We start from the raw sequence: 71,335 nt of genomic DNA, 5'->3' as shown, positions 1-71,335 counted from the left end.
TGTTGTGCCAAGTAAAGTCTTTGATAATAAAGTCAATACTAGATTTGGATTACTGCGCAGAAACTGTTTTCTTGCTGTCACGAATCTGGGCCTAATTCTCTGTAGGTACCTCAGAAAATTATGCCAATTTACGTGAGTGATCCTCAGATATGTACGCAACTTTCATTCAATTTGAGCATTTTCATCTGAGCAAGTCTGGTGCCATTTTAAAATTCGTCTTTACGGACTGTTCTGTTTTGACAGATTCTGCCTTTTATTTCGCATTGCTTCTTTCGCTGTGTTGGGTGGATTTCTTTGTTCCATTACCTTCCAGTAGCTTTGGGCAATGTCCAGAAGTGTTAAGAATGATTGTGTCACCTCTGAACATGTGAGTTTTTGATTATGCACTAACCCTGTAATGAGTTTGTTTCGAGTTTGGTGTGAAGGAAGTTTTCAAGGGTCAAGAGAGGAGGATGATATACCATGATCAAGGAGAGTGAAAGCTCTAAGCTTGGGGATGCCCCGGTGGTTCATCCCTGCATATTTCAAGAAGACTCAAGCATATAATCTTGGGGATGCCCAAGGCATCCCCTTCTTCATCGACAAATTTATCAGGTTCCTCCCTTGAAACTATATTTTTATTCGGTCACATCTTATGTACTTTACTTGGAGCGTCTGTTTGTTTTTGTTTTTGTTTGTGTTTGAATAAATTGGATTACATCATGCTTGTGTGGGAGAGAGACACGCTCCGCTGGTTCGTATGAACACATGTGTTCTTAGCTCATAGTATTCATGGCGAAGTTTCTTCTTCGTTAAATTGTTATATGGTTGGAATTGGAAAATGATACATGTAGTAATTGCTATAAATGTCTTGGGTAATGTGATACTTGGCAATTGTTGTGCTCATGTTTAAGCTCTTGCATCATATACTTTGCACCCATTAATGAAGAAATACATAGAGCATGCTAAAATTTGGTTTGCATATTTGGTTTCTCTAAGGTCTAGATAATTTCTAGTATTGAGTTTGAACAACAAGGAAGACGGTGTAGAGTCTTATAATGTTTTCAATATGTCTTTTATGTGAGTTTTGCTGTACTAGTTCATCATTGTGTTTGTTTCAAACAACCTTGCTAGCCTAAACCTTGTATCGAGAGGGAATACTTCTCATGCATCCAAAATCCTTGAGCCAACCACTATGCCATTTGTGTCCACCATACCTACCTACTACATGGTATTTTCTGCCATTCCAAGTAAATACTTCGTGTGCTACCTTTAAACAATTCAAAATGCTTCTTAATTTGTGTCAATGTTTTATAGCTCATGAGGAAGTATGTGGTGTTTTATCTTTCGATCTTGTCATTTACTTTTGACAGACTTTCACAATGGGCTAGTGGCTTCATCCGCTTATCCAATAATTTTGCAAAAAGAGCTGGCAATGGGGTTCCCAGCCCCAATTAATTACAACTTGCATTAATAATTCTCTTCACACGTTTTGCTCTGATTCATCAGCAAGCAACTTAATTTTGCAAATAGACACTCCTCCATGGTATGAGATTGATGGTAGGCACCCGAGGATTCGGTTAGCCATGGCTTGTGTAAGCAAAGGTTGGGAGGAGTGTGATGACCCACAAGTATAGGGGATCGCAACAGTCTTCGAGGGAAGTAAAACCCAATTTATTGATTCGACACAAGGGGAGACAAAGAACACTTGGAAGCCTTAACAACGGAGTTGTCAATTCAGTTGCACCTGGAAACAGACTTGCTCGCAAGAGTTTATCAGTAGTAACGGTTTTATAGCGATAACGAGTAGTGAAATAACAGCAGAGTAACGAGAGACACGTAGTGATTATAGTAAACAGCAGGATTAAAATACTGTAGGCACGGGGACGGATGACGGGCGTTGCATGGATGAGAGAAACTCATGTAACAATCATAGCAGGGCATTTGCAGATAATAATAAAACGGTGTCCAAGTACAAAGCAATCAATAGGCATGTGTTCCATATATAGTCGTGCGTGCTCGCAATGAGAAACTTGCACAACATCTTTTGTCCTACCAGCCGGTGGCAGCCGGGCCTCAAGGGAAACTACTGGATATTAAGGTACTCCTTTTAATAGAGTACCGGAGCAAAGCATTAACACTCCGTGAACACATGTGATCCTCACATCGCTACCATTCCCTCCGGTTGTCCCGATTTCTGTCACTTCGGGGCCATCGGTTCCGGACAGCGACATGTGTATACAACTTATAGATAAGACCATAAACAATGATTATCTTCATGAAACAATAACATGTTCAGATCTGAGATCATGGCACTCGGGCCCTAGTGACAAGCATTAAGCATAACAAGTTGCAACAATATCATCAAAGTACCAATAACGGACACTAGGCACTATGCCCTAACAATCTTATGCTATTACATGACCAATCTCATCCAATCCCTACCATCCCCTTCGGCCTACAGCGGGGGAATTACTCACACATGGATGGGGGAAACATGGCTGGTTGATGTAGAGGTGATGGCGGTGATGGCGGCGATGATCTCCTCCAATTCCCCGTCCGGCGGAGTGCCGAACGGAGACTTCGGCTCCCGCGACGGAGTTTCGCGATGTGGCGGCGTTACGGAGGGTTTGGCGACTTCGACTTCTCTTCCGGTGTTTTTAGGTCGAGGCGAATAAGTAGTCCGAAAGAGGGCGTCGGAGGCCGGCCGAGGGGCCACACCACGGGCCGCGCGGGCCCCCCCGGGCCGCGCCGCCCCATGGTGTGGGGCCCTCGGGCCTCCACTTCAATTGCCCTTCTCGGCTCCGTCAGTTCTCTGGGAAAATAGGGCCTTCTGCATAAATTCCGAGGTTTTTCCCGAAAGTTGGATTTCTGCACAAAAACGAGACACCAGAGCAGTTCTGCTGAAAACAGCGTTAGTCCGTGTTAGTTGCATCCAAAATACACAAATTAGAGGCAAAACAATAGCAAAAGTGTTCGGGAAAGTAGATACGTTTTGGACGTATCAACTCCCCCAAGCTTAGCTTATTGCTTGTCCTCAAGCAATTCAGTTAACAACTGAGCGATAAAAGAACTTTCACGAACACATTTGCTCATATGATGTATATATTCTCATGGTATGGCTAATACTTAAGCGGTTCATAATGAGATACATGCAAATAAGATCATCTAACAGCTATGTCAATCATGGAGAAGCACCAACAATTAATAATAAGCATCATGAATCATGTATATAAGGAAATTGTAATGTTCATAAGAGAGCATGATAAAGTGGTATCTCGCTTGCCTGTATTTGGTTGGCAAAACATAAATGCCCGGGCACCTCTCGGAGTTCATAGAAAGACTAGAAGTAGTGATTGTCAAAAGATAAATGCATCAAAGTTATACCACAATCAATCATATTTTGAGACAAGCATATTATACTAAGAATGACAGTTGTGCTCTCAAGATAGTGCTCAAAGAAATAATGGAGACACAACATAAAAGTAAAAGATTGACCCTTCGCAGAGGGGAAGCGAGGGATTAACATGCGCTAGAGCTTTTTATTTTTATAAAGACAGGAGTAAAATTATTTTGAGAGGTGTTTGTTGTTGTCAACGAATGGTAATGGGTACACTAACTACCTCGCCAACCGGACTTTCAAGAGCGGCTCCCATGAATTATTGCATATTTATTTGGCACTCCTTCCAACCTTTCTTTCACAAACCATGGCTAACCGAATCCTCGGGTGCCTGCCAACAATCTCATACCATGAAGGAGTGCCTTTTTATTTTATTTTTATTATGATGATGACACTCCCCCAACCTTTGCTTACACAAGCCATGGCTAACCGAATCCTTTGGGTGCCGTCCAACAATCACAAACCATGGAGGAGTGTCTATTTAAGTTAATTAATTCGGGGTAGGAATCCCATTGCCAGCTCTTTTTGCAAAATTATTGGATAAGCGGATGTGCCACTAGTCCATATGAGAGTCCGTCAAAAGTAAATGACAAGGTTGAAAGCTAAACACCACATACTTCCTCATGAGCTATGAAACATAAACACAAATTGAGAAGCATTTTGAAGGTTTTAAAGGTAGCGCATGAGAATTTACTTGGAATGGTTTGAAATGCCATGCATAGGTATTTATGGTGGACACTCTGGAATAACTTGGTTTTCATGTGTTTGGAAGCACGAGCAGCGTTCCCGCTCAGTACAAGTGAAGGCTAGCAAAAGACTAGGGAGCGACAAATCAAGAGAGCAGTAACTGTCATAATCATGCTTGCGGCAAAATAAATTAACGGAGGCATAAAAGTGATACAAGAACTCTGAAGCAATATAGATCATCGAGGCTTAATTGACTTTTTGTTCAGTCATATGCATGCGTGAGCATGTGCCAAGTCGATATAAATGAATTATTCAGAGGAGGATACCACAATGCCATACTTACTTATGAATAAAACAATGCAGACAAACATACATGACATGCTACTCATATTAATAAATTGAAGCTAAACATGAGAGATCATGAACTACTAGACTTTCTCAAATAACATACCCTCACATGAACCAACTAAGCATGCTCACATGGATGAGTATATGTACAAAAATGAAAACAAATAGAGTTCATACCAGCCTCTCACCACAATCAGATTGTCGTAGATCGTCATTATTGCCTTTTCACTTGTGCAGCTTGGATAATATGAAATGAAAACCACGCTCCAGCCACCGAAGACCATTGAACTCAAAAAGAACTTTACAAACCAGAGAAGAACAGCAAATATTTTTGGTGTTTTCAAATTGCAAATAAGAACAAGAGGAAACAAACAAACAAAGCAAAATCTTTTTGGGTTTTCTTATAGCAAACTAGCAATAGCAAATAAAGTGAAACAAATGCAAGAAACCAAAGCAAACAAATGGTGAAGAGAAACAACAGAAATATTTTTGGTCTTTTTGTGTTTTGGGAAGGAAACAAAACAAAAACAAGAAATAGCGAACTAAAAGAAACACAGAAAAGCAGGATGACAGAAATCTGCCAAAACCTGACAGCAGTACAGAAATCGATTTTTACAAAAATCTTACGTTGCTCAGATCGAAAAGTGTTCAACTAATGAAAGTTAGATAACAACCTGGGGAACCTGCAAAAAAATTTGCAGCTTAAAATGACGTTCTGGCTATTTTTGACGATTTTTACAGTAACGTTCCAGAATCTGTTTTCAGGCAGCACTTCCCCAAATATCATCTTCCTCTCATTAGAAAACCACTCAAACGAACAAAACAAGTATGTGCAAGTATCCAGCAATCATAATATGCAAAGATTGAGTGATGCCGGTATACCTCCCCCCAAGCTTAGGCTTTTGGCCTAAGTGGAGTTCAACCCCAACGAGGGTCATTGTTTCTTGCCGGTGGGTAGTCCATGGAGTAGTCGTAATAAAGCTCCTGCGCAGAAGAAAAGCGTGGAGGCTCCGCATATCCACCGTGTTGATGCGAGGAACTTGCTGCATCGGATGATGAGTCGAGGTGCTCCTCGACCTCCATGTCGTCTCTTGCATGTTGACCTCCTCTCTCTATGTGTGCATCCAGTGCACCTTCTGTAACCGACCAATCTCCCCTGGAATCAAGGTTAGACAAAACAGGCGCAAGCAATCTTACTAGTTTCTCAGTTTTCTTAGTTATTCTCCAAACTTTCTTATAAAATATCATCTTATAATACAGGTTACCCAAGTTGGAGGAATCTGAAACAAATTCATGTTTAATCATAGAGGCTATATCAAGTTTTTCTATAGGGAACGGAATATCAAAATGATGAGGTTCTACATCATGAAAAGCTAGTAAACGGGAGGCGATGAGACCTCCACAAATTCCACCTTTCTCACGGTTAGTAGCAAGTCTATAAGCTATTAATGCCCCCAAATTATAAGACCTATTATTTTGCAGTGCTGCAGCTAGAAAAGCCAAATCCGGGATAGAAAGTTTACCACCAATCCTTTTAGCGAGAACGCACTTGGTAATAAAATAGGCAAAGTAGCGGATAGCCGGGAGCTGAATACTAGTGATTTTACCACTTTCACCTGAGAAACTCCTTCCATCGCAAATCATCTTGTAGAGATCCGAGAGTTCTTGCGGCGATCCCTTTATCTTCTCACATGATCCCCACTGCGGTACTCTAATCGCTGCACAAAAAGCACTAAATGGCAAGTTGATAGTTTTATTGTAAATTTTATACTGGACCGTGGGGTTAGATTGCGACCAATTAAACTTGAAGTCCTGCACAAAAGCCATAGTTAATTTTACATATTGTCTTGGCTCTCCTTCAACAAAGTCACTCAGCCCTGCATGAGAAATTAGAGTTTGAACATCTTCAAATATCCCTGCGCTTCTCATGAAATCCGCACATGGGTAGTAAGAGGGGTATACTCCCTCTTCACGATTGACCATCATAACTTGTTGGACTTCCAATTCTTGCTGGTTCAAGTGATATCTATTCCACTCCATTTTCTGAAATTTCAACAACCAATATAGAAATTTGATTTGGTGACAAATAATTGGGGGAAACTACCATAGGAACTTGCTAGAGTACTAATCATGCATCAAAACTAGTTTCTACCACTTAGAACAAGCATGCAAACTCACTAAACATGTTACCTACAGCAGCAAAATATTCAAGATATACTCAACCAAACGAAATTCTACTTGGATGGGTGGAGGAGTCACATACCGAAGAGCAAATGTGCCAAATTTCGGGCAATCTGGGCTGAGTAAAGAGATCGAAAAATCTGGAGTTCTGGAGCAAAAACGCGAGTGAGAGGAACTTGGTACGAGTTTTTCGGGAGAGAGACTGTTTCGGGCGAAAGAGATGACAAAGTGGGGCAGAGGGGGTCCCACACCACATGGTGGCGCGGCCACCTCCTTGGCCGCGCCGGCCAGTGGTGTGGCGCCCTCTGGTGCCCCACAGGTCATCCTCTGGTACTCCCAGGTGCCTCGTCGAAAAATAGGACCAACGGTATAATTTTCACGAATTTTTGAAATCTTCGAATAACTCAAGAACTTTGCAAATTAAAAGTGCTACAGCAACTAGAGCAAGTGGAGGAAGAAAGAGATGTTGTTTACCCTCTCCATGCATATAAAAAGTATCCGTTAACAAGGTTGATCAAGTCTTGTCACCAAATAACTTTTTCATAGCATAAGAAGAAATAAACCTCAAATCAATCATGTTACCTTGAATTGTATTGATATGGATCCAATCACGAGAGTGTGATATTCTTCCTTAGGCTCATATATAGGACAATCAATAGTTCCCACTTTGATAGTTCTCACATTAGAAATAGTATTAACTCCACATGCCTTCTCAATCCTCTTGGGAAAATAAACGGTATGCTCCCTATCATCAACATTGAAAGTAACCTTTCCTTTATTGCAATCAATAACAGCCCCTGCGGTGTTAAGAAAAGGTCTCCCAAGAATAATAGACATATTATCATCTTCAGGCATTTCCAACACAACAAAATCAGTTAATATCAAGCAGTTAGTAGTAACTTGAACAGGAACATTCTCACATATACCAACAGGAATAGCAGTAGATTTATCAGCCATTTGCAAAGATATATTAGTAGGTATCAACTTATCTAGGTAAAGTCTCTTATAAAGAGAAAAAGGCATAACACTAACACCGGCTCCCAAGTCACATAGAGCAGTTTTAACATAATTATTCTTAATAGAACAAGGAATAGTAGGTATACCTGGGTCACCCAACTTCTTTGGAATTTTGCCATTGAAAGAGTAATTAGCAAGCATAGTGGAAATTTCCTCATTGGGGATTTTCCTTTTGTTAGTAACAATATCTTTCATATACTTTGTATAAGTAGGCAATTTAATGGCATCGAGTCAAAGGGATTTGCAAGAATAAAGGTTTCATCCATTCGCAAAATTTATTATAGTGTTCTTCTTCCTTTGATTTTAGTTTCTTAGCGAGGAAAAGGCATTTGCTTTTGCACCCAAGGTTCTCTTTCATTACCATGTTTCTCAGCAATAAAGTCTTCTTTAGTATACTTTTTATTTTTAGCATGCTTCTCGGGTTCTTCTTGACCTCTTCTTTATCGGGAGTATCATTCTTATCATTATCTTTATCATTATCATGTTCATTACCACTTTCGGTTTCAGCATCGAAATAGAAATACTATTAGGATCATTAGCAGGTTCAGAGGATTCTACAACATTTTTATGTTTCTTCTTCTTTTTCTTCCTAGAATGAGCACTAGGTTCAATGCGTTGAGAATCTTGTTCAACTCTTTTGGGATGCCCTTCAGGATATAGAGGATCCTGGGTAGAGACACCACCTCTAGTTGTTACTTCATAAGCATGTTTCTCTTTAGAATTATTCCCTAACAAGTCATTTTGCACTTTAGTGAGTTGATCAATTTGAGTTTGAATCATTTGAAAATGTTTAACAAGCATCTTAACATCATTGGAGGTTCTCTCCACAATACCATGCAATTCACTAATAGCTTGAGAATTTTCCATTAAATGATTCTCTACCCTCATATTAAAATTTTCTTGCTTAACAATATAATTATCAAACTCATCTAAGCATTGTGCAGAGGTTTCGAATACGGAATATCTTCCCTAGTAAAGCGTTGAAGGGAGTTTACCTCAATCATGGACGAAGGGGGAATTATCTCACATATATCTTCAATAGGAGGTAGATTCTTCACATCTTCAGATTTAATACCTTTCTCCTTGAGAGACTTCTTGGCCTCCCTCATATCTTCATCATTCAATTTAATTAAACCCCTCTTCTTCACTATTGGCGTTGGAGTTGGTTCAGGCGTATTCCAATCATCATAATTCCGGCCTATTTTAGCCAATAATTCTTCAGCGTCGTGCAGGTTCTTTTCACGAAAACACAACCAGCACAACTATCCAGGTATGCCCTAGAATCAATGGTTAGTCCACTATAAAATATATCAAGTAATTCATGCTTTTCTAAATCATGGTCGTGCAAAGCTCTAATAAGAGAGCAAAATCTCGCCCAAGCCTCGGGCAATTTCTCTTCATCTCCTGATCAAAACTATAAACTCTCTCGCAAAGCGACATGTTGAGCACTAGCGGAAAATATTTAGAAAGAAAACAGCAAGCAATTCTTTTGGACTTTTAATAGAACTAGGTGGCAAATTATTATACCAAGTTTTAGCGTCATCCTTCAATGAGAATGGAAATATTTTAGCAACAAAGTAAGTACGCTTCTTAATGTCATCAGAAAACAAGCTACTCAAAGTAGATAACTCAGTCATGTGTTCAACAGCACTTTCTTTTTCAAGTACCACGTAAAGGTGTTTTCTCAACAATAGCTATATGAGATAGATCAAGAGAAAAATCATAATCTTTATCCCTAATGTTTATAGGAGATGTGGCAAATTTAGGATCGGAGACGGTTTATATCTAATGTATGTTGCAAGCAACTTTTTAATTTTTCTTGCATCGGTAGTAGCATTGCATTTTTCAATAAAATCATCATCAAGCTCCACATAATCTTCCTCGGGATCATCACTAAAATAACCAAGTTCAGGTGAACTAACGGTGTGTAGTAGCATTAGGAGTTTCGGTATTTTCAATTTGTCTAGACCTAGAATTTGTAGCATCTAGTAACGATCCCAATGAACCTCTATCATCTAGCCCAGCAGAAACATTATCAATATTATGAGAGTGTTCAGATTCAAGAGATGTACCCACATGCGAAGCATGTGGCGGTGAAACAAGTTTATCAATCACGAGATGGTGAATCAAGTGTAGCGGAGGTACTCAATTGTACCTTTTCTTGTAGTGGATGGTAATATGGCGATCTTAGTATCGCGAGGTTTACCCATGATGGAGAATTTGCAGCGAACAATATTAATCCAAGTGAACTTCCAAATAAAGCTATGCTCCCCGGCAACGGCGCTTGGAAAATAGTCTTGATGACCCACAAGTATAGGGGATCGCAACAGTCTTCGAGGGAAGTAAAACCCAATTTATTGATTCGACACAAGGGAGACAAAGAACACTTGGAAGCCTTAACAACGGAGTTGTCAATTCGATTGCACCTGGAAACAGACTTGCTCGCAAGAGTTTATCGAGGTAACAGCTTTATAGCAGATAGTGAAATAACAAAGAAGCAGAGTAACAGAGACAAAGCAGAGTGATTATAGTAAACAAAGAGGATTAAAATACGTAGGCACGGGGACGGATGACGGGCGTTGCATGGATGAGAGAAACTCATGTAACAATCATAGCAGGGCATTTGCAGATAATAATAAAACGGTGTCCAAGTACAAAGCAATCAATAGGCATGTGTTCCATATATAGTCGTGCGTGCTCGCAATGAGAAACTTGCACAACATCTTTTGTCCTACCAGCCGGTGGCAGCCGGGCCTCAAGGGAAACTACTGGATATTAAGGTACTCCTTTTAATAGAGTACCGGAGCAAAGCATTAACACTCCGTGAACACATGTGATCCTCACATCGCTACCATTCCCTCCGGTTGTCCCGATTTCTGTCACTTCGGGGCCATCGGTTCAGGACAATGACATGTGTATACAACTTATAGATAAGACCATAAACAATGATTATCTTCATGAAACAATAACATGTTCAGATCTGAGATCATGGCACTCGGGCCCTAGTGACAAGCATTAAGCATAACAAGTTGCAACAATATCATCAAAGTACCAATAACGGACACTAGGCACTATGCCCTAACAATCTTATGCTATTACATGACCAATCTCATCCAATCCCTACCATCCCCTTCGGCCTACAGCGGGGGAATTACTCACACATGGATGGGGGAAACATGGCTGGTTGATGTAGAGGTGATGGCGGTGATGGCGGCGATGATCTCCTCCAATTCCCCGTCCCGGCGGAGTGCCAGAACGGAGACTTCGGCTCCCGCGACGGAGTTTCGCGATGTGGCGGCGTTACGGAGGGTTTCGCGACTTCGACTTCTCTTCCTCGGTGTTTTTAGGTCGAGGCGAATAAGTAGTCCGAAAGAGGGCGTCGGAGGCCGGCCGAGGGGGCCACACCACGGGCCGCGCGGGCCCCCCGGGCCGCGCCGCCCCATGGTGTGGGGCCCTCGGGCCTCCACTTCAATTGCCCTTCTGGCTCCGTTAGTTTCCTGGGAAAATAGGGCCTTCTGCATAAATTCCGAGGTTTTTCCCGAAAGTTGGATTTCTGCACAAAAACGAGACACCAGAGCAGTTCTGCTGAAAACAGCGTTAGTCCGTGTTAGTTGCATCCAAAATACACAAATTAGAGGCAAAACAATAGCAAAAGTGTTCGGGAAAGTAGATACGTTTTGGACGTATCAGAGTGTCACCCATAAATAAATAAAAACTAAAGTACATGTGTAAACAAAAGAGAAGAAGGATGATCTACCTTGCTGGTAGAGATAACGTCCTTCATGGGAGCCGCTCTTGAAAGTCTGGTTGATAAGGTAGTTAGAGTACCCATTACCATTCGTTGACAACAACAAACACCTCTCAAAATTTTACTTTTATGCTCTCTATATGATTTTAAAACTTGAAAAGCTCTAGCACATGATTTATCCCTGCTTCCCTCTGCGAAGGGCCTTTCTTTTACTTTATGTTGAGTCAGTTCACCTATTTCTCTCCACCTCAAGAAGCAAACACTTGTGTGAACTGTGCATTGATTCCTACATACTTGCATATTGCACTTATTATATTACTCTATGTTGACAATATCCATGAGATATACATGTTACAAGTTGAAAGCAACCGCTGAAACTTCATCTTCCTTTGTGTTGCTTCAATGCCTTTACTTTGAATTATTGCTTTATGAGTTAACTCTTATGCAAGACTTATTGATGCTTGTCTTGAAGTGCTATTCATGAAAAGTCTTTGCTATATGATTCACTTGTTTACTCATGTCATTACCATTGTTTTGATCGCTGCATTCACTACATATGCTTTACAAATAGTATGATCAAGGTTATGATGGCATGTCACTCCAGAAATTATCTGTGTTATCGTTTTATCTGCTCGGGACGAGCAGAACTAAGCTTGGGGATGCTGATACGTCTCCGACGTATCGATAATTTCTTATGTTCCATGCCACATTATTGATGTTATCTACATGTTTTATGCACACTTTATGTCATATTCGTGCATTTTCTCGGAACTAACCTATTAACAAGATGCCGAAGTGCCGGTTCTGTTTCTGCTTTTTGGTTTCAGAAATCCTAGTAACGAAATATTCTCGGAATCGGACGAAATCAACGCCCGGGTTCCTATTTTCACCGGAAGCATCCGGAACACACGAGAAGGACCGGAGGGGGGCACCTTTGGGCCCCCGGACCATAGGCCGGCGCGGCCCGGGCCCTGGCCGCGCCGCCATATGGTGTGGCCACCCCTTTAGCCCTCTGCGCCGCCTCTTCGCCTATTTAAAGCCTCCGTCGCGAAAACCCCCGATGCGTTCGACGAAACCCACGTAAACCTTCCGAGCCGCCGCCATCGCGAAGCCAAGATCCGGGGACAGAGTCTCTGTTCGGCACGGCTGCCGGGACGGGGAAGTGCCCCCGGAAGGCTTCTCCATCGACACCGCTGCCATCTCCACCGCCATCTTCATCACCGCTGCTGCTCCCATGAGGAGGGAGTAGTTCTCCATCGAGGCTCGGGGCTGTACCGGTAGCTATGTGGTTCATCTCTCTCATATGTGCTTCAATACAATAATCTCATGAGTTGCTTTACATGATTGAGATTCATATGATGATGCTTGTAATCTAGATGTCATTATGCTAGTCAAGTGAGTTTTACTTATGTGATCTCCGGAGACTCCTTGTCCCACGTGTGTAAAGGTGACAGTGTGTGCACCGTGTGGGTCTCTTAGGCTATATTTCACAGAATACTTATTCACTGATGAATAGCATAGTGAGGTGCTTATTTATATCTCTTTACGATTGCAATGTGTTTGTATCACAATTTATCTATGTGCTACTCTAGCAATGTTATTAAAGTAGTTCTATTCCTCCTGCACGATGTAATGGTGACAGTGTGTGCATCCGTGTTAGTACTTGGTTTATGCTATGATCATGATCTCTTGTAGATTGCGAAGTTAACTATTGCTATGATAGTATTGATGTGATCTATTCCTCCTACATATGCATGAAGGTGATAGTGTGCATGCTATGTTAGTACTTGGTTTAGTCTTTTGATCTATCTTACACTATAAGGTTACTAAAATATGAACATTAATTGTGGAGCTTGTTAACTCCGGCATTGAGGGTTCGTGTAATCCTACGCAATGTGTTCATCATCCAACAAGAGTGTAGAGTATGCATTTATCTATTCTGTTATGTGATCAATGTTGAGAGTGTCCACTAGTGAAAGTGTAATCCCTAGGCCTTGTTCCTAAATACTGCTATCACTGCTTGTTTATTGTTTCTTGCGTTACATTATCGTCGCAATACTACCACCATCAACTACACGCCAGACAAGCTATTTTCTCGCACCGTTACTCTTGCTCATACTTATTCATACCACCTGTATTTCACTATCTCTTCGTCGAACTAGTGCACCTATTTGGTGTGTTGGGGACACAAGAGACTTCTTGCTTTGTGGTTGCAGGGTTGCATGAGAGGGATATCTTTGACCTCTTCCTCCCTGAGTTCGATAAACCTTGGGTGATCCACTTAAGGGAAAACTTGCTGCTGTTCTACAAACCTCTGCGCTTGGAGGCCCAACACTGTCTACAGGAAAAGGAGGGGGAAGTAGACATCAATGCTATGTTCGAGGATATAGTTATTGATTACATTATGCACCATACTTAATGCAATTGTCTGTTGCTTGCAACTTAATACCGGAAGGGGTTCGGATGATAACCTGAAAGTGGACTTTTTAGGCATAGATGCATGCTGGATAGCGGTCTATGTACTTTGTCGTAATGCCCCATTGAATCTCACAATACTCATCATGTCATGTATGTGCATTGTCATGCCCTCTCTATTTGTCAATTGCCCAACTGTAATTCGTTCACCCAACATGCTATTTATCTTATGGGAGAGACACCTCTAGTGAACTGTGGACCCCGGTCCATTCTTTTACATCGAATACAATCTACTGCAATACTTGTTTTACTGTTCTCTGCAAACAATCATCATCCACACTATACATCTAATCCTTTGTAACAGCAAGCCGGTGAGATTGACAACCTCACTGTTTCGTTGGGCAAAGTACTTTGGTTGTGTTGTGCAGGTTCCACGTTGGCGCCAGAATCCCTGGTGTTGCGCCGCACTACATCTCGCCGCCATCAACCTTCAACGTGCTTCTTGGCTCCTACTGGTTCGATAAACCTTGGTTTCTAACTGAGGGAAAACTTGCTGCTGTACACATCATACCTTCCTCTTGGGGTTCCCAACGGACGAGTGCTTTACCGTCACAAGGAAGCTACTATGCCTACGTCAACTGTACGCTAGCAAGGTGGTCTCTGAACTGATAGACCCAGCTACTCGATCGTGGAAGGAGGACATTGTGAGGGATTTGTTGTCTACCCTAGGATGCCGGGGTGATACTAGCGATCAAACTTCCAGCTTGGGACTGTGAGGATTTTGTTGCCTGGCAGCTGGAGAGTAATGGCGTCTTCACGGTCAGATTGGCGGTTTACAACCAATGTTGAATGTGCTCAGTGAAGGGAAATCTAGTTCCTCCCCAGAGGGAGACAGAAGTATATGGAACCTGGTATGGAAAGCTAATGTACCGCCGATGCTAAGGATATTTGCTTGAAAAATAGCGACTTCAACTCTTGTTGTTCGTACTGGCTTGCATCGTCGCATCCCGAGAGAGGATCCCATGTGTGTGATATGCGGTCGCATGCAGGAAGATACACACCATGCGCTTATCACATGCACCATGGCCCAATCTCTTAGAATGGAAATGAGGAAGCATTGGGTGCTACCGCCTAAGAGCGCCTTCCTGGACACTGGTCGGGAATGGTTTCTGAACCTGCTTGACCACGAGAAAGGTGAGACACGAGCTAAGGTCATTTTCTTGCTATGGAGGGTGTGGCACCACCGCAATGATGCGGTCCATGCGGATGGGAAGGCATCTATATCGGCATCAGTTTATTATATGTGCAATTATTATGAGACGTTCTCGTCCATCAAGTCTCTCCCAGACCCCAAAGGGAAATTACCAACTCTACTTATACATGTGAACAAGTCTGAGGGCCTAAACAATTCTAAGTGGGCAACTCCTGCAGAGGGTAATCTGAAGGTGAATGTGGATGCTGGTTGGGACGCAGCTACAAAGCAAGCAGGGCTGGGATTAATTGCCCGAGACCATCACGGTAGAGTCATCCTAACGGAATGGAAGTTCCCCCCAGGGTGCATATCAGCTGAGGAAGCCGGAGCCCTTGCTTATCTGGAAGGCCTTAAGCAAGCAATTAAACTGCAATGCATAGATGCAACAGTGGAGACTGAGTGTGCTCGAGTTGTGCAAATGATGAGTTCACGGAGTTGTGATAGGTGTATTTATCTTGAAGGTCTGGAGCTTTTGAAGATTTATCAACATATTAGTGTTACAAAGGTTGATCGCGTGAGCAACGGTGCAGCGCATAAAATTAGGCAAAAGTGGTGCTAGTGGTTTACTTAGAGGGTCATATCCGGAGTGTGTTTCGGATGTGATCAGAAATGATTGTAACATGAGCCCCTAGTTGTTTAGGTTCTCCGTCTCACATGATGTAACCATTTTGTAAGTTTGGAGCAGCAAGTTTTTTTTTTTCAGAATAAGACATGTCATTAAGAAAAACAAGAAAAACCCCATGTGTCCAGCCCAAAGCCCCAAAGGGCTGGTTTGCGGTTGGTGCCTCACGCGCGCAGTTACGGCCCACGCACGCGCACACCAACAGACAGAGAACACACGCACACACGCCGCCGGCGCGCGTGCCCTCTCCCATCGACCAACCCTCGTCCGCCCGCCGGTCGCCGGCGCGATGGCAGGCGACCCGCCGGCGATGAAGCGCCCCAAGCTGGAGAAGGACGACTCATCCCACTCGCACCGCCCCTCCTCCGCCAACGGCTCCGGCCACAGGCCCCCCTCCTCCGCCTCCACCTCCTCCGCCAGCGATGCGGCGCCGCCGGAGGAGGACATGGCGGAGGAGGCCGTGCTCGCGCTCATCGCCCACCGCGAGCGCGTAGTGGAGCAGTACAAGCTCAAGCTCGCCCAGTACCAGTCCCTGGTACGCCCCTCACCCGCCCTTCCTCCCCCCCCCCCCCCCCTGTTTCTTGCGGTTGATTGCTCATGACGCCGCGCCGCAGCTGGACAACGCGGAGAACGAGCTCGCCGTGGCGCGCGCCCGGTTCCGAGATCGCGCCCCTCCCACTCGGAACCCGGCCCCCGATCGCAGGACGCCGCCGCCGGTCCAGAGGGACCCCAAGCCGTCGTCACAGTCCACCCAGAAGGCCCCGGCGCCGCAGACGAGGCCGCAGCTCGTCATCCCGGGGACCAACAGCCGGCCGGCCCCGCGTGCGCCTGCCCCGCGCACCGAACCAGCGCCCAGGCCGAAGAAGGCTGCCGCTGATGCCCCGTCGTCTTCGTCGATGGCGCCGCAAGATCGGCAGAGGAAAGCGGATAAGAAACCCAAGCGAGAGATCGGTACCTCCCAGCCGTCACCCATACATTTTACAGTAACTCGCCGAGTAAAATCTGAATATCTCTGTTACCCTGCTTGATGCACATGTCTGGTTTTGGTCTTCCTGGTTTACAGTACAGAGAGAGCCCCAGAACTTGATCCAGAGCGTGAGGAAGTCGTCCCCAACCTTACTCAAGTTCTACGGCAGCCATCTGGTCCCGAGCCAGCACAAGAGGAAGCTTAGGTGCCTCGAGCTGTGCCCTGCGAATGACCAGCTTGTCGTTACCAGGTAGAATATGCTTGACTAGCTATAGTTAACACCAAATGCCTATCATAAATGCAATGGCTCTAGAAAACTGAATTTGGCGAGTTCGGCCTCAGTTTACTGAATATCTGTAACTGATTTGGTTGAAGTTACCTCTGACTCGAAAAATGATAGATGAGAACGAGTACGTCCTTGAAACCAGGTGGGAGGGCTATTAGATTACGAATACCCACCCACAACAAATGTAATCCCAAATAACCAGCAAGTCTGGATATCCTTAAGGTACTGGTATCTAATGTTAGCAGAGATATAATTGTACTGCAAGCTGGAGAGAAGTGTTACAAGGGCTAAACCACTGTTTACATGGTTATGCTTACTTGCTTAGGGATGAGGTTAATTTAGTTTAATTATTCATCTCCACGTGTATGTAGCAGAGTAAACAATGTAACCAAATCTAATAACTGTGACATCTGTTAATTATTCTTAACTTCTGCTGTACACAAAACTTTACTCTTATGTTTCCTTGTGATGCAGCGCGTTGGATGGAATGGTTACTCTGTGGCAAGTACAGTCAAGTGGGTAAGCCTCATATTACCTGGTTTCTCTTAATGTTGTATCTCATTTTTATATCTGGGAGCGGTTACTTTATCGCCAGACATTTGGGTGACAGGGTTACTTGTTTTGATTTGTACCATTATAGTTGTAATGAAGTCAGTACAAATATTGTGGTTGCATAGAGATAAAAAAATACATTTACTCAAGTTTAAACCCATAATTTCTAAATGCCTTCGTGCAGACTAGGCACTAGGCAGTAGTCAGTGAATGGTTTGCCATAATATTACATTTACTGCCAATAGAAGCCATAGGTGATGGTTTTGAACCCTATATGGTCATATTGACGCAAGTCAGAATAACTACATGCCAGTAGTTGTATTGTGTATGCAGATCCTGTATTTTATTTATGAAGCTCACATGCTAATTATTGAGAAATTTAGCAATTTGTCATCTGTTTTTTTTTTCTCCGTACAAAAGGCAAGTAGATTGGCTGATGCTCTCTTGCATTGTCAGTCCCCTGGCTCATCTCATGCATTTTCATAACACCGGGATATTAAACCCAGGATCTTAGGCTAATATCATAAGATGCAGCCAGCAGGCTAGTTTGGCTGGCTGGCTACCAAGAATAAATAAACATTTTTACCAAGTGAAGACACCTAATCATTATGGCCAATTTTCGATCACTACTTCGACGTGCCAATGAGGCAGTGTTCTATATGTTTAGTATGGATATGCATGTAACAGGTTCATATACTATTGTTATCATGGAAGAATAACATTTGATACCATGGATATCATACATTATTCATTTTATGGTTTATGTGGAAATATAAGATTATCGATTGATAATAATTTTTTTGTAGTGAAGTTAGCAAGCATATGAAACTTTTTTTTTCCACTTATCCATTGTTTTCTGCAATAGAAGTATTTTTGCAAAAAATTGAAACTGATGTTCATCATGTGAAATATTGAATGTGAAGCTGGTGCATATAAGCTACTACCTCCATCCCAAAGGCCCAGAGATCCGAAGACCCAAAGCTTAAGGCTTTTAAAAAAAAAAGTCAAACCAAGTAAAGTTTGACCAAACTTTTAGAAGAATCTATCAACAAATATTATATTTTGTAGATACCATACGAAAATATATTTCATTATTTATCTAATGATATTGAATTTGTATTTTACATGTTAATGATTTGTGGTAAAAACTTAGTCAAACTTGACATAGTTTGACTTTCTAAAAATAGTATAAGCCTTAAGCTTTCGGATGGAGGTACTAAGGTCAATTAAATTCATATGGTTCTAGAGCTACCTGTTTTTTGGTTTGGTTTAAACCTTTTTTGAATTATATTATTTATACTTGCAGACCTACTATCTCCTCGCTTAGCACTACAAATTGCTTTTCTCCAAAGCAAAGGTGGCCTGAAGATGTAGCTTGGCATCCAGATGGTGACACAATTTTTGCTGTATATAGTGCTGATGGTGGTGACTCCCAGGTTTCAATGACGAATCTTAACGCATCAGGACAAGTAAGAACTCTGTCTAAGCCTTGAGAAGCATAACACGTTCCATCCGTTATCCTTTACATGGTTTTGTAGTTGTTATAAAACAACACTGTACACCAAAGTGGATTAGTTCCATAGGCATTTTGGACTCATCAAGTTTTTTAGCTAGAAACACTCACATATGAAGGAGTTTCCGTAGTAGAATTTATCTCTTTGCATATGACTAGAAATACCTTTTCATTTTTAATCAGCTTACCACAGAGGTAAGAATTAGATAGGTGCCCTTGTAAGTTATTCCTGTTCCCATGCTCACCAGATACTCTGAACTTCAAAGTCTCATTTATGCCTGATGCAATAGTGATTGCTGCTGATACAGTGTACATCGAATTAGCAGCCATGGCTCTCAAATGAGGTCTTCTTAAATTAACAACTCTAATAGTTTCTTTAGTGTGAGTAAGGTGTCCCACTATTTATCTGTGCAGATGTCGAAGACCTAGTTAGGGTTTGTAATTATGTTATGTAAAATCTTGATAGAACCCATGCAGTCTTTCTTCCGGTGCAGTTACACTTTCTCTGTTCTTTCTTCCAGTGAGTACTAATACTCCCTCTGGCCCCTTTTAATTGATGTGGAGGAAAATTGGACATAGCACATTTGTATGTATGGGCTGCCTGCGACAGTTAAATCGGGCCGGAGGGAGCAGATGATTTACTCTGAACATTACTAAAATATCTTTCACATTTTTTCCTCTGAAACAGAAGAAAGTTACCTTCCTACCAGCGAAGCCTCATACTAAAGGAATCATAAATAACATTAATTTCATGCCCTGGTCGGATACCTGCTTTTTGACTTGTGGAAGCGACCATGCTGTCATACTCTGGCAAGAGAAAGATGATTCATGGAACCACAAGAGAGTGCACAAGGATTTGCATTCTTCTGCTGTCTATGCTGTTGCTGGATTGCAACAGAGAAAAACAATAGTGTCTGTCGGCTCGGATAAGAGGATAATATCATATGATCTCTCAGCTGAAAGGACAGAGTACAAGAACCTAATTGATAGCAAATGCATGAGTGTATTGCTAAATCCATGTGATTTCAACTTATACATGGTGCAAACGGCGTAAGTAAAATTCAAACTTTGCTTCTGATTTCCATTCGGCGCATAAACTTCTCATTGCACTTGAATTCTTGTGTGCTTACGTCTAGATTCATGTGGTGCCTTTTCGATTATCTGATCTCTTTTGTTTCTGACAGGTCGCCAGGCAGGCAGCTTCGCTTGTTCGACATCAGGCTTAGACAGACCGAGGTCCATGCGATTGGTTGGAAGCAGTCGAACAGCGAGTCCCAGTCCGCCCTGATAAACCAGTCATGGTCTCCTGATGGCTGGTACCTTTCCTCTGGGTCGGCAGACCCCGTGATCCATATTTTCGACATAAGGTATCATGGCCAGACCCCCTGCCAGTCGGTGCAAGCGCATCACAAGCGGGTCTTCAAGGCAGTTTGGCACCAGACATTCCCAGTTTTGACCTCGATCTCGTCGGACCTCAACGTCGCGATCCACAAATATTGATGAAACTACCACGTGTGGATTCTCGGTGTGGTGGTTCACTACCGTTTTTGTAGCAAACTCACAGAATTATGTGCATCAAGTCATAGGAAATCTGTCTGTTCACACGCGCGGTACGCATCACTGTAGTTCCAAAGAGGCCTCGGTAACATCTGCGCTCTTTGGAGCTACTAGCAGAGTGATGTATCTGCAGCCCCCCCAGGTTGAATGTTTTGCCCTTCCTACTTGTAGGGAACTACATGCGGAATTTCACGAATGTCGAATACTGTTCTAAAGTTTTGTCCTTTACCTGTCCTTTGCCCTTGTAGCAATGTAATTCCTGGCTCAGTTATTATATTGCATTTTACGAGGCATTTGGAGATCTAATGCCAAAGTGATGGTCTCAGTTGAAAGGAGCCTCCAAGAACTTGTGTGGACTGGAACTTGCACTCACTATCTGCCGAATCGTCCAATGTGGAACCTGACATGATGTTTGGTTTGATGTGGCATGTTGCCCGTCGGTTCTGTCATTCATTTGTTTGAGCAAAGTTAATACAATCACGGTATCAGAAAATCGCAAAATGTAATCCTCACCTTTCAATTTGAATGTTGATCTGGAATAATCGGTACCATTATTTGATCGAAAAATTTCTTGGTATATCCAATTTTGCGGCCCTGTATGAATCACCAAGGACTGGAACATTGATCTATAATGTTCTATAAAGATTATTATCAGCATGCACCCAGCACCCCTATGCATATATTTGATCTGTAATTGTTCTTGTTATGTCTGAAACCCGGTGTGGAAAACAACTGGGTGGATCTGTGGCGATAGCAACCTGGTTGTAAGAGGAGCTATTCCATCCGCACATCTGTTATCGACATCCTCACATCCCTGTCTATCGACCTCCCTGTCTGGCTGGATTCGCATGCTATGTGGGGATGCAAAGCATGGCACCTCCTGAGCCCCCCCACCAACCTAAAGTTGCTGAAGGTAATGTGCACCAGACACAAGCAAGGAAAATTCTAGAGGCTTCTTGTGCACGGAAAAAAGAAATCCATAGTTGAATTAGTTTAAATGACAAGTATAGAATACTCCATTTGAAAGATTACTGAAAAATGTAGGAGTATATGATTCTTTTACAGGCAGAGTTTTAAGATCGACGAAGTTGTCTTTTTTTCCGAGAGTACGCCAAAGATGTGCCATATCTTTATAGAAGGCAGAGGTTTGAGTATAAGAACACGCTACCACAAGTAGCACACACACCAGACCGGCTAGTCCGAAGACAGCCACTACCGACAAAACAACAACAACACGAAGGGCCCTACTCTAAGCTAAAACACACAAAGCCGCGTCTCGACCGACGGTAGACACCTCCGAATCGCAATAACTCCAAAATGGCTCTCCTTGTCAACGCGCCAAGAAAGGGGAAGATGGCGAAACTCGGACAACCCAAAGAAGACATCGTCTTGGGGATGCCAGCAATGGCGTGCATTGCGCCCTTGCAGCCAGCCTCGGACAGCGGCGAACACCAGAGGAATGATCGACGAAGTTGTCATATCCCATATATTGATCCTTGTTGGGCTCGAGTACAATACTCGTAACCATTCAACCGCTGGTTTGTTCTTGTAATATGTTTTTCTTTCTTTTGCATTGCAGAATAAAATAGCTTGCTCAGCCTTTTGGTTCAACTTAATCAATCTTTTTCGACGTAAAGACCGGGTCTATGTTATTTCCAGGAGTTACTGTATCGACTTAGAGATAGTCTCAGCTGGGCAGCTCATAATCATCCAATTAAGAACTACTTATCTTTTTTCTACTTGGTGAAACTCGGCGTTTGGATAATTTGTTCTCTATGATGACCTCAAAGTAGTTCTTGATGAGAAATGGTAAAACTGTTATTTTCCCGGACTCAGCCCAAAAATATCTTTAGAGAAGGCAATCACTTGGCCGACGTGTCGGCATTAAAGCGGATAATTCTTCTCTATGAACCAATATAATGCTAGTGGGGAAATCTTTTCTTGTGGTAAATAAACACTTTTACATTCGGATCACAAATTCACAACTGGAGAGATCTACCTTCCAACTGCTGAGTGTGACGTGTACAAATAGGAGTCGGCCAAGCGTTAGCAGGTGAAAAATAGGCCGGGAAAAGCAAAACCATCTCGACATCTGGTTGGTCGCAGTCTCTCCTCTCCATCCATCACCTTATCATCTTCTTCATCATCGCTACTACCACCGAGAGCACTACACGAGCCCCTCTCCTGTCTCGAGTCTCCACTGCCATCGTCACTCGACATGGCTACTCAAGGTCAGTAATCCATCCACAACTCATTCATTCGTCTCGTCTCTTCTCTTCCAATTCTTGTTGCCATTTCAAGTGCACGATTTGGGACCTCTGCTTGATTTGCTGTTCTGTTCTGTTCTTGCGTGTTTAGTTGGATGATTAACCGGAATGTTTGTAATTTGTTTCCGCAGAGGAGAAGACGGCCGTCAAGTCCGAGGAGGCGCCGCCCCCGGCTGCGGCGGTGGCGGCCGCAGAACAGCCTCCTCCGGCTGGGGCGCGCAGGGCGGCGCCGGGCGGCCCTTTCGACTTCTCCACCATGATGAACTTGCTCAATGTAAGCATCTGGATAGCTCCGTAAAAACACAGTTAGAGACGAAGTTTCTGAAACATTTACGACTCCTACAAAATAAGCAATACTACTCTGTTTTGCTCTGTTCGTAGCTCACAGTTGGAAGTTCGAATCGGTTGTCTTGAATTTGCCTCGATGTAACGAGAAAATTTGTGTCCATTTCGACCCTGGGCAGGACCCGAGCATCAAGGAGATGGCGGAGCAGATCGCCAAGGACCCGTCCTTCAGCGAGATGGCGGAGCAGCTGCAGAAGACGGTGGCGCCCTCTCCGGCGGCGTCCTCGGCGTCAGCCCCCCGGTCGCCGCAGGAGCTGGCGGCGGCGCTGGACCCGCAGAAGTACGTGTCGACGATGCAGCAGCTGATGCAGAACCCGCAGTTCGTGGCCATGGCGGAGCGCCTCGGCAGCGCGCTCATGCAGGACCCGGCCATGTCCTCCGTGCTCGGCGGCCTCACCGACCCCGCCCACAAGGAGCAGCTCCAGGCCCGCGTCGCCCGCATGAAGGACGACCCCTCGCTCAAGCCCATCCTCGACGAGATCGAGTCTGGCGGGCCCGCCGCCATGATGAAGTACGGTCGTAGCTCGTTCATGGACATCTCGGCCGGTTTCTTGATTCCTAGCTTTGGCCACGGCATAAATGTGATCTTGTCTGGTTTTCAATTCAGGTACTGGAACGACCCGGAGGCGCTGCAGAAGTTCGGCCGCGCGATGGGCGTGGGCGGCCCGTCCGCCGCCGCCGCCGGACCCGAGGCAGAGGAGGAAGAAGAAACAGTTGACGTCGGCGAGGAGTACGAGGAGGAGTCGGTGATCCACCACGCGGCGAGCGTGGGCGACGTGGAGGGCCTGAAGAAGGCGCTGGAGGACGGCGTCGACAAGGACGAGGAGGACTCGGAGGGGCGTCGCGGCCTGCACTTCGCGTGCGGCTACGGCGAGCTGGCGTGCGCGCAGGCGCTCCTGGAGGCCGGCGCGGCGGCCGACGCCGTCGACAAGAACAAGAACACCGCACTGCACTACGCCGCCGGATACGGCCGCGAGGCGTGCGTCGCGCTCCTCCTCGACCACGGCGCCTCCGTGTAAGCCAACTCTGCCATGGCTGACGCATACATATATATCGGCTAGCTCCACTCAGCCAGTGAACCTTATAGTAACGAGATCATGCATGGCGAACTGAAATGCAGGACGCTGCAGAACCTGGACGGGAAGACGGCGATCGACGTGGCGAGACTCAACAGCCAGGAGGAGGTGCTCAAGCTGCTCGAGAAGCACGCATTCGTCTAGCTAGACGTCATCGATCTTGCTTCATAGTACTATGAGTTTGCTTAATTTATTGTTATTATTATTATTCACATTTCACTCTGTATGGTCTGCTGCTTAATTAATTCGTCTCCGCGCGCCTTCGGGAAGAAGAAAAAGTTTTCTCTTGGTCTGTAATTCATATTTCTTACAGATCGGTCTGTATCTATTTGAGTGTGGTTAGGATGGATCTGTCAATTTTCAAGAATTTTGATTAATGAATAAGGAATGGTTTATGTGTTTACCTTTTTCATGAATTTTCACCCTTCGATGTTGGACATTTGTGTTGCTGGTTAAGCTGTCGGGTAATTGAGAAACCAGTTCAAAACCATCTTGCAGTTGTATGGTTGCAAAATTTATCATGTGCGTTTCTCAATCCAACAAGTTCACAGTTTATCTTCTACTACATTATTAACTAGCTATAACCCTAATGCTGATAACTTCACCGACTAAATTCAGATGGTACGCACCGTCGCGATCAAAGAGCCCTCTTTGTCTCCAAATTAGAAGGTGCAAACATCATTTTCATTGAGATTGCTTTGTACAACATAGTCTTTCAAGTTTGAGCTTAAACTGGAAGCACCATCGTTATCACTCATACTTCTCTCCTTCGGATCCGTCAAACATCACATAATTTATGGCGAAAAAAATAAAATGTACTACACAGGAAGAAAGCAAATAATTATGTTTGTTAGAAGTACCTAGAGTAAGATTGTCTGCACTGGCATGACGTGGCTGGAGTTCAAATAAAAAATGCCATCATTTCTGCAAATTGTTGTCTTATTCATGGTGTAGATATAGTAAGGATTTTTTTGGCCTATGAGTTCTAACTATTCGCTGCACTAATGAAACAATATGAGGATCTAAACCCAAAGGTACATTTTATTATTTATATGTGTCTATGCTAGTACATTCATAAGATAAAACAAGTAACCTTGCATGGTAGAGGCCATATCAGCCGATATGCCGTGGCGATGCCCCGGGTTTACTTTTACCGTTAGGTTTGGAATACTTCATGTATTACAAGCTATGACTCTATATGCTAGCTTAATATATATACTGCTCGAGAAGCACGCATTCGTCTAGACGTCATCATCGATCTCGCTTCATGAGTTTGCTTAATTTATTTTTATTATTATTCACATTTCACTCTGTCTGCTGCTTAATTAATTCTTCGCCGCCTTCGGGAAGAAGAAAGTTTTCTCTTGGTCTGTAATTCATATTTCTTACAGATCGATCTGTGTCTATTTGAGTGTGGTTAGAATGAATCTGTCAATTTTCAGAATTTTGATTAATGAATAAGGAATGGTTTATGTTTTCCTTTTTCATGAATTTCACCTTTCGATGTTTGACATTTGTGCGCTAGCCATTTCAGATTTTTATCTGAACTTTTGGTTACTGGTTAAGCTGTCGGATAATTGAGACACAGATTCAAAACCATCTTGCAGTGGTTGGGCTGTAAATTTATCTTCTACATGAAATATTTCTCAGTCCAACAAGTTCACAGTTTATCTTCTACATCTATAACTAGCTACAACTCTAATGCTGATAACTTCACCAACTAAGTTCAGATGGTACGCCTTGTTGCGATCAGAGAGTCCTCTTTGTCTCCAAACTGAAATGTGCAAACCTCAGTTTCATTGAGATTATTTTGTACAACATAGTCTTCAAAGTTTGAGATGAAACAGAAAGTACCTGCCGACGATGAGCGCAAGCTCTCCTTCCTACAAGAGCTGATTCAGTTGCACGCCCAAATAACTGGGCCATGGATGGTCATCGGGGATTTCAATCTCATCCTACATGACCAAGACAAGAATAAAAGGAGGGTCAACAGAACCTGGATGCGAAGATTTAGGCACGTGGTTGATACCAGCTTCCTGAAAGAGATAAAGCTGATCGGAAGGCGGTACACATGGAGTAATGAGCAAATTGATCCAACCTTGGTGCACCTTGACCGTGCCTTCTGCAATGATGGTTGGGATGAACTATTCCAAGCCGCCAAACTCCTGCCGCAAGCGTCCTCCATGTCTGACCACTGTCCTCTTCTTCTTGTTCAAGACGTTGCAACAAGGGTTGCCGCCTAGATTTAGTTTTGAAAGTTACTGGCCGTTGCTGGAAGGCTATAGCTCAGTGGTGCAGCAATCCTGGAATACCCCTTGTAGGTTTACAAACCACTTTGCGGTGCTCGACTTCAAGTTGAGAAGATTGGCCAGGGATCTTAAGATTTGGGCAAAGAACTATATTGGGCATATCAGAAAGCAAATACTACTAGGTCAAGAAATAATGCTCAGGCTTGATACTGCGCAGGAAACAAGATTGTTAACTATGGAAGAACACGAGCTGCGATCCACCCTGAAATCTAGGGCAGTTGGACTGGCTGTCATTAATAGGATCAAAGCCAAACAAAGGGCCAGAATCAAATGGTTGCAGCTGGGAGATGCCAACACCAAATTCTTCCATTCTCGTGCAACACACCGCAGGCAAAAAAACAGAATCCAATCCCTACAATCGGAGTCAGGCATCGCCACAACTCCAGGCGAACTTGAGGAGCCAGTCTTTCATCATCTCAACGCTATCATGGGTACATCAGTTCGGATTACAGAGTGTTTCGACTGGGCCCAGCTAAACCTACCAACTCCTGACCTGTCCGACCTCGACGTACCCTTCACTTTAGAAGAGCTAAAGAAGGCTGTATTCGATACACCAACTGACAAGGCGCCGGGCCCTGACGGGTTTTCGGGAGGTTTCTTTCGAACCTCATGGAACATCATCAAGGATGACCTCCTAAATGCATTAAACAAGTTTTACAACCTCAACGACCCCTCCTTTGACAATCTAAACATGGCCTTCCTCATCCGCTTACCCAAAAATGATCAGCTAGCACAGATGAATCATTATCGACCCATTAGCCTGATTCATGCCTTTGGAAAGCTTGTCTCCAAAATTCTGGCTCTACGACTACAACCACACCTGGACGAGCTAATCTCGCCTTGTCAAAGCGCGTTTATTAGTGGGAGGAACATCCAAGACAACTTCTTGTATGTGCAAAACATGGCCAAACATTTCCACAAGACAGGAACTCCAACTTTACTTCTGAAGTTGGACATTGCCAAAGCCTTTGACACAGTTTCCTGGACATACATCATTGACATGTTGGAAGCTAGAGGATTTCCGCTTAGATGGAGAAACTGGATCTCATTGCTTTTCCGTTCAGCCTCATCCAGAGTGCTCATAAACGGAGTCCCCGGCAGAAGAATACATCATCTTCGTGGACTTAGGCAAGGAGACTCCCTGTCACCTTTCCTTTTTGACCTCGCCTTGGAACCTTTACACCGCCTCCTTGAAATAGCAACAGATGCTGGGGTCATATCTAAACTCAAAGGCAAACAGTGCTCTTTCCGAGCTTCCTTCTACGCTGATGATGTTGCACTTTTCCTCAAACCTACGCAACAAGATATCACTGGCCTGGGGGAGATCCTGTCCATCTTTGGCCGTGCTACAGGACTCATCACGAATTACAGGACTCAGTTGCCAACACATAAATGTCCAAGAGTTGGCTAATATTGCTGGAATTGGCACCTCCCCTTTCCCTTGCATGTATTTGGGTATGCCCCTATCCATCAAAAAGCTTACCAAAGCAGATTGGCAGATGCTCCTCGACAAAATGGACCGACATTTAGCTACATGGAAGGCACGACTCATGAGCAAAGCCGGTAGGCTGGAGATGCTAAACTCCGTTTTAACCTCTCTAGCAGTATACATGATGAGCATCAGCGAAATGCCGGCATGGGTCAAGAAAGAATTCGACAAACGTCGTAGAGCTTGGCTATGGTCCGGAGAAACCTCTTGCAAAGGAGGAAAGTGTAAGGTAAATTGGAAGACCGTGTGCCGTCCAAAGAAACTCGGCGGGCTAGGTGTTCACTGCATTGATTCCTTCGGTAGGGCGCTACGCCTAAGATGGATGTGGCAAAAATGGAAACATCCAAATAAGCCATGGGCACATTTGAAAACACCTGTAACCGCCCAAGACCGCGCATTATTTGATGCTGCGACCAAAATAACCATTGGCAATGGCCAAACGGCAAATTTCTGGAATGATAAATGGTTGCATGAGATGTCTCCAAGAGAGATTGTGCCGTAGCTCTATAAAATATCTGTCCGTAAGAACCGCACGGTCAAAGAAGCGCTTACAGATAAAAAATGGTTGTCGGACCTTCGTTTCTCCCTTGACATTGGCCACTCCGACGAATTACTTCGCTTGGAAATCCTGCTTAACAATATACAACTCACACAAGCTCCGGATGACATCACATGGACTTTTGGTGGGAAAAACTTCTACACAGCCAAGTCCGTGTACCTACTACAATTCATCGGCGCCGTGACTACCGACCACAAGAAGATTATTTGGCAGGGTTGGGCACCAGCTAGGTGCAAGTTTTTTATGTGGACCCTAATGCTTGACCGGGTGCTAACAGCAGACAAATTGATGCTGCGCCGCTGGGAGAATGAGTATTTCTGCCCTCTTTGCCGCAGGAGTTTAGAGACGACAACACACCTCTACACCGAATGTCCATATAGTCTGAGTGTGTGGTCATCCATCGCCACTACGTTCAATCAAGATGCACTAAAGCCGGACTCTTGGTCTAATGCAAACAACAACTTCCAATGTTGGTACCGGGGCCTGCTGGGGGAGCAGCCAAAGGAGAGACGCAAGATCATTTTCCCTCTGGCCAACCTTGTCTGTTGGGAACTATGGAAGGAACGAAATCAACGAATCTTCGAGAAAAAGGACAGGTCGGCGAATGCAATGATCGCAAAGATTTTAGAGGAGATAGACGTTTGGAGGACAGCAGGAGCACTTATCCCACTAGTTGATCAGATGGGAGGAACACCCTTTGACCCCGGCTGATTTGTAATCATCTTTTTTCCCCTCTTGGAAGTCACCCGTCTTAAGGGCCTTCCTCCTTTGTAAATTTTTGCTCCCCTAATGCAATGAACACAGCAGCCTTTCTCCTGCTGTTATTCAAAAAAAAAAAAAAACAGAAAGTACCCCCAAGTTTGAGATGAAACTGAAAGTACCATCATTATCATACTCCTGTCCTTCAGATATGTAAGACATCATATAATTTCTGACGAAAAAGAATAAAAAATACAACACGTGAAGAAAGCAAATAATTATGTTTTTTAGAAGTACTTAGAGTAAGATTGTCTGCACTGGCATGATTGGAGTTCAAACAAAAATTGCCATTATTTTGCTGCAAATTGTGGTCTTATTCATGGTGTAGATATAGTAAGATTTTTATTGTCCTATGTATTCGAACTATTGGCTTCACCAATGGAACAATATGAGAATCTGAAACCAAAGGTACATTTTATTATTTATATGTACCTATGCTAGTAAACTATATGATAAAATTGGTAACCTCGCATGGTAGATGGCAAACAAAAACTATTGAGGCATGTGAGCATTGTTGCTTCAGTTCTTCACCTTAACCATAGCTTGTTGAAACCGTAAAAAATAAAAATAAAATGAAGACTACAAGCTTGGTACCTAGCTGATTTAATCACCGACTAACAAATTTAAACTATCAGATCATTGATTATCCAAGAAGGACCTGCCATTAGTTTAATCATCGACTTTTTAATCAGCGGCTTGGCACAGAACATCCGCGTTTCGATGGCGAGGGAGTTCTTCGACAAAATGCCAAAAAACAAGGATATCATGGCGTGGAATATGATGATCAACGCGTATCTCAATGATGGCCAGATGAGCGAGGCTCATAGACTGTTTGATTCGATGCCCGCGAAGGACCTGGTGAGCTGGAATATTGTAATCAACGGCTATGCCACGAACGGTTATAAGGGCGTTGTTGTGGGTCTATTTCTTCTCATGCTCTAGCTAGTCAGCGGTATATATCCTGACATCACTACATTGATAGGTGTTCTAGTTATATATCTGTTTGAGAGGATGCATCATAGGAATGTGGTTACTTGGACCATGATGGTTGCCGGCTTGGCACAGAATGGCCGCGTTCCGATGGTGAGGGAGTTCTTGGACAGAATGATGAAAAACAAGGACATCACAACATGGAATGCGATGAACAACGCATATGCCAACGATGGCCAGACAAGTGACATGGTGCGGTGATTATAGGCCTCTAATGCAAATAATGCTTCAATTGTGCAAATAGTTTTGTGAGATGCTGCAAAATGCTAGTCTCCCATGCTGCATACGTCATTTGACCTTTACTCGAGGATTTTGCTACAATCAAGGGGGGTTTGTTGTGAACAGTGATGGTTTTCTACATAACCATATTTTTTGCTACATTGGTATTTGCAAAATGTTGCGTCCTTTGTACAAATTTGACCCACAGCATTGGCACAAAAACATTGCTGCACTGATGGGGGTATGCTGCATGGATAGACGGGATATGGCATCTTTTCTAGATGTAATGGTGTGGGAGGGAGGAAATTTCTCCCCAAGATCTGCCTGCCGGCGCCTAGCACCCTCCATCGTTCTTCCTTTCACCAGTGATGACATGCATGCTCTTTCAATTTCTGATTCAAAGGAGAAAGTTGCAACGCTGCCCTTTTAGCTTGGGACGCCTACTTCAACTTCCCTCAAAGTTGATAAGTTTGCATATGTAGCAGTAAGTTGGCACCATTTGCCACGTGAACCCTTTGCTGTTAGCCCAATGGAGAAGCTGTAAGTGGTCCTTAATGGTGAACGCTGTACTGCCACCTTGACAAAAAAAAGCTTAATTATAAGCAAATAAATGGTGAGATGAGCGCTGACATAGTATGTGCCATATTATTAACATTGACCATTAAAATGTTGCTGCATAATGGTATTTTTTAAAATTAGTAGCACTAGGGTGCAAGATGCTACTTAATCTGCCCCAAAATAGTTGATTTCTGGGTTTGTCCAAACATGAATTATCTACAAAAAAACTACTAATATTTATTACACCAACTTAGTATCAGTATGTCCATAACAAAATATGTATACATAATAAGCTTATTCGTTGTTGCAGATATTAACAAGTTTCGTCAAACTTATAATAGTTTGACTCACGACAAACCCATAAATCAGCAGAAATTCAATTCGGCTCCCGGGTGCATATGCTCCCTCTACCAAAAAATCGTATTTCAAAGTGTTAAAAAAATTTGACAAAAACTTCTACATGTACATCTTCATAATATATGTGTGTTCGTCAAGTTTCAAGAAAAACCAACATTTTTTGTGCACTATGTAAAAAAGAGAAATTTTATTTTGTAAAAAGCATTATTTTTAGCACTGAGTTTTGTCTTTTTTACACACATCACATGACAAGTCGATTTTTATGAAACAACTTGGAAACCGTGTAGCACGTGAAGATGTACGTGCGAATTTTTCGTTTCAAATTTTTTGAAATTCAAAATGTGTGTAAGATGCATTTTAAACTAAAGGGAGCATATGCTCCCATGTTCCAAAACATCACTCCCATAAATCAGCCTATTTTGAGATTGGGGGAATATTAAGATGAATACATTTTTATATAAATTAGGGCATAGAATGATATTAAGCTGAACTTGGACATTTTTTTTTGAAATGGGGTAGCCCCAGCTTCTGCATCAATTGATGCATACAGCTTCTTTTATTAAAAACAATAGTTTAGCAATACAATCCACAGCTAGACGATCTTATTACAATTCAAGGATCACAAAGAGTCTCGACAAAGATAAGCCATCTAAAAAGCAGTAACATGAAGCGCCTTTGCATCATCATGTCAAACGACGATCAGCACACCAGCCGCACCGGTTGTAAAAATCCCGTGCTACCGTTGGCAGTCGGTTGCACCCAATATCCAAAGCCTGGCGCTCCTCCACCGGCTGAAGATAGGACCACATATGGATCCAATGTGTAGCCAAAGGGATAACCTGCAAAAATGATGGAAAGCTTTTTCTATTAAAGATATAATCATTACGTACATTCCAAATTGCCCAAAGCAAAGCGCACACACCAACTCTAATGTGGACTTTGTCTTTTTTTGCAACCCCATTTAACCAATTGCCAAACATATTTGTAATATTCGAGGGTGGGGGTATATTAAAAGCCATATAAACAATCCTCCAAATCATCTTAGTAAAAGAGCATGAAATAAAAAGGTGTTGTATTGTCTCATCTTGATCACAAAAACAACATTTAACACAACCCTGCCAATTACGTTTAGCCAAGTTATCTTTTGTAAGAATCACTTTTTTATGAAGAAACCATATGAAGATCTTTATCTTTAGAGGAACTTTCATCTTCCAGATATACTTCTTTAGGAAAACAGTATGGCCATTAAGCAAGTCCATATACATAGATTTAACCGAAAAAACGCCAGATGTAGTTAACTTCCATTTGAATGAATCCTCACTATCGGTTAGCTGAACCAATATGAGTCTATGCAAAAGGTGTGTCCATCTATCCCATTTGTTGCCATTCAAAGTCCTCCTAAAACCTATATTTAGTGGATTTGAGGCCAACACATTTTCAACAGTGACATTCTTGTGATTAGCAATATTATAAAAAGATGGATACTCATCAGCAAGAGACTTATCACCTAACCAAATATCCTCCCAAAACCTTGTATTGCGCCCATTACCAACAACAAAAGAGCCCCGGGAAAAAAATTCCTCCTTTACATTCATTAAGCCTTTCCAAAAAGGTGAGTCAGTAGGTGAAGCTGAAACTTGAGATAAAGTTTTAGAACGTAAATATTTTTTATGTAACAACTCTTGCCACATACCATCCTCATTCAAGAGTTTAAAAAGCCACTTGCTAAGTAAACTCTTGTTTTTTAGTTCTAAAACCTCCACTCCTAACCCCCCTTGATCTTTGGGTCGACATATTATGTTCCATTTAGTTAACCTATATTTTTTCTTATGCCCATCACTTTGCCAAAAGAAGCGTGATCTGAAAAAATCTAACCTCTTTCGAACTCCTATCGGAATTTCGAGGAAAGATAACATGAACATGGGGAGGCTAGTTAAAACTGAATTAATCAATATAAGCCGATCACCATACGAAAGCAATATGCCAATCCAACTACTTAACTTTGATTCAAACCGATCCTCCACCGGTTTCCATTCACCATTTCTCAACTTGCGGAAATGTATTGGAATACCAAGATATCTAAAAGGTAATGAACCAATGTCACACCCAAATAGAGTTTTGTAATCATTCTCCGCCTGTTTTGCTGCCCCAAAACAAAAAAGCTCGCTCTTATGAAAGTTTATTTTAAGACCAGACAACTGTTCAAAAATGCATAGAACTAATTTCATATTTAGAGCTTTATCTATGTCGTGTTCCATAAATAAAATGGTGTCATCTGCATACTGAAGAATCGAAATCCCCCCATCTACAAGATGAGGAATAAGACCAGCAACCTGACCATCTTCTTTGGCCCTAGCGATCAGAATAGCCAACATATCCGCAACAATATTAAATAGAATGGGAGATAGAGGGTCGCCTTGTCTAAGACCTTTTTTGGTTTGAAAATAATGACCTATGTCATTGTTTACTCTAATACCCACATTACCTTTCTCAATATAATTCTGAATCCATGAACACCACTTAGGATCAAAACCTTCATACGCAATGCTTGTTGCAAAAAATCCCAATTTACCTTGTCATATGCCTTTTCAAAATCTATCTTAAACAAAACACCATCTAATTTCTTCCTATGAAGACTGAACTTGGACATGAAAGGTCTTATATTATTTTCATGTTGCTATCATTTTGTCGGAAGCAAAAGATGATAACATTATCTCACAAAAATACATCACACCCAGTCAGACACACATAACAAGTGTGCATGCCTGCGTTAGCGTCCGCTATTCAACGAGTTCCTGTACAAACTTGAGTTGGTATTTTGAGAAAATGCAGAACTTCCATCGAACGAAAATGCTGGTCTAGCAGCAGCAGGTAGTGAACTGGTAGTATCGCTAGAAAGCATCACCATGATATCTGACATCGTAGGTCGGTCTACAGGGTTCTGTTGAAGGCACAGGAGACCAATATGAACACACTTGAGCACCTCGTCTCCAGGGTAGTTTATTCCCAAGGAGTAATCTAATATCTCTGACAGTGTTCCTTTGGTCCAGTGCCTCCATACCTGGCATTAATTTACAGACATGTTCTTCAACACAAACATGTACTAGTAATAATTAAGCAAGTTACACAAGTAGTATTTATAGCTAGAGCTCTTACTGTACTCATGATATCTTCATTTTCCTCAGCTAGGCTGGACCCATTGTTTCTCATCTGGCCCGTGACGATCTCTATAACGAGAACGCCAAAGCTGTACACATCTGATTTTATAGAATATTGTCCGCGTATCACATACTCTGGAGACATGTAGCCGCTACATAAGAAGAGTATGTAAGCAAATAATAAATGGTGTTATTGTTATGATTGATTCATTACTCGGAATTAGTCGTGACTCACATAATCGAAAAACAAAACAAAACTCACAATGTCCCGACGATGCGGCTGGTAAACTGGCGAGTCTGATCTTGACCGAAGAGCCTAGCGAGGCCAAAGTCTCCAATCTTGGGGATCATGTCTGCATCTAACAGTACGTTGCTTGATTTCATATCCCGGTGGACAATCACGATCTTCGTCTGAGAATCCTCATGAAGATATTGCAGACCTCGAGCAACTCCTTCTATTATCTTGTACCGTTTTGCCCAGTCAAGTCGGAGTTTCTCCTCTGGATCTAGCAGAAGATTCTATCGTTATTGCACTTGCACATGCTTCCAAATTAGTAATTCATACTACTGAGTTTGAGTATGTTTTTAGGACACACGTCTTACCAAAAAGAATGGTGTCAAGGCTTTTGTTTGGCATGTATTCGTAGACCAGCAATCTCTCTCCTGCTTCTAATGAAAAACCCACAAGCCGCACAAGGTTCTTATGATGGAGGTTGGCCACCAGAACAAGTTCGTTTTTAACTTCTTCTAGCCCTTGATTCGAGCCCTTTGACAACCTCTTCACAGCCACTTCTTGTCCCGAAAGAACTCCCTGAATGAATTAATTATATCTTGCAATAAGACTATGTATGTAATTCGTCCATACCATATTTTTTTCGAAATGGGGGAAAAATCGTTCCAGCTTCTGCATCCAAAGGATGCATACGGCTTTTTTTTATTAGATTATTCACAAAACCTTACAAGAACAATACAAAAGATCAATCTTGAAGCAATCTTACTACACTTACAGTGGGATGAAGAGGGTGACAATACACCAACTCACATCATCCAAAAACTAAATGCCTTCTCAAACCGCCCAATAGCAGGTGAGAAGCACATCCAGTCAAGTAAACTCTCAGCGCACGCCAACACACACGCCACAGAAGTTGCTCTCGTCGTCTTCCTCGACTCCATCTTCAAGAGAGATCATCGCATTAACCTTGCAAGACCTGCCGTCGATGCCACCATGACGCCAAACGGTTCCACCATCCTGTACATATACATCATCCCGCACCTGTCGTCGATACCCTGCAGCACCATGCCACTGAGACTCAGCGTCAACAATGTGGTAGATGAACACCACTCCACCGAAATCCGCCAACATCCAGCAGTTGCTCCAAAAATGATGCCCCAAGAGGTAGAACGACGCAGGGCGCGCTGCCATCGTCCGATCCGGGAGACCCGGACCTAGGGTTTCCCCCAAACCAACACGAGTGAGAGACCGCAGACTGCGATGACGATGTATTCAAGAAGGTAGCGGCGCGACACGTCCCCATCGTCCGCAAACCGAGGTCGGAGCACGGTTTTCACCAGCAGCCGCGCATCCCCAACTCGCCGAGTGTAGTGCCAAGACGGGCAAAGATGACACCTTCGACAAGGTAACGACGTCGACTGACGCCGCCATCATCCGCCAAGACCGAGGTCGAGGCTCAGTTTTCACCGGCCGCCATGACACCCCGGACTAGATCTCGCCGCCACCCTGCCGCCCACACGGCCAGGGCCACGGGCCACCGCTCGCCGCGAAGAAGACGGCGCCGCTGCCACCATCCGGAGCCGCTGCTCCGGCGTCCAGGGCCCCCGCCGAGACCACCACCAACAGAACCTCCAACACCGAAGGCCGCCGCCACCGAGCCGCCAGATCCCGGGAGCCACCCGCTGCCACGGACGGAGGAGCGGCTGCTAGAATCGCCGACCAAGGGGGAGACGCGTCGGGGGCGGCCTCTACCCCGGCAAGCCCAGCCCGGCCACCTTCCTTCCATGCGGCTGTGCTACGCGCCGGGGGCCGCAGTCGAGGGCCAAATCCCCGCCGCCCCCTTCACCGGCGCCGAGGCCTTCGGCCGGAAGCACCTCGGGGGGCGACGAGGAGGGAGAGAGGGGGAGGACGGACAGGGTGGCGGCGGCTAGGGTTTGCCCCTCTCGGTCGCCTGGAGGAGCGACGCGAGAGGAGCTCCCAGTTTTTCTTATATATAAATAAATAAAATGTACTACATTTCTTCAATTTAACAAATTCATACAATTCATCTAAGCCTTTTAAATTATAAGTAATCAGACTTGAGTTTTGTCATTCTTCAGTTTGATCAAACTACCCATGATGTACATCAATTATTCAGATCAATTTCACACACAAAATTTTCCAGCCCAATTCTATATCTTCAAATTAAAGCCTATCAGCATACCTTGTAAACTATACCGAATCCTCCCTCGCCAAGTTTATTGCTTTCATCGAAGTTATTTGTTGCCGCTTGGAGCGATGATAAAGATAGCAAGCTTGACTTGACAGTTTCGAGGTCGTCAACAGAATGGGCTAGTGAATTCAATAGTTAACTGTTAAGTGCTTGAGGAACATTATGAAGAAGTGGAAGGTGTGCAGAGGACTTACGTTCGGTGGACAGCGCTGGTCTTCGCGTTCTTCTCTTCTTACGAATACTGCGCCACACAGAAAGAGAAATTGCAACTACTATAGAGACACCCAATATTGGAAGTATAATTCCAAGGAGTCTACTAGCTGAAGTAGTTTTCCCTGTTGCAAAAAGGAAAAATAAACTCATTAAGTTGCTTGGAGAAGTTGATGTGTGGCAAACAATCCACCTATTTTCCAGCGTCTCACTAGGCAGTAATATTTTTTTTATAAACGGAATATATTAATATTAATAGATACCAATTACACCTAGCTTCTGCAACAATGCAATACCCTAATGGTAGTACGGATGCACAAAGCCAAAAAGAAAAAAACTAAGAAAAAAAATCCCGCCACGATACTCTAGTCCCCAAGATAGCACCTGAAATCCAGGCTCTCTACCAGCGACGCCTCCAACAAGTGAACGGTGCCCAAGCGCCATCAGCGCCCGATCAAAAGATGTTAGGTTTTCACCCTGGAGATAGTCCTCTCTCTCAAAATAATGCCTTCAACAAGACCATTGCCAGGCACAACCAATTAAGGCCAGACCTTGGATTTTCACCCTGAAAGGTAGGACTCTAAACTTCACCTATGCTGATGCCCCCACTTGCATACTGCTGTTACAAGACCCAGAATAGCAAACAAATCCCTCAACAACACCACAACTAGTTCCTCCGCTGCTAGTCCTCCAATCCATCCTTCAAGAAGTTTTCCGTCTCTGATACACCATGGACCAGAAGTCATCTGCTGGCAACAAAAAAACAGAGCTTCACGTCGCTCCCTCCGGAACCAAACGGTTGGAATAAAAGCATGGATGCTCACGACCAAATACCCCCCAAATCAACAAACCACAGGAACGAGCACTGTTACATTTGCCAGCAGAGCCTTCGGGAACTCAACATCCAGCGAAATCCAAACGGACATGCATAAGAAAGATCTTTGTCCTGTCACACGCACCACATAGTTTTTAATACGAGTTACTAATCCTGAATGTAGTGCACACACACATGTTCCATGGTGCACCACTGGTATGTATCTTGTTTACCAGTGGCACATCATGTGGTGCGCCACTACTAGCTGTATGGTGCACCACTGCTAAAAACACTAGGTGCGCCACTAGTAAGTAAGTAGGTGCGTCACAGCTAAGATTTGAAATTTGGATCGAGATCTGATCTGGCACTTTTTTTGAATTTGTTTTGCTTGTTATTGTTGTCAGAATTATTTGTATTGTTCATATTCATGCCCGTAACCTAGCAGTTGGCTGGAGGAGGGATAGGATGAAGGAGAGAGGGAGGAGAGGAGATGATGGAGGAGAGAGGGGGGAGTGGAGAGGATGGAGGAGAGAGGGAGGAGTGGAGAGGATGGATGAGTGAATGGAGGTCCACCGGAGAGGATGGAGGGACGCCAGAGAGGTTGGAGGAGAGCCAACTAGAGAGGGGGGTCGAGGTGCACTGGGGAGTTTGAAGAAGAGGAGAGGATGGAGCAGAGGATGGAAGAGAGGATGAGGAGAGGATGGAGGAGAGAATGGAGAGGAGGAGAGAAAGAGGAGAGGATATAGGAGAGGACAAGAGGACTACGTGGAGGAGGGAGGAGGAAGGTGGGTGGTGGATAAGGGTAGGTGGCCGCCCATCCAATTCAAATTTCAAGAGAGGGAAGTTAATAGTGGCGAACCATAAAATGGTGCCCCATTGCTAAATTTTTTGGAGGCTTGTTAGCAGTGGTGCCCCATCCACTACTTTTTTTTTGAAATTTGTTTGCCTGGAAACTAAAAGCTGAAAAAACTCATGTTTCCTTTTTGATTTTGGGGAATCTAAAAAATCGCTAAACGGTAGGCGTTGAAATCGGATGTAACATTTTCCGTAGGTACATTTTCATATCAAAAAGTTTATCATCGGAGGTCGTATGCAACCAGAAAAGCCTTTTTACCGCAATATGATGTCATTTTGCAAAGAAGTCAAAATTCATGTCGATTAATTTTCACTAAAACTAGATGACATATCACATGGGCATCTCGAATGACTTTTTTTTAAATTTCTATTATTTTATTTTTTGAAAATTTAAAAGGCGATCGAGGGAGAGGGGGGGGGGGGAGGGCACCGCTAAGTGGTGCCCAACATTTGCAGCCACCCCCTAGACATACCGATGACACACCATGTACAGTGCGCCACTGGTACCTCAAATAGTAGTGACACGCCTAAACATGGTGTTGTTATGTCTAAGGGATGGGTCAAATCTTGGTCAAACATAGTACTGGCGCAATATATATTCACCACGCGCGTCAGTGGTAACTGTGGTAGAAGAGGAGCACCCTGAGCGATATTGTGGATAGGACTTTTACTACTAGTGGGAAAACAAAAAAAAAAATCGTTCCTTTTACATTTCAGCTGACCCTTTTCTTTCCCCGTCTCAGGTACAGGCCGGGGACGTGAGTCCCTTGGACGGGCTCAAGAATCTGCCAAAAGGCATCCCCTAACCCACTTCTTCTTTTGAAGTAGAATGCGTGTGTGACCACCAGAAACATGAGCTCTCCTCTCCCACCTACCGTGCTCTCCTCCTCGGAGAGCTCGACCACCAGCCCCACTCCGGCGCCGCCTAGTGTGCCGGCGGCCACCTCCTCTCCGCTCTGGCCTGCTGCTGGTTCGGTGACCCACGGCGCTCCGCCTCCGCCACCACCCCCTCCACCCCCAGCCACCCCTCTTGTTTCAATGGCGTCTCGCCCAGGCGATGCCAGCCGCCGACCGCTGTCGAGCCACTCCTTCATCGAGTACACACTGGCTATGCGGCTGGCGGCAGACAGGCTGCGCTCCAACGCCCTCCTCATCTCGCTCTCCGAGGAACGCCCCAGCGTCACCCCGCACCTCATTGCCAAGGCCCTGGAGCGTGACCTGCGCATCCCTTGGAACCAGATGGTCGGAAATAACCGATGCTACAGCATAAACTACAGCTATACGTGGCGGCCCCACACGCAGCTTTGTTTAACAAGCATCACCCTTCCTTTCTTTTCAAATGCTTCCTCAGTCAATCAGCAGCTTATTCGATTCCTATTCTTATTAAACATCTGATATAGATGGTGGGAACAATGAAGCAGCAATCCGTATGATTTCTTTTCTCGATCTCCTGCTTGTGTTTCACCTCGCACCTAAGCATCACGTGGAACTTCCTGGAGCCGTTCATGGTCCGTTTCGACCTGGGCCGGCACCGCGACATTGCCATGGCTGCGGGCAGTGGCTCGGTCTATGGGGTGGCCATGACCTTTGCCCCATGGTCTCCTACGGCTAACGGGCACCAGCGCGTCTGGCGCTTCTACTGCCGGGTCGCCATCGAGCGTCTTCCTCTCATGTCCTGGCGGAAGGAGGCCGTGCAGCGCATGCTCGGCGGGTCCTGCAAGGTGGACCAGCTGGAGCGCGCCTCCGAATCCCTCGACAACACCCATGCGCTCTACGCTTGGGGCTGGTCCTGGAACCCCGACCTCATCCCATGCACGCATGACTACGGTCTGCTGGACGATACTCCGGCGGTGCGGGTGCCGCCGCTGCCGGAAGGGACGCCGCGCGTCGACGGCCTCCAGGGGCCCCACTTTCCGATCCTCATTCATCTGGACACAACCAAGGAGTATCCTCTCTCCCCGGAGCGCGCCACCAGCTCCGCGCCTAAGGTGGAGCGTTTCGTGTGGGTGCCCGGCACGCAGGACAAGCTCGTGGCCGCTGGGCACCGGCGGCCGTCTGTCCACGACAGGCTCCTGCCAAGGCGTCGAGACGACAACGACGAATCCGACCGCGACCGCGACGCGGGCCGGCGCAACCGTTCGCGCTCTGGTTGGCGGGGCAGCTTCCTGGGCTGCCGCAGCAACGAGGCGGCTCCGGCGGAGCCAGGCCATGGTGGGCGCCGCCAAGGGCGTCGCTCGCGAGGTCCACGCGGTCGCCAGCATGGCAGCCGCTCCCCTGCATCCGACAAGGTGGGCGGGCCCCGCTCCCACCCACGGTCGTGGTCGCGGTCCCCGAGACGGTCGCACGCTGTGGGCTCCTCCTGCACCCGTGAGCCTGCCCCTGCCTCAACTAACGTGGTGCCTACAGGAGCTCCCGCTACCCAGGTAAGCATGGTGCTGCCTGCCCCGGATCTGATGCCGGTGGAGCAGTGCCCTTTCCTGCCGCCCGTGATGTCGCCGCTTGGCGCTTCCGCGGAGCAGTTTGTGGAGCCAGATCTTTTCGGCAGTGCTGAGGTTGACGTTTTTTGGCGTGACCTCACCCGCACCGACCCCATGCTGTTCGAGCTCCAGGCTCTAGCTAGCTGCATGTCCTTCTCCGTGGCTTGCGAGCCGCAGTTTTCTGCGCCTAGCCTGCAGTTGGTGGTGGCCAACACTCCTACCTGGGCCGGCCCGCCTGGCGACGAGCTGGGCCTCCCTGGCCACGAGCTGGGCGGTGGGCCGAACGGGGAGCCCACTACGCCGATCTTCCCTCCTGGGTTTGAGCCCGTGGTTTACTTTGGTGCTGGCGTCCAGGAGATGGACAAACATGTGCATCAGGTCGACATGCATGGCAGTGCCCTAGCCGTGCATGCTTTGCACTCTGTTGACGGCGTCATCGACATGTTCCGCCAGCTCGAGGTTGACGGCGCCACCACTTTCATGGCGCACGTCTTCGGGATGCTGCCTGCCTCCCTCATGGGGCCCCAACCGCCGCTCCCGCCGCCGGTAGACGTGGCTGCGCCGCCGCCACAGCGCCGTTCCAGTGCCCGGATCGCCAAGACGCGCAAGAGCGGCCTCACCCAGGAGCAGCAGGCCCAGGCTAGGCTGGCCAAACAGCTCTAGTTCATCGACTCCCCCAACGACTTCACGCCAGCGGTTCGCATGGCCTAAGTCGGCCGCTTCAAGGCTCCGCTTGGCAAGGACCTCTCGGCCAAGTTAGGTCGGGCATCTGGAGTTTCCGCGGTGGGCCTTATCGACCTGCCGGATGACCAGTTGCTCGAGCTCGCCGGCGGCGAGGCCGTGGCCTGAGCACCCGCGTGCACCCTCTCCGGGTCTTGTGGTGTGGTTGTCGGTGCCTTGGCCGGGCGCCTGTAACGTCTCTGGCACGTCTGTTTGTTCTTCAAAGTGAGCTGCCCGCCGTTCACGCGTGCTCGGTTGCTATGGGTCCGTCCGAGTTTCCTGATGCATAGTGCATTTTCTCTCTTCAACTGGAACGGTCGTGGACTCAACGATAGGGCGGGCCGTATTGGCCTCCGTGCGCTGCTAGATCAAACGAGCTGCTCCATCGCATGCATTCAAGAGACTAAGCTGCAGCTTGTCTCTGACTCCATGCTGGCGGACATCGCTGGCCCGCGGCTGGACGGACACGCCGTCCTTCCAGCGATCGGCACGCGCGGCGGTGTCCTGTTGCTTTGGTCCACCGCCCGGTTCGAGGTGGACCAGATCGCCGTCTCGGTCTCGGCCATCACCGCGCGTTGCCAACCGCGCGATGAGGAGGTCGCCAGGACTCTCACCACGGTCTACAGCCCATCGGACGACGCGGCTAAACCAGAATTCCTGCGGGAATTGGTGCGGATTAGGAACACGGTGGTCGGGCCCTGGCTCGCCATCGGGGATTTCAACCTAATCTACGAGGCTCGCGACAAGAGCAACTCCAACCTTAACAGGCGGCTCATGGCCCTGTTCCGCGACGCCATCAACGCCTGCGAGTTCAAAGAGGTAAAGCTCCTCGGACGCAGGTTGACCTGGAGCAATGAGCAGGCCGTGCCCACCATGGTACGCCTCGACCGGGCCTTTTGCAATCCGGACTGGGACGTGCTGTTCAATCTTGCGCGCCTGCAGCCTCTGGCCACGGGCATGTCTGACCACTATCCCATCGTGCTCACGTGCGACTCCTTGCTCAAGAGCCCCCCCCTCCCCCCCCCCCCCCGCTTCTGCTTCGAGGCATACTGGCCACACGTAGATGGTTTCTCCGACGTTGTCGCGCAGGCCTGGAACGCGCCCTGCCTAAACCTGGACGCGCTAGCTAGGGTCGACTTCAAGCTGCACCGCACGGCGCGTGCGCTACGGCTTTGGCAGAAAAACTACATTGGTGATACCAAGCTGCAGCTCCTCATGGCTCAGGATACGATCCTGCAGCTAGACATAGCACAAGAGTTTCGCACCCTTGAGGCCGATGAGCTTGAGCTGCGCCGCATGCTCAAGTCTCGGGTGCTTGGCCTGGCGGTCGTCGAGCGTATCCGCATCAAACAGAGGGCACGAGTCAACTGGATGCGCGCCAGTGACGCGAACACGAAGTTCTTCCACGTGAAAGCTTCGTCGCGACACCGCAAAAACTTCATCGCCACCATTGCGGGCGAGGGCCAGATCGCGATGGAGCATCAGCATAAGGCCAACTTGATCAAGGTTTTCTTCGACACCTTGATCAGATCCGCCCCCTCACCTACGGCCACCATCGACTGGCCGGCCCTGCAGTTGCCGCAGTTGGATCTCAGCGAGCTGGACGCGCCGTTCTCGGCCGATGAGGTGCGCCAGGCTATCGCTGATATTCCCGCTGACCGCGCCCCGGGCCCGGACAACTTCGCGGGGGGCTTCTTCAAAGAGGCGGTCAACATCATCCTGCCAGACCTGCTGTTGGCCTTCGGACAGCTACATGCCTTGAATCGCAATAGGCTGGCCCGAATAAACGCCGCGCACCTCGTCCTCATCCCTAAGTCAGACGGGGCAGCTACGGTGCGGGATTACCGCCCGATTAGCCTCATTCATGGGGTCATCAAGATCTTCATGAAGATCCTTGCGACAAGGCTTAGCCGGCGTATCGCCGACCTCATTGCGCCGGGACAGAGCGCATTCATCCGCGGCAGGTCTATACAGGACAACTTCCTGTATGTCCAAAACCTGGTGAGGCACTTCCGTCGCCACAAGACGGCTGCCATCCTTCTCAAGCTCGATGTGGAGAAGGCGTTCGACACGGTCTCCTGGCCGTACCACCTGGAGGCTTTGCGTGCCCGCGGCTTTAGCCCACGGTGGTGCAACTGGATTTCCATCATCCTCTCCTCGTCGAGCTCCAGGGTGCTTCTTAATGGCATCGAGGGCGAGCCCATCCTGCATCACCGCGGCCTAAGGCAAGGCGACCCCCTTTCCCCGCTGCTTTTCATCCTAGCCATGGAGCCTCTGCAGCGGATCCTTGCCCTGGCCATGGAGCGTGGCCTGCTTACGCCGCTCAAGGGACGGGTGGCCACCCTTCATACATCCCTTTATGAGGATGACGCCACGATCTTCCTCAATCCGTTGGCAGCGGATGTTAGGTTGGTCAAGGCGATACTCGAGCACTTTGGGTTAGCCTCAGGGCTGCAGATCAACTTCGGGAAGAGCACAGCGTACCCCATCAGATGTGGCGGCATTGATGTCGCCGCTGTGCTCGCTCCATTAGGCGTGCCCATCACTGCACTCCCATGCAAATACCTAGGCTTACCGCTTGGGACCAGACAGCTCAGGAGGGTTGATTGGAAAGCTTTGATTGATAAGATTGCCAGCCGCCTCGCCACTTGGAAGGGCAAGATGATGTCCACGGCCGGTCGCCTCGCGTTACTCAACGCCGTCCTCTCCTCCATCCCGGTGTACTGGCTTTCGGTGCACAAGTTGCCGGTGTGGGTGAGGAAGAGGATCGACTCCATCCGCCGCGCATGGCTATGGCATGGAGAAGTGACATGCAATGGCGGTCACTGCAAGGTGGCTTGGGGCAGGATCTGCCGGCCACTTGATCTCGGTGGCCTCGGCATCCTAGACCTCGACCGTTTCAGCACGGCTCTGTTGACTGCCAAAACCCACCGGCGGGCAGCGACGGTCAACACTGTAGAGCCGGGAACAACCTAGAGCTGCGGCTGGCTGAGGTCCCTCCGAGCGACGGCCCGCAAAGCACTTCTGGTCACACGTCCGATGCTGAGTGCAAGGGCGTGCCACCTGACCTATACCTGGTCAGGAAGGTGATGGGGATGCCTCGCTTAGTTTCCTGCATGGCATACACGTAAACATTAAATAAGAGCCTCGATCGGCTCTCAGGTTATCCTGTGAATCGGCTCAAGGAGCCGATCCACCCATGATTCGTACGGGGTGCACGAATATATGGTGGTCCTGCTTGATCAAGATAAAGCTAATTAGATCTACGACGATTTAGGGTTTTCACCGCATAATCGGATCATCCTACTCACGATTGGGCCTCGCGGCCACGCACGGTGATCGTAAGCCGATCCTAGATAGGGCCTAAAAACCAACATGAGGTTGATCCCCGGAACATCCTGTCTAGGACTAGCGAACGACACCCTACGTGCCGCTGGATCCTCCAACCCTTTGTAAGGCCTAACTATTGCAGATATTAAACTAATCCTTGTAGAACAAGGAGCAATCGTAACGGATCAGATCTACCAAATAATGATCAAGCGGGGTGCCGCCCCCACACCTAAGATAGGTGTGAGGGCGGCTAGATATGCAAGGGTTGCACTACGCTAGCATGTTGCGCGAAGAACTATGCTAACCCTAACAAATCTATGATAACTACGTTGCTCGCCATCAACAAGGCTTCAGTACGAGCAACGCATGAACAACGTGGAGCTTGTGCTGCCTAGATCGCAAGATGCGATCTAGGCGACATGTCGCCACCGGATAGAAACCCTCGAGACGAAGGAGTTGGCGATGCGCCGAGATTGGTTTGTTTGGTTGAACGTGTGTTGTTGTTTATTCCATAAACCCTAGATACATATTTATAGTCCAGGGGACTTTCTAACGTGGGAATAACCCCCACCGTGCACGATACAAACTCTAACTTTTAATCTAAGATACAATCTACCATAATTAAAGATACACGGGCAATCCAGCCCAAACTCCTCGTGCAAGGCCGCTTCAGAGATCTTCTACACGTAATCTTCCAAGCCCATCTCTCGTACGGCCCACCTCCTGATTTGGCCAAAATCTGGTGATAACACATGCCCCCCTGGTTTTGGAATTGGTAATTCCAAAATCACTCTGCTTTTCTTCGTCGGGTCATGTCGTGGCAGAACCGTCGCAGTATCCGTCATCATGATGCCTTGCCTTCTCAACTTCTCCACGTGACCTGGCAGTTAAATTTTTAGGCACTACTTCCTCGGAAACTGCTGTGACATTGAATTTCCACTGTATCCCCTTTATTTTTAACCGCGTTGAGCGGTTCGCTTCTTCATCCTCCTGCTCCTCAGTAGCTATCGGCAAACAAAAAACCTTCTCAGCCACCATGGATTCCTTGTCCTCCTCCAGCCTGTCCTTCCAGTCCTCCTCCTCCAGCGAGCTCGAGCAGGAGGTCAATCTGATGGCCATCTACGAGGCCCGCGCCCCAGAGTATTGGGATGCGCGGGACTGGGACTTCTCCCTTGAATCGGAAGATGACGAACCCCTCACCGATGGGGAGGAGGACCTCCAGTTTCTTGTCGACGGGGAGCTGGTACCGGCGAGCGACGACGACCTCTTCCCATGGGAGGCAGTCCTCTCCTCTGACGAGGAGGAAGAAGAGGCGGAGGAGTCGGCGGACGACTCCTCCTCCGACGAACCGCCGGCCAAACGGTTCTGCCCCTGGCCGGGGAACCTCAGCGACTTCGATAGCGACGATGGCGACGCTGACGAGGAGGATGAGGACAATGAGGGCCCAATCGGCGGCCATTGGAGCAGCGACGACGAGCCCGCCGTGAGCACCGACAGCGGCGACGAGGGCGACGACGAGGGCGACGACGGCCTGTAGATAGGACCTCTAGAACAGGGCCAGTAGTAGTAGATGGGGCAATGTATCCCCTAGTACCTTCTTTTGAGAGCAATCAGCTCTTTATGTAAGAAATCTACCAATGAAGAACTTTTCCCCAATTTGATTTTGCCGATTTCCTTTGAGTTTAATTTAGCCGATTCCTTCTTCCACTGACCTTGCCGATTCGTCCCCTTTGCCAATGCGTAATAAGCCGATAACAACGCACCGGTCCTTCGAAATTCGCCCTTCCCTTCTTCAACTGATGATTTTTTAAGTCTGGCGGATAATATAGAATCTTCAGGAAAACCTTTGAATTCTTCCAACCAAGCCCAATGGTCCTCTTTAACACTCATCATTTGCGAAGAAGGTTGCAACGAAAGATCAGCCGATGGTATCCCAATCGGCTCCTTGAACAGAGCAAAACAGAGCATCCACCAGGCCTGCTGCCCCCCGAGCCTTACTCGAGGCGAGAATGTCAGAGAAGACGCGCCAAAGCCGATCCCCTTTCTTCTTTAAACAGCCGATAACCCCTTCTGTCAACACGGCTAAACTAGCACCAAAGATTGGAAATCCTCGACAAAAAGGTTCAGAAACCCGGATTGGCTCGAAGCAGCCGAAGAAATTTCCATTGTTTTACTCCTGCGAAGAAGCAGAAGGCACCACAGTTGGCCTGGATTTGGTGGAGATTCGGTAAACCTCGCATAATTCTACTAGAGTCGATGGCTGCGCATCGGCTGCTTCTCAATTCTAAAGTCGATGCCCTTGCATCGGCTGTCAAATTTTTTTTTTACTGGCCGATTTTCTCCTATCGGCCCCCAATATTTCATTGCACACATGTCCTTACGCATCTGTTCCCATGTTCATCGTATTTAGGTGCCCCAGCCGAATACGTCGGGGAATGGCAGACATCGGCTCTGTAATTCATACGTCGGCTCCAGTAGGAACAAGGACTAACACAAGCAGAACACGTGGTGAGGATAAATTTTGGCCGATTGCTGGGATCGGCCTCCATGATGCTTGAAGCATTGACTGAAGGTCTTGTGATGTCCCTTCAAAGATTTTTGGGGCCGATCACAGGGATCAGCCTCGCCATGCTTGATCATCGCTTCGCTTCAACTACATGGTCAAGCCAGTGGATAAAACCAGCTTAACCCTTCCCTTCGTTACGTCGATGCGCTCGATCGTCCAAATTGATACTGAGAGGGGTTCTTGGCCTGCTGCTTCCCATGCGTTCATGCCAGCCGTCGAAATTTCAGGTGAGTCATCGGCACGGACGACCTCTACCTCATCTCCATCCTTTGTATTATGCATTGGTGCATCGTGGAGGGAATGCAGCGGTTGGCGTGGATCCAATCTCTCCCTAGCGTAACGGCATAAGTGCTCGTGCTATCGACGATGAAGAACGTTGTAGGGATAGTCTTCCTTCCTACGGTCAGATCCACGTTCAGAACACCTTGTGCCTCAGACGCTTGGCCATTGAAATCGCTCAATGTCACGTTGGTCTTGATTAGATCTGAGCTAGAGCGTCCCAGCCGACGTAGCATAGAGTACGGCATGATGTTGACTGCCGCTCCGGTGTTCACCAGCATCTTATTTACAGGCCTCCCATCAATATAACCTCGCAAGTACAGGGCCTTCAGATGTCTGTAGCTCTTTTCTCGTGGCTTTTCGAAGATAACCGGCCGTGGGCCGCAGTCAAGTTGTGCCACGGGTACCTCGTCTAATCCTGGAGCACTGAACTCCGAAGGGAGGATAAACACCATGTTTGTACCAGCCGATGTTTCATCATCGGCTTTCTTTTGCTTGGGACGCCACTCCATTTTCCGTGGACGACCCTCTTCATCCAGGGTTCGCTGAACTTTCGCAGCCAGATCAGGCCGTGCCTTCCTTAGCGTATGCAGGTATAACCTTTCGGCTTCCTCCAGGCCGCGCAATCGCTGAACCCTGCGCTTTTGTGAACGGCTGAGTCCGTCAGGGCACCACCTTGGACGGTGGTACCTGTCCTCTTCTTCTTCTTGTCCCTCGTCTTCGGAATCCTCGAGATCTGCCCACCGAGGGGACTCAGCACGTTTGCTCTGTGGCGGGAGAGGCCCTAGGCGCTCGAACACAGACACGTTGGCTGCCTCCTTCTTCTTCTTGTTGCATTCTGGGCAATTGCCGATTGTGGGCAATCGGCTCATTCCTGAATCCCAGCAGTGTACGAAGAAGGGGCAGTCCCGATGCTCGGCGTTGTCATCTTGCTCCCTTGATTGTTTCGTGGCACGGCGCTCGTGCTCCTCCTCATCGTGATCGTGCCGACGATGTCTTCTGGCTTCTCTAGCCAAACGATCTCTTTCATCATCATCGCTGGATCGTTGGCGTCGGTCGTACTGACTCACATACTTGTTGAGGAGGTGATCAGAGAGGGGTCGCTGATATCTTATGTTTTTCACTTCTCCCTCTGTGACGTAGCGCTTGCCATCATGACGGAGCCGATCGCGTGGAGCGGCCTCCTCTGTGTCCTTGCTACGAGAGCAGCTGCTCTCATCTCCATCTTTGCCAGAGTGGTTCCCGTGTCCTACCATGTTGATGCCGAACGAGGATCTGGGCTGGCAACCTTCGGGTAAGTGCACTCCACCATATTAACGGCGGGAAAGGGCTGGGTGTCGACCTTCATGGCGTCTTGGTTGAAAATTAGACGCCCTTTTTCTATCGCCGCTTGGATGTGCCGACGCCATACCTGCGATCGTTGGTGGCATGGGAGAGCGAGTTGTGCCATTTACGGTATGGCTTTCCGTTCAGCTCTTGCACCGTGGGGAATTTGAGACCTTCGGGAATCGTCAACTGTTTCTCCTTGAGCAGGAGGTCGAAGATTTGCTCGAGTCTTGGTCACGTCAAAATCAAATCCCACGGGTGGGCCTGGTGGCTTTACCCATTTGCGTGGCACGGGGTTCCTCCCCGAGTCCATTCAGCCATCGCTACCTCTTGGTCTCCGCAGGAACTTCGTCTTCCTCTCGCATCGACCGGGACTATCGCACGCTTGAACTTATCTTGGTACGAGGTCCGGGTGGCGCTGTTCATATGCCGACAGCTTCGAACCATGTGCGCCAATGAGGGATAATCTGCTTGGGAGGCCATGTCCTTGAGCTGTGTTGCAAGGCCTGCTACGCCAACTCGATCGCTTCTTTTTCAGTTATACGAACCGAATAACATCGGTTCCTAAGATTCCCGAAACGCTGGATGTACTCGTCACGGTTTCTCCGCGCTTCGACGTAGTTGTGGTAGATCGGCAATGCCGGACTCGGAAGCCTCTCGAATGGTGCGCATATGGAACTGCTCTTCCAACTGCTTCCAAGTCCGTATGGAGTCTGGTGGCAAAGAGGTATACCATCCGAAAGCCGATCCCGTGAGGGACTGTGAGAAGAGCCTCACGCGTAGCTGATCCGACACTGAAGCCGGTCCTAGTTGCGCCAAATATCGGCCGACGTGCTCGATGGAGCTGGAGCCATCTGATCCACTGAATTTGGAGAAATCAGGGAGCCGATATTTAGGGGGCAGCGGGATCATCTCGTAGTCGTCGGGGTACGGCTTGGAATAGCCGATTGCCCTCCTTTTCGGCACCATGCCGAACTGGTCTCTCAGTATGGTACTGATTTGATCCGCTGTGCTGGCTGCAGGAGTTGAATTCTGAAGATTCGCCGGGGTGGCGTACTTAGCCAGCCATGCTTGCTTTTCCAGCTCTGAGCCAACTGCAGGGGCTGAGCTCTGGAGGTTCTTCAGGGTGGCGTACTTAGTTAGCCACGTCTGCTTCTCAAGCTCTGTCGCTGACGTTCCTCCTGTTCTCCTAGAAGTCCCTGATGTTGTGGCCTGGTTTGTGAGTGCCCAGTTGCCACAATCTGGCACATACGTGCACGCGTAACCTTGAGGGATCTCCTTGGGCGCCTCGGGCAAGAACTGGTAGTCACTAGGGTCACCACCAATCTTGTAGACGACGAATGCCGGTGTAGCCGGCACTTCTGGTGCTGCCAACGCATATGGCAGCGGTGGACGGGACTGGAGTGGCAACTCCCCTTGATGCGTCCCGAGGGCTGGTCCTGACGGCGAGTACTGGTGCCTCATGATCTCCTGGATCACGCGAAGAGCGACACGCTCCAACATGTTGACCAGGTTCTCAGAGTGACGGTGTAGCGAGTGAGCCACCAAGTAGTTGATCTCCTGCCGCAGGGACCTGGTGCGTTCCTCAGACGGGGCAGAGAGGTCTATCCCATCGAGTGCACCTTGCGGTGAGAACCCCTTCCATCTGATGCCATGGGAACGGGTTCTCTGAAAAGAGCCGATGAGGTCGGCTTCGAGGGTGACTTTCATCTCGTCATACCTCTTCTTGAGCTCGTCGGGGAGCTCCTCGTAGGTGACTGGCGTGCCGTCCGCCATCTCAGATGTAGATGGCGATGTGGTCGATGTAGAAGGTTGTCCCACCGGGCGTGCCAGAATGTGTTGACTGCCAAAACCCACCGGCGGGCAGCGACGGTCAACACTGTAGAGCCGGGAACAACCTAGAGCTGCGGCTGGCTGAGGTCCCTCCGAGCGACGGCCCGCAAAGCACTTCTGGTCACACGTCCGATGTTGAGTGCAAGGGCGTGCCACCTGACCTATACCTGGTCAGGAAGGTGATGGGGATGCCTCGCTTAGTTTCCTGCATGGCATACATGTAAACATTAAATAAGAGCCTCGATCGGCTCTCAGGTTATCCTGTGAATCGGCTCAAGGAGCCGATCCACCCATGATTCGTACGGGGTGCACGAATATATGGTGGTCCTGCTTGATCAAGATAAAGCTAATTAGATCTACGACGATTTAGGGTTTTCACCGCATAATCGGATCATCCTACTCACGATTGGGCCTCGCGGCCACGCACGGTGATCGTAAGCCGATCCTAGATAGGGCCTAAAAACCAACATGAGGTTGATCCCCGGAACATCCTGTCTAGGACTAGCGAACGACACCCTACGTGCCGCTGGATCCTCCAACCCTTTGTAAGGCCTAACTATTGCAGATATTAAACTAATCCTTGTAGAACAAGGAGCAATCGTAACGGATCAGATCTACCAAATAATGATCAAGCGGGGTGCCGCCCCCACACCTAAGATAGGTGTGAGGGCGGCTAGATATGCAAGGGTTGCACTACGCTAGCATGTTGCGCGAAGAACTATGCTAACCCTAACAAATCTATGATAACTACGTTGCTCGCCATCAACAAGGCTTCAGTACGAGCAACGCATGAACAACGTGGAGCTTGTGCTGCCTAGATCGCAAGATGCGATCTAGGCAGCATGTCGCTTACCGGATAGAAACCCTCGAGACGAAGGAGTTGGCGATGCGCCGAGATTGGTTTGTTTGGTTGAACGTGTGTTGTTGTTTATTCCATAAACCCTAGATACATATTTATAGTCCAGGGGACTTTCTAACGTGGGAATAACCCCCACCGTGCACGATACAAACTCTAACTTTTAATCTAAGATACAATCTACCATAATTAAAGATACACGGGCAATCCAGCCCAAACTCCTCGTGCAAGGCCGCTTCAGAGATCTTCTACACGTAATCTTCCAAGCCCATCTCTCGTACGGCCCACCTCCTGATTTGGCCAAAATCTGGTGATAACAGGCTCTCCGACTTCGATGGCTATGGCACGAGCGATGTAGTCGGGACAAGCCGTGGGTTGGCATGCCCGTCCCGTGCTCCCTCGCTGATCAGGAGCTCTTCGCGGTTGCCACCTGCGCCTCCGTTGGCGACGGGAAGACAGCTTCCTTCTGGAAGGACAGTTGGGTCGACGGTGGAGCCCCCTTCCTAATCGCGCCAAACCTCTTCAAAGCCTCCCGCCGAAAGTGTCGGTCCGTGGCCGAGGCGCTCAACGACGGCAAGTGGATCCTTGACCTCCGAGGGCGTGTCACGGCTGACTCACTGTCTGAATTCGTGGACCTATGGGATCGAGTGCGCCGTGTTGCCCTAGTGAACGGCGTCTCCGACTCCTTCGTTTGGCGCTTCTCCGAGGACGAAATCTACCCGTCCAAGTCCGTGTACCGGCTACAGTTCCTGGGGGCGACCTCCTCTCCCTTTGTCAACCTCATTTGGCGCGCGACGGCAGCGCCCAAATGTCGCTTCTTCGGGTGGTTGTTCGCTCAGAACAGGCTGCTCACGGCTGACCGTCTCCTTCGCGCCGGTGGCCGAACTCCTACTTCTGCCCCTTGTGTCGACGGAGCCTCGAGACGGCCCTCCACCTACTCGTGGAATTCCCGTGGGCGCGGCGAGTCTGGACAGCGGTGGCGGACACCCACCACCTCCCCGTCCTCTCCCCACTCACCTGGGGCACGCCTTCCAGCACTTTGGAGTGGCTAGCCTCCACTATCGCCGCGGCAACGGTGCGTGATCGCAAGCGCACATGGTCCATCATCTTCTTGGTGCTGTGGGTGCTCTGGAAGGAGCGTAACCGCCGTATCTTTGATAACAAGGATAGGCCGGTGACCATTGTTGTAGCTGAGGTAGCCGATGAGATGGCTGTTTGGGTGCTGGCTAGGGGTCGGCAGTTCGTACCGCGAGAGTGAGGGCTCAGCTCCAACGCTTACGGCTGCTTTTTGTTCCTTTTTCCTTTTGTTCGGTTCCTTGTAACCCGAGTCTTCTTCTAATGAATACCGCAGCTCTCCTGCGACGTTTCAAAAGAAAAACCCACTTCTTTTGAATCTTCATCTTCCTCTTTCAAGATAATGATGTACTCCCTTGATTCCTAACTATATGACATTCTATTTAAAACGAAAAAGTAATTATGAGAAGATTAAGCTAAACAATAGTATAAGGAAGATCCATATATTACGAAAACTAGTCTAAGAAAGGTTTCTGTATTAGATGGCTGCATTGCCGCCCATGTGAATGTTTGTACTAGCACCTCATCTTCAACCTCACATAAAAGTTGACGGTCTAGAGATGAATTTCTCTGCCTCCACCAAAATGAAAGACTTGCCTGATTTCGTTTTCATCCACAGACTCTACCTTTTAATGATAAAATACTTAGGCAACAAGTATTGGACTGTTTGATCAGTTGGTCAGATTTTTTTCGAAAAAGGGCACTTTATTAATTCAAAGTTTGACGTAATACACCCGGATCAGTTGGTCAGATGGACGGCTGATATTTGTCTCCTACTAAAAAAGTCTCAAATAATAATATGCAAGGTATTTTAGTAAGTAGTGGAACATGATAGGTTTGAGCCAATCCGAATAAGTTGGTTGTGAACTAAGAACCTGGATGGTTAGAATAGCAGCGGCATTCCATCTCAACAGAGTATTAAATTTAGATTTGATACTTTGGTGTATTCTAAAAGGCGGAATATTTTTTTAGTTGGAGGCAATGTCCCGTTGATAGCAAGTCTTAAGATCCGCTAGATCAGTTTCTTGAATTTAGTCTCTCAGAGATGTTTGTAGAGGTAAGATGTGTGTGCCTGTTCGTTGTATGCATGTATTTGCGAACGTTTGCACATCTGTGTCGTGTTTCCTAAACAATAAAGAGTTGGTTGTCAGCATACCTCCCCTAATGCTTGGTGCAGCTGTTGGGGCTGGTCCCGGTGGCGGTGGGGTGGCTGCCTTTGTGGGCAGCAAGAGCATCGGAGCGCCGCTGTAGAACGGTCCCACTTCGGACCTCAAGGTGCACCGGGAGCCAGCGATTCTGGCGCCACTCCAGTTCGGCTGGAAGATTCTCCACCACTGTCCCACTAGGTCTTGTAGGCAACTCCGGCACAGCGCCGGCGACAGGTCCGCCGCGCACTGCGCCACCGAATAGATATGGCTGAACCCAGGGTCCGGCCCTACCCATTCCCCTGTGGCGAAGAGCCTGGTCGAGTTGTCGACAGCGTACTGCACCGTGGCGTTGAGGAGGCTGGTGACCGCCCTGTTGTAGCCAGCGACGTCGCTGCTGGAGAGGTTACCGCCGTACAGATATAGCAAGCCGGAGTTGTCGGTGGACGCGAGGAAGTTCTTGTCCGACAGGCGAACGTAGCACTGGTTGTAGCAGAGTGCCACGTCCCTGATGCGGCGCCTGCAGGCCGTTTGGGCGTCCCGGCGGGCGAGGTTGCCGCAGTCGTAGCAGTCGGTGAGGCTGATGTCGCCGCGGCAGAGCATCAGGCCGTAGACGCTGCCGAGGGAGCCGGACGCGAAGAGGTACGGCGAGGAGGAGGCGTTCTGTTGGAGGGCGTAGACGAGACTTAGGAGGTTGGCCTCGTATGTGCTGCCTGCCGAGTAGTTGGCGCTGCTGCTGTCGCAACGTGCCCACGGCTGTGCTCCGGCGAGCGGGAATGCGAGGAGGAGCAGGACAGCGTGCGTCCATGAGCAGCCATGCATGGCGTGAGCTTGCAGAGGAGGAAGAAACTTTCTTGTTTAATTAGGCCGGTAGAAGGAGGTAGAGACTTTGTTCCGCAACCGTCAGAAGGTGGAAGGCCTCTACTATCAGAAAATTTCATGTCGCGGAAAGTTTATGGGTCGCGCTAGGCGTCGGCCGACCAATTCCGGCCCCGGATCGGTCGCCGTACAGCCGTTCGTTCAGCGAGTCAAACGCTCCAGAATTGCCCATGGACATGTCGCTATCATGCTGCAGCGGTGGTGTCAGGTGGCTTTCAGCCTGTTCGTGCCGCGCGTTGGCTCCTTCTGCGCGCCGGTAGCTGCCATGCATGCATGGGCGAAACCTTTGGCAGCTGCTAGTTGTTGCGTGCGCGCAAGCTTGCTAGAGCATGGCAGTCCTCACATGGGTGTGCTCCACCATTGCTACTTGCGAGCTCCTCCGATTTGGGTTGTTGACTTCGTTTCACGAGCTCTCACGAGCGTGGCTTGCTCGTGTATACATCCACGCCTTGTACCATCGTGGGATGCTCGTGTATACATCCACGCTGTTTTACACGAGCCGCTGGGAACCATTTTGCTACTAGTATCGTGTATATTTACAATACACGTCCATATAGACGATCCACTAGGGATGCTCTTAGGCAGCTATCACCACTCTTACTTATCCGTATAAAACGTATCAACTATTTTTTTTATAAAAACCATAAAGAGTGGCAACAAGAAAACCATATATTTGTGAACAATGCAAAGTGATCAAACAACTATTAGTTTAGTACATATTTAATTACAACAAAAATCACCCACTACTTCTACAAAAGTCATAAACTATGACAACAAAAAATCCATATATTCGTGAACAATGCAAAGTGGTCAAGCAACTATTAATTTGGTACAAATTTAATTACAACAAAAATCACCAAACCATTTTTACAAAAATCATAAACTTTTACAACAAAAAATCCATAAATTTGCGAGCAATGCAAAGTGGTCAAGCAATTATTAATTTGGTATAGAGTTAATTACAACAAAAATCACCAAACTATTTTTACAAAAATCACAAACAATTACAACAAAAATCCATATGTTAATGGTCAAGTAACAATTAAATTGCTACATATTTAATTACAACAAAAGTCAACAAACTTTTTGTTACAAAAATATCAAACAATTACATCAAAAATCCATATGTTTGCGAACAATTCAAAGTGGTCAAGTAACAGCTAAATCGCTATGGTTTTAATTAAAATAAAAATCAACTAACTTTTGTTTTTTTTAAATCACAAAGGATTACAACAAAATCTATATAATTGTGAACAACTCAAAGCGGTCAAACAAAGCATTAATTTGCTACAAATTAAGTTACAACAAAAATATTTAGCTAGCTAGGCATCCAACTAGACCATAGCTTTGCATGCACATGCTAGAAAAAGCATGCAGGTGTTTTAGCGAGATAAATATTTAAATCTATCTGCGGTTGGCGTTTTGAGGTGCGGGCGTGGCAGTATACATTTGTATACAAATAAAACGAAAACATAAACGGAAACAATATCAAGCCGGAGAGACTCGCACTCTTTACTAATCCCATAAGAGCTACATGTCTCCTTTTTATAGGTTTCCTGTACTGCGCCTATCTTTATCCGATATGCAAACGATTGTGAAATTCCTGGTTCCCGGGGTCTCGAAAGACATCCCAGTTAATTACATTCACAGCCACATGACCGTGAAATACCTCCGATCAAGCTGTCTTCATATAGTCGTCGTCATCGGCCCCTCACAAAATATGTTGTTTAAAGGAAATAATGCGCCCGCATGAGATGATATTCATGGATAATGGCGGACTGCCTGCCTGGTCATCCTCTTCCTCACAACCTGCCAGTGTCATGTTTCATCCGACAAAGATTCTCATGCACCTGTAAGATAGTTGTTCGGCCTCGTCGGTCGCGAACAAATTGAGTCCCGCCTCATCGGTCGGGATGTGTGAATAAATTTCGTCAGCACCGAAGGGATGATTCAAATTTAGCTTGTATAAAGAATCTGTGACTGATTTCGACATAACACTGTGAATTAATCCATCGATGCAACTTGCATGCCTTCTCCTGCACATCCATTAGAGGAACCTGCTTTTCACTAAAATTGTTTATCACAACATATTTTTTTCCTTCTTCGTAGGGAGACCATCAAGACTGTGAACGCAACATTTATTCTTCCAAATAGAACACCTGCGCCTGTATTAAAAATCTCCACCGATCCACCTATTTATCTTTTCTCCCTCATCCATTCCCTTTTTAAATAATCTTGACAGGTAGGCGCAATTATGCCATGAATCGGAGGCAATCTGAACGGCTCGAAGCCTCATGTGTCATCGTGGGCAACACGTAAAACCTGTAGGCATAATGCCGTGATCGGGGACAACGAACACCCGTCACAGATCATGTATGGTTCGAGGCCTTGTGTGCCATCGCCGGCGACACATAAAACTTGTAGGCATAACGCCGCGATCGGGGACAACGAACACCCGTCACAAATCCTGTATAGTTCGAGGCCTCGTGTGCCATCGCCGGCGACACATAAAACCTGTAGGCATAACGCCGCGATCGGGGACAACGAACACCCGTCACAAATCCTGTATGGCTCAAAGCCTCGTGTGCCATCGCGGGCAAACACGTAAAACCTGTAGGCATAAGAATCCAAACCTGTAAAGAAATGCACGTGATGTGCAAATTACTCACCATATTTATTTTGCTCCATTGCCGTGAAGCCAAAAGGAGAAAACTGCTCCGACTCCCTGCGATGGATTCGTGGATTCGTGGTAGTGGAACTGGGATCGGTGAGTAGATGAATGGATTGGTGAAAATGGATCTGGTCGATGTGGTGATGAATGAGAACGTATCCCATGAAACGGCACAACTCATGAACCTGCTGCACCGGTGTATTCTGGGCCTTTGGATGTGAAACGAAGGGATCTAGTGAGATGGTGGGCTGCTTGCACAATTCCCGTCCAGCTAGATGGTGGGCTGCTTGCACAATTACATAAGGGACCTTGTTCTTATTATTTTTTCAATTAAGCAAAATTTCCTCCACAGATCTGGTCGTCTCTCTCCAGAAATCCATCTGTCTCTCTCTATTCGATCATGTTCTGTATCTCACCCGATCTAGAGCGAGCCAAGTTTCTCTCTCTTTATCTTGTTTGTGATGGGAATTTGTTGTTTGGAGCAGTCATTGGTTTGGAGAGAAGTTGGGGATGGTATTTGGACGGGGATCTCATTAGATCTCGAATTTCCATGGGAGCTCTAAGCTCGGAGATAATAGGTAAACTCAAATTTAAAATAGGAAACTACAGGCTTGGCTATGCTTGAGTGAAATTCGCCGCCGTTTTCGTGTGCTGGAAGCCAGAACCATGGAAGATCCAAGGACACGAATGGCTCAGCAATGGAAGCTCATATACGTAGAGTAGAGGGAAGAGGAAGACGATGGGATTTGGAAGGAATTTTCGTGCAAATCAACTGCCTTAAATGGTTTCTTTTGTAAAATGTACCAACAGTAAATCTCGTACGCTCAGTTTGCATCGAAAGGCTCACAATCCATGGTGCAGCTGGTGCATAGGTTGGTTTGTTTCACAGGATACATTCTCGGTGATGAATATTGTGGTGAACTGAACTGTCTCGTACTGTTGCCATCGGTTCAATCGGAAAAAATCTCTCCTGTGCCTCTCGTAAGAGTCTTTTTTATAGCAATCTGTGGTGACCAGTTTTCTCCGAATACGACGTTGCCCGTCGCTGAACTACCCCTCCAAAGCGCTCGGCCAAGTTTATTCAAAATACTGATCGCTGAAGTTTATCCATCCAAACTAAGCGAAAGCTGGAAACAGTTCGGTCAATTCCAGGCTCCGATGCATGCGTGTAAACCAGCACATGTACGTACATACTACCGAGTACTCCCAGAACCAATCGATCTGCCCATGTGCACTTATGATGGGTACCACTGAAATCAAATAATCATGTCCTGCAAACTATAGGCTGTCACGTGTATACGTTTTCCATGCACCTACAAAATGCTTATACTTCTTTCTTTGTACATATCTATGATTCTCACTGTTTTCTCCTTTGCTTGGTAGACTTTGATATTTTGCGCACATGAAAAAGATGTATAACCATACCAAATTTTCATCAAACAAATGCCCCTCGCCTAGTAGAGTTCGAATGCCTAGCAATTCGTACTATGCTTGGCGAAATAACCACTCTGCATCGCCTCCTAGCAGATTAGGCATATCCGAATCTCTCCGGCCGGCAGGTCCAGCTTACTTTGATATCCTAACTGAATGCAATCTGGTCCGCGAGAGATTAAATATTGGCAAGAAATCTCACAAGTCTATTTCAACTGGCTTCAGCTCCTTGAAGGATTATGGTATATCCTGGGATCAACTCCAAATTGAAGTAGAGAAGAAGAAGAAATAGCACCTGACTGAAATTGAAGAACTAGAGAAAGCTTTATCTCTAGCACGGTCAAGGCTCTCCACTGAAGAACTATATGAAGCAAAGATAGGTGATCTGCATGGTCAGTACAACCAGATACTGAGCGAAACATCAGCTGCCATATCTTCTTTTGAGCGCTTGTTGGCACAAGGTGACCACAGGGCTTCGCATTATTCAGCAAATCGCTACCAGAGTACTCGTGCACACACCATCGATGATACACGTACGGTTGTTGTGGGCCGTGTCAGTTATTTTAATCCGTCGGATGATCTCGCGTAATGATCCGATGGAGACGTGGGGCCTTGACATTGCTGATTGCGAGTTTGCAACCACCGGGGCCCAAATTAACTAGCCGGAGTACGCACTAAACCTGCTCCTACTTCACTACTCAAGCCTGGGATAGTAGATGAGTAAAATGAACAACATACTCACCTACTTTTTTCTGTTTACAGATATAAGATGTTTTAGATATTTTAAAGTACACTAGATACACATCATGGTGAGTGAATCTATACATGAAAAGTTGATTAAATATATACCAAAATAGATGAATCTACTAAAAGCTAAAACGTCTCATATTAGTGAACAGAGGGAGTAGTAATTACTACTAGGAGCAAAAAATATGTTTTGCAGAATTAAAATGACATGTATGACTTGTAAAAAAAAAAGACATGCACACTGCCATGTACGGCATAAATTTAAGACATCTATATTTATGAACAGAGGTGCTACCTCTTTTGTAAAATAAATGTCTTATATTTGTCTAGATATAGATGTATCTATATCTATACGCATTTTATTTATAGATATATACATATGTATAAAAAAATCGAGACACTTATTTTAGTACAAAGAGAGTAGTATTTAAGTTAAGTGCTACGTGGACATCTTTTAATTGCTTGCCAATTCTGGTGGACAAAAACAGAAATGGAGCCATGTCCATACTTAAGACTTAGACCGTCGACTACACTATTAATTGATTAAGCATATGGTTGGCCTAGGTTATATCACGGATTTTATTTATCAAAATGCTCCTTTCGTAAGAGATTTGGAGAGCGACGTCTGTACAATACACATTTTGATGCCAGAAAAAAATAGGCATTTGATCTTGATCTTCTTAATTCAGCCTCGTTCTAACTTCGTCTGAACCTTCTGGAACCATTAATTGGAAAGATCGAGTCGACCATCCAATTATTGAATCAGAGAGCTGTTGATCTTACTGGTGGATAAGACCATCTGATTGGTGGCATGTTAAGTTATCTGCCGAAGGAAAAAAGGATAGGTCATCCAGCTGCCATTTTAAAGTTAATCCCAACCTAAGCTTTGGTCACGAACCTAAAATGAAATGACACGCCAAGAGCTCTCCATGGCAGTACAATTAAGCAAACGACAGCCCGGCCCTGCGCTTAGGTCGCCGTCACTTGATTGATCTTACGGCATCGGTGTTATCTACCTAGATAGATTAATTAACGGGGAGTTCATGTGTCGATCCAGCAAACGCACGTCACCAGAGCAAGTTGATAGGGTTAGACTAACGATTAATCCCGGTTTACCCGTTCCTACCGAGGACAAGGACGTGTGCTGATCAAGGTCGCGTCATGTGTATGCCTCTAGGTAAATTAAACTAGTGCCGAGATAGATAAAGAGGTTGAATCCTTTTTCTAAGCTCATGGAATTGTGACTTTTTTTTGTCACGACTGATCTTTAGTAAGGGACACGGTAGCTCGATTAAGACTGCTCATAGTGGGGAGTAACATAAGGTGGTGTCATACATAAGTTACTAGTCCATGTTACTACCTTCATAGCGGAAAGTAACTTAGAGATGGTATCATGCAAAGTCTCATTTATTAGTTTGTAGACTCATTTTATCTTGGGGTGTGTGATGTTACAGTAACATAGCTAGTTACCACCCTCTCTCTTTCTTCATTTATTGCTATGCCATGTCACCAAAACATATTGAAATGTGTGATGTTACTACCTAAGTTACTCCCACTATGAGCAGTCTAATACTACTGCATAGTTAGACCATCCCTCCAACAGCTTACTAAACTCATTAAATTAATACATTTGGCACAATGAATGCTGTTGTTAGGCCCGAGATACTGTAGTAGGACTTTTGTTTCTTAGTTTTCTTTTCTTTTTTTGGCTGTGTGCATCCGTAGTGCCATTAGGGTGGTGCGTTGTTGCAGAGGCTGGGTGTAATTGGTATCATTTTGATATTAATATATTCCCTTTATCGAAAAAATTTGGCACAATGAATAGAAAAACCCCAAAGTTTACTTTCCTATGTTCAATACAAAATATTATTTTGGGTGAATTCCACTTCAATTATACATTTATGACACGTATTACCTTATTTAGTGAAAAATATCAACCATACACCATTTTAGAAAGTTTGAACACGGCTTTATTTTGTTTTAGCATTCTGCATGATTTGTTAAAACGGAACATCATGTTAGCTCGATGTGGTGCCACAAAATATGTAAAGAACATATAGAGTGCCATCAAGGATCATCCAACATTCTCTTCACCATCTTTTCCATTTCTTTTCATTGTCTTGATATTTTCTAGCATTGGTCATCGTCTCACACCTTGTTCAACGGAAATGCATCAGAAAAAGAGGGTCCAAAGTTTCGGAAGAGGTAATCTATACGAATTTTCACTAGATGATGCAACTAGTGTCATATGCATAACCAACCGGTAAAAAGTGGAATGGGCTATTTTTTTATAATGATATATATTTCTCTCTTCTATAGTCGTATACCTAATTATAGCAAACCAAAAACCTATTTGATAGAACACAAAACAGAATGTAGGAGATGCCAATGACCGGAGGGGGATCTTCCGCGCTTCTCCAACCATTGGGCCTTCCTCTGGGCAGCCGCAAAGCAGTTGGCCCAAGTGACGTCCATCACACCCTCCGTCTCCCATTCAATTGTCGATCCATGCCATGTCACATCCTCCCTTCCCTCGACCACCGCCAGCCGCCATCAAGCCCCTTCCTCCGAACTACAACGAGACCCTTCTGCGCCACGACAACGTTGTCGCCAAACTTCTCCCTCCTTCATGTTGCCAACATTGTGTGCCTACTGCCATGAGGGTTGTCATGGACTCCAACTACATAGCCATGATAACCAGTATGACGGTGTGGTCCTTTTGTCACCTGTTGTGTCCCCCGACTCTTGCTTCAAAGCCGGCCGAAGTAGAGCTCGGCTCACAGGATGTGTTGGTGGAATTACTGCAAGGTGAATTTTTTCTTATTTTTTCATGTTGATTTGTTCAATGCAACTTAGTGAGGAGTTTCAGTTAGGAAGGAGTTATGACGATGAAGTATGTTTTGTGTTTGATGATGTTCGGTTATAGGTTCAAATTTGATGTCTAGAACTTAAGGTTTTGAAACATTGTTGAACTTTTTTGTCTGAAAATTATTATTACTAGAACTATGTGCACCATAAGCCAACTTGCTTGAAATGTCATGTGAAGAAACTTGGAGTTTATTCAGAGCGTACATGCATAACCAGAAATGAGAAAATGAAGTAAGTTGCTGGTGATGTTCTTTGTCCTATACCATACCTAAAACTGATTTTAGGTAAGCAAATATAGATATAGGTAAGCTGGTTTTCAAAGGATATTCAGGTAAACTGTTGCTTATCATGCCAAAACTCATGTGCTCTTGAGCACTAGTGAGTCCCTTTTTCAGAAAATTCTGAAGCTCGGACTTCTATATCTTAGAAATTACATTGTATTTTGGGAATTGCAAAAAAATATCAAACTTCTCACGAATATACTCGTATGCAATTCCTATACACTGTCAGAAATTTGTCTTATCTATAGCCCAAAAGATAACGAGTTTTCTACCAAAACATAACTCCGCACGAATATACTGGGCTATTTATAAGTAATCCCAAAAGGAGTTTATAACTTTTTAAAACTTAACAGCAAAACTTCAGATGTTTCAGAACAAAATGGGCTCGGGTGCTGCAAATTCGTATCCTTACTGATGTTTTTTTTTTGTTAAAATAGTGTCCATGAGCTGTGAGCAGACAGAGACATTGTATGTAATCTACAGTTGGCCAGTGTACTTTGTCAAATCCAGAGACTAGACGATGTAGCAGTAAAACGGGTCCAAACATGTTTGGGAGGACGACAAGACATGAGATGACACTGTGGCACCACCATTACACGGTCGTAGCATGCACGTACGCATCAAGCTAGTTAGGACGGACAACCACCGCTCCCAAATACTCCCAGCAGTACGTACTCCGGCGAAGACACGACGGGGAAAAGGGAAAGCCCGGCTTGAATGCACGGTTTTGCTGTCGGCGGCGAGGTAAATTCAGAACGACATTTATGGCCACGGTCGCCGCCGGTACGCACACACGCGTGTCGCGGCGTGGCTTCATGCCCATTCTTCTCGGTGCAAAAGGCCGAGCACGTACGCTTTGTTCCTGACCCGGCGCAATCATCATGAACAGGCCGCCGACACAGGGCTCCTCGCAAGCAAACTTTCCCTTCTTGTAGCGACCATCCGTCACAACGGTACGGGGATGTAAATGTTAACTAAATCTTAGCTAGGCAACGATCAGCTAACTCTTTGTTGCAACATACTTGTAAACCTATGTGTAACATGAAAAAATCTCATAAGCGAATCACAGCCCAACGATGGCATAAAATAGTTAATTCTCAATCGACTTCGAGTTAGCCAAGCCTAAAATTTGAAGGATGGCTTGCTCAATCAAGCGATGGCATAACATAGTTTTATTTTTCTTTTTCGAAATGATAAGATTCCCGACCTCTGTATCGGAAAGACGCATACACAACTTTCTTTATTAATTTATTTAATAAATTAGAGCAGCAGGAAACGGCGGCGAATTTCACTCAAGCATAGCCAAGCCTGTAGTTTCCTATTTTAAATTTGAGTTTACCTATTATCTCCGAGCTTAGAGCTCCCATGGAAATTCGAGATCTAATGAGATCCCCGTCCAAATACCATCCCCAACTTCTCTCCAAACCAATGACTGCTCCAAACAACAAATTCCCATCACAAACAAGATAAAGAGAGAGAAACTTGGCTCGCTCTAGATCGGGTGAGATACAGAACATGATCGAATAGAGAGAGACAGATGGATTTCTGGAGAGAGACGACCAGATCCGTGGAGGAAATTTTGCTTAATTGAAAAAATAATAAGAACAAGGTCCCTTATGTAATTGTGCAAGCAGCCCACCATCTAGCTGGACGGGAATTGTGCAAGCAGCCCACCATCTCACTAGATCCCTTCGTTTCACATCCAAAGGCCCAGAATACACCGGTGCAGCAGGTTCATGAGTTGTGCCGTTTCATGGGATACGTTCTCATTCATCACCACATCGACCAGATCCATTTTCACCAATCCATTCATCTACTCACCGATCCCAGTTCCACTACCACGAATCCACGAATCCATCGCAGGGAGTCGGAGCAGTTTTCTCCTTTTGGCTTCACGGCAATGGAGCAAAATAAATATGGTGAGTAATTTGCACATCACGTGCATTTCTTTACAGGTTTGGATTCTTATGCCTACAGGTTTTACGTGTTTGCCCGCGATGGCACACGAGGCTTTGAGCCATACAGGATTTGTGACGGGTGTTCGTTGTCCCCGATCGCGGCGTTATGCCTACAGGTTTTATGTGTCGCCGCCGCTGTTTGATGAGCATCAATACGGTCATCAGAGCAGCAGGAAGGCAAGGAGATTCAGAGCTCCCAGTCAGCCTACAGCAGCAACTCAAGTTTGTGGAATCTTGTGTGATCGAGGGAAATGGAGGGCAGGAAGAAAGTGACGAAGATGATGAGTAAAGTCACAGAACAACTACAGCATCACTTGCACGTTCCCTTTTTCATCTGCTTCTTAGTATTTTTCATCAGGCTAAAGCTTTCTTTCAGTTTGTCTTAGTTCTGCATTTTTTGTAATGCACCGATTAGAACAACAATATTTTTGTAATATTCTTGAATATTCAATAAATCCTGCATACGTCCATCACCAACTGACTGTGATAATCCCCTGCGATGAATCTTGAGTTCCTCTTATGCCATGGGCGTCTGCACTTGACGAAACCATGTCAGAATTTCCCATGATGCATACTGAATGGTACGCTTTATTTCGGTTCATCTTTTAAAGCCTGTAAATTAGCAAAACTACAGCGAAGATCCATGCTGTGTATACGCCATAGAGAGTATAAAGTCACGACAAAATTACTGTCGTGCATCAATTTCAAGATGGCAAGAGTCTGAACTCATCTGTAAACTTGGGTTTTAAACCACAACGCAATCCATGTTGTGTGTACACCAAGACAGAGAGAGAGGAGTCGATCATATTGAGACATCAACAATGCCGACTAAGATGATGATGAATCTCAAATATAAACCTGTTTGTTTTAGGCAAAACCACAACGAATAAACCATGTCGTGTATAAGCCATAAAAGAAAGTCAATCTCATTGCGACTATAATAGTGCCAGCCAATGAGATGATAAACTCATGAAGTCATGGCGAAAGAACCTGCCACACCTCAAAAGAGATTTTTTTTAACCCAGTTGCGACTGTTATAAGCTACAGTGCCAGCCAGCTGAGTTAAAGGTTTCACAGATCAACATGAACCGCGTTGGCATGTTTCACTGCTCCTCGAAATATCATATCATGGAGAAATATCATACCATTGTACTGTGGCGAAATATCATACCATGGCGATAATCATACCATTGTACTGTGGCGAAATATCATACCATGGCGAAATATCATACCATTGTATTGTGGCGAAATATCATACCATGGCGAAATATCATACCATTGTACTGTTAGCCAAGAAACATGGCATAAGTGTATAACAGAACATTCTGCACAAAAAGAAAGATTTTTTTTTGTATGTGGGCTCCGCCTTTAATTGTTAGACTATGTGGTGACCCATGAGTATAGTTGTAAGAGATGTCACTATGATAGCAATTTATCTGCCCCTAACTTGGGATCAACATAGCAATATGGCGTTGAGTTTTGGCTGCTATCATCTTGTATGCTTCTCCTGGCCCCTGTTATTTCGCAAGCCTCTTGAGGCTGCTCTGGATTCATTTTAGTATATCACTGCCTCAACGACCTGTACATTGAGTTGACCTTATTGTTTCACCCAACGACTCCTGGGTGACCAAATCCACGTGCAACCAATACTCATATGTCCCAGTCTAACACTACTAAGGGGAGCCCTTTTTGAAAAAACAAATTTATTTTGGGCGAACGATGCCCCTTTGTTTTTTTTTTCAGAAAACAAAACATGTGCTCCATAATCAGCAATGAGGATGCTGCATGGAGCGAGGCGATCCCTCTTCTTTTTTTTATTTAGGAAAAATATTTCTTGAGAAACTTGCCGTTAATGGGAGGCATTGGGTGTTGGCCTTCATGATCAATTAGCTGATAGGCGCCGCCGTCATAGACCTGTTCAATAATATATGGCCCCTCCCATTTGGGCTCAAGTTTACCTTTGCTTTTTCCTAGGAGCACAATCGGACGTCGGAGAACTAACACCAACTCCCCTTTTCTGAACACTCGTGGCTTGACGAGTTTGTCATATGCTCGAACCATATTTTTATGATAGAGCTCATGATTTTGAAGCGCTCGTAGGCGTTCTTCTTCAACATTGTCCAACTCCTGATATCGTAACTTGATATGTTCGTCTTCTGTGAGTCCATCATGTATTGCCACTCGAAGTGAGGGTATTTCAACCTCAAGTGGTAGAACAGCCTCGCTGCCAAAAACAAGAGCATATGGTGTGCTTTGTGTTGGTGTCCGGACGGTAACACGATATGCCCATAAAGCTTCAAAGAGACGATCATGTCAGTCTCTTTTATGCTTTGCCACTGTCTTCTTTAATATCTTTCCTAGAGTCTTGTTAAATGCTTCTATTAGTCCATTTGCCTGCGCATAGTATCCTGTGGTGAAGTTCCACTGTATTTTATATTTCGCGGCGAACCTGTACATCTTGTCGGATTTAAAGGCTTTGCCATTACCAGAGGTAATGCGGTGAGGGACACCAAAGCGATAGATGATATTTCGCTCGAGGAAATTTATGACATTCTTAGTCTTCACCTCGGGTAAAGGAACCGCTTCAGCCCACCTTGAGAAGTAATCTGTAGCTGCCAAGATGAAACGGTGGCCTCCAGAGGATGGCGGATCAAAAGGGCCCATCACATCAATGCCCCAAGCGTCAAAAGGCCAAGAAGGGACAGTGGGGTGTAACGGCACGGGTGGCCTATGTTTGAAGTCTCCATGGATCTGGCACATATGGCATGCTTTAGCAACACCTAAACAATCTGTCATGATGCCTGGCCAATAGTACCCAGCTAGCCTAACGCTGTGATACATTTTAGCTCCACTTTGATGCCCACCACACACCCCAGAGTGTACCTCTTTGAGTATCACATCAGCCTCATTCCGTGACACACAACGAAGGAGAACCCCATCGAAGGATCTTTTATACAAAACATTCCGTGACACATAACTATCCCGAAATCGGACAATATAGTCATCGATCTTTTCATCTCTACCTTGTTTTATCTGTGATAACTCCAGGAGGGATGTATCTTTGCTCATGCTTATGAAGTGAGATTTAAATAAATCCTTCATCGTTTGCCAACTACGCACAGAGCCAGCAGGGAGCCTGCTATACCAATGGAAAGCTGGTCCTTTCAGTGATGCTGAAAATTGACGAAGCAATAGAGAAGGAGTGTTAGCCGTGTCACCACAGGCTGCTTCAAAATATACTAGATGTTCCCTTGCATCTCCATTCCCATCAAATTGCCTAAACTTGGGCGGGTGCCACCCAGCTGGAAAAGCCACTTTGTCATGCCATGCCTCATACGGCTTCTCCAACTCGCTTTCGAGATTTCTAGGAGCATGCTCCTCTGCGATTTTCTTCATTTTTCTATTTATTATATTCTCAGCAATGTCATGGTAGTCTCTCAATGCTCCTGGCATAGGGGCAGTGGACGCCGAGTGGTGGGCCATAACTGGCTCATTGATATGTATTCCTCCTGTGGGTTGTGCTGCAGTAAAACCTGCGGTTGCATGAGGTGAATGATGAGATTGTACCATCGCCTCAAGCTCAGCAATTTGAGGATCAACAAGCTGCTGTGGAGTATTTATAGGCTGTGACCCACTGGTAGCAAGACTTGCAATCATGTGGAAAAGCTGGTCAATCTTTGCGTCAATGGAATCTATCCTCCTTCCATAATCTTTCCCTCGTAGTTCTGCACTAGTTGTACCTGGGGTTCCCTCGGGATTACAAAGAAGTTGTTCTGATAGGTGAGCATCTGCTTCCTTGCTCACGACTGTGGAAGTTTCTGGTGGGTGCTCTCCTTCGTGATCACCCTGGTTACCATGAACATGGACTGGCGCGAGGTTCACGTCACCCACCATGTCCTCATCATCTGAAGGATCGGAGGGAGCTAGATCAGAATAATTAGGTGAACCTGCAAGCCTCTGTAATGATGATGAGGACTCGGCGTCGGACCCTTCGTCAGATGTATGCCCAGTCGAACTGCTGGGTGAGTCCATTGTAATATTTCGAGCCACTCCTCTTAGACGTGTAAGAGCTCCAGGACGCCTGCAATTTGACATATTTGGTTTGGATCATTGGGGAGTCGAGAACTGATACTAGCATAAGGCCTGCTATAATCACTTGTTTGCGACAAAGTCTTTCCCTTTGGAGTCTGATTGCTTGTTGATGTCAATGGGAGACATGAAGCTGCTACCATGGCCTCATTTCTCTCTCTTGTTGCAGTTGCGGACTTTCCTAAATGGTTCCTTGGGCGTGATGGGTTTGTCATGATTATCGGAGTGGGATTCGGTAAAATCTCATCATCTGATGGATATGAGAACTCATGACGAACAAGTGGTGGTTCCCACTCAGAATCTGAATTTTGCACTGACCGAACAATCACCATGCCGCACATCCTTGATGTGGTTACTCGTGTATGCTTATTTGCTCTCTTTGTTTGATTCTCATCATTACCTTGCCTCGTCAAGTGATGTATACCTGATTCAGGCCGATATTGCCTATATGAATTCCTCGACTCTTGTAGTGCTGCTCGAGAGTTTCTGCCAACATCCTTATTGGCACCTGGTTGTTCAACCTTTCTAGGCTTTGGAGCCAATTGCTCTATTAAGGAGCTGTATCTCTCATTTTGTCCTAGATTAGGAGATATTTGTAGAGTAATCCTATCATTATTAGTATAAACCTGGCCATCTGAACGAACACGTACATGCACATGCTGTAAGACAAGATCTTGCAACTCTTGGCACAATGCCTCTCGAGTTCTCCTGCGTCTCTCGCGCTTGCGCTGGTTGATCGTTGATACATGATGAGTCTTTGACACCCTGCCAACCGTGGAAGAATGTTGGTCTACCTGTACAGAATGTCCTTGTCGCGGTTCTGCAATGCAATTGCACAACCTTTGTGGCGAATATAAAGGAACACCACTTGGTGAATTCAATTTTCTGGGGACTGACTTGACGCACCACTGAGGCTTATACTCTCGCCTTGCTGCTAGCGAATAGCGGCCATTTTGTTGATCTGTCGGAGCATAATGTTCTCTTTGGGAGTGATGATCATGAAACCTCGAGCTCTCCCCCAACGGACTTTGCCGTCTTTGGTCCACGCCCCTAATTCGCATCTGGTTGATCTGATGTCGCAGCTCTCCTGCTGTAGGTGCTGGGATTTCACTATCTAGAACACCAAACCTGTTATTCTCATGAGGACGAGAATTCTCTCTCCCTGCGGAATGGTTACATGGTACCCGCATAAATTTTTGCTGGCGGCGAGAGCCATTTTTTAAGACTGCTCTTGGCTCTGCAACCGCATTTGGGTCTCTGATAATTTGCCTCCAAAACTCGTCCATAATGGTTTCCTTCACGAGCTCAGTAGCGTGTTCCTTTTGGTAAACCCATCCCCTTGTAGAGATGGGGAACACATCTTTAATGAGCTTCTCTCGTTTGCATTCCTGATTATCTATCTTATGTTCTTCTGCAGGTGTGAGGTTTTCAGAGATACGTGAACCCAAAAGTGACTGCAGCTTCCTCACCTGCTGTCTCTTCCTCCTGTAATTACGGTGAGAGTTTTTGTTGTTCATTTTCCGGGCTCGAACAACATCAAAATTCAGACAGCAACCAACGTAATTCAGGCCCTGTAACGAGTAAAATAATTCCCCGCTAGTTGCCTTCCTGTTTGTAGTTCCTGCAGAGCTCTTTAGCACGTTTCTAGCATTACATATGAATGCATGACGCTCCTTCTTCACTTCTGCAGCTGCACCTTTGCATAGTTTCTTTGAGTCTTCTGAAAGATCAGCTACCTGATATATCTTCATGCCTAAGTCACTGCTCGAGACTACGACTGGCGGAATCGACCCAAAATGAATTACCCAAGGCTCTAGCTGCTTCCAAATAGCCTCTGTGTTGGGGTTGGGAAAGTTTCCACCTGCACGAGAT

General features: G+C 46.1%; 4 protein-coding genes across 5 annotated transcripts; 3 read left to right on the top strand and 1 right to left on the bottom strand.

The window, feature by feature from the left end:
* The first annotated feature begins 15,850 nt into the window (after window positions 1-15,850).
* LOC127291727 (uncharacterized) lies at window positions 15,851-21,108 on the top strand. The gene is made up of 7 exons (XM_051321040.2): window positions 15,851-16,184; window positions 16,264-16,600; window positions 16,713-16,866; window positions 17,377-17,421; window positions 18,761-18,923; window positions 19,656-20,017; window positions 20,152-21,108. Exons 1-7 carry the CDS (start codon window positions 15,939-15,941, stop codon window positions 20,465-20,467), a joined length of 1,623 nt encoding a protein of 540 aa, XP_051177000.1. The 5' UTR covers window positions 15,851-15,938; the 3' UTR covers window positions 20,468-21,108.
* Window positions 21,109-22,598: 1,490 nt separating this feature from the next.
* LOC127291728 (ankyrin repeat domain-containing protein 2A) lies at window positions 22,599-25,494 on the top strand. Of its 2 annotated transcripts, XM_051321041.2 has the most exons (6): window positions 22,599-22,755; window positions 22,923-23,065; window positions 23,256-23,647; window positions 23,744-24,151; window positions 24,257-24,356; window positions 25,458-25,494. In XM_051321041.2, exons 1-5 carry the CDS (start codon window positions 22,743-22,745, stop codon window positions 24,354-24,356), a joined length of 1,056 nt encoding a protein of 351 aa, XP_051177001.1. In that variant the 5' UTR covers window positions 22,599-22,742; the 3' UTR covers window positions 25,458-25,494. The 2 variants fall into 2 exon arrangements, with proteins under 2 accessions (XP_051177001.1, XP_071674550.1); XM_071818449.1 differs by lacking the exon at window positions 25,458-25,494 and having other exon boundaries at window positions 24,257-24,615.
* A 4,554-nt stretch (window positions 25,495-30,048) lies between these two features.
* LOC127346547 (pentatricopeptide repeat-containing protein At5g39350-like) lies at window positions 30,049-30,519 on the top strand. Its single transcript, XM_051372837.1, has 2 exons — window positions 30,049-30,186; window positions 30,271-30,519. Exons 1-2 carry the CDS (start codon window positions 30,049-30,051, stop codon window positions 30,517-30,519), a joined length of 387 nt encoding a protein of 128 aa, XP_051228797.1.
* A 3,703-nt stretch (window positions 30,520-34,222) lies between these two features.
* On the bottom strand, window positions 34,223-57,462 carry LOC127346546 (cysteine-rich receptor-like protein kinase 10). Its single transcript, XM_071828849.1, has 8 exons — window positions 57,269-57,462; window positions 54,551-55,392; window positions 37,249-37,389; window positions 37,046-37,173; window positions 35,214-35,421; window positions 34,873-35,116; window positions 34,609-34,762; window positions 34,223-34,513 (listed from the first exon to the last, which is right to left on the bottom strand). The coding sequence occupies exons 1-8, from the start codon at window positions 57,460-57,462 to the stop codon at window positions 34,223-34,225; spliced, it is 2,202 nt and encodes a 733-aa protein (XP_071684950.1).
* Window positions 57,463-71,335: the final 13,873 nt, after the last annotated feature.

The sequence above is a fragment of the Lolium perenne genome, chromosome 4 (genome assembly GCF_019359855.2).
Source record: "Lolium perenne isolate Kyuss_39 chromosome 4, Kyuss_2.0, whole genome shotgun sequence".
Classification (NCBI taxonomy): Eukaryota; Viridiplantae; Streptophyta; class Magnoliopsida; order Poales; family Poaceae; genus Lolium; species Lolium perenne.
This window is presented reverse-complemented; position numbering and strand designations above follow the sequence as displayed.

Excerpts from the sequence above, each read along its gene's own strand:
- LOC127291728 (XM_051321041.2), top strand. Across the intron at positions 23,066-23,255 it reads CCATGATGAACTTGCTCAAT|GACCCGAGCATCAAGGAGAT; the intron begins GTAAGCATCTGG and ends GACCCTGGGCAG. Across the intron at positions 23,648-23,743 it reads GGGCCCGCCGCCATGATGAA|GTACTGGAACGACCCGGAGG; the intron begins GTACGGTCGTAG and ends TTTTCAATTCAG.
- LOC127346547 (XM_051372837.1), top strand. The coding sequence starts at position 30,049 with ATGGCGAGGGAGTTCTTCGACAAAATGCCAAAAAACAAGGATATCATG. Across the intron at positions 30,187-30,270 it reads CGATGCCCGCGAAGGACCTG|CTAGTCAGCGGTATATATCC; the intron begins GTGAGCTGGAAT and ends CTCATGCTCTAG.
- LOC127291727 (XM_051321040.2), top strand. The coding sequence starts at position 15,939 with ATGGCAGGCGACCCGCCGGCGATGAAGCGCCCCAAGCTGGAGAAGGAC. Across the intron at positions 17,422-18,760 it reads TGGCAAGTACAGTCAAGTGG|ACCTACTATCTCCTCGCTTA; the intron begins GTAAGCCTCATA and ends TTATACTTGCAG. Across the intron at positions 18,924-19,655 it reads ATCTTAACGCATCAGGACAA|AAGAAAGTTACCTTCCTACC; the intron begins GTAAGAACTCTG and ends CCTCTGAAACAG.
- LOC127346546 (XM_071828849.1), bottom strand. The coding sequence starts at position 57,462 with ATGTGCAGGAGAAGGCATGCAAGTTGCATCGATGGATTAATTCACAGT. Across the intron at positions 55,393-57,268 it reads GCCGAACAACTATCTTACAG|AAAGTTTCTTCCTCCTCTGC; the intron begins GTGCATGAGAAT and ends TAATTAAACAAG. Across the intron at positions 35,117-35,213 it reads CCTTGACACCATTCTTTTTG|ATCCAGAGGAGAAACTCCGA; the intron begins GTAAGACGTGTG and ends ATCTTCTGCTAG.